Raw genomic sequence first — 72,089 nt, 5'->3', positions numbered from 1 at the left:
CTGTCAAAAGCCTTAGATATATCTACCCTTCCCTGTTTTGTCTAATGAACGGTATATACGTTCAGAAACTACAGTTAAGATATCTGCTATTGACCGGGCTTTCTTGAATCCATATTGTTTGTCAGTCAGGAGTTTAGCAGGTGTTAGGTGCTGGACTACGGCTTGATTAATTAAGTACTCAAATATTTTGGCGAAAAGCGCGAAGAGACTAATGGGGCGATAATTTAGTGGCTCAGTTCTTTCACCAGAATTCTTGAAGACTGGTACCACAGAGGCGGTGTTCCAGCAGTCAGGAAAGCAAGATTCGTTAAGGCATTTACTTTAAAGTTTGGAGAGAACTGGATCAACTTCAGCAGAGCATTTTTTAATACCACAGCCGGGATGATATCTGCTCCACATGCTTTTGAGGTGTCTAGGTTTTTTATAATAGCATGTACCTGAGAAGGGGTGATTTTAAATCGTCTAGTGTGGCGTCTGTTCGCAGAAGAATATCAGGGAGGGAGTGGTGTACCGACTTCAGTGTGGAGTTTGAGGCAAACCGACTGGCAAGCAGATTAGCCTTTTCAGTTGCTGTGCAAGCAACCTCGTGATTGTTTGAAAGTGGGGGAATAGTTGACTGTCCATTATTTACTACGCTGTTGTAGATTTTCCAAAAATCCCGGGTTCCTAATTTCTGTGCTTCGATGCGTTTTCTGGTTGTTTCAGAGGAATCTGTCTTAGCTGTCTCTATCACTCTCTTACAATTATTTCTAGCTTCTATAAACTGCTGTTTATTTGAGCTGGACTTATGTCGGTTGAATCTGCGGAATGCATGCTGCCTTTGACAAATGGCAGCTCCACAAGCAGAAGTAAACCATTGGGGAGAGTGGGGCTTGCTATAGAATTTCCGTGCGGGAACATGTGCTTCAATTGCATATTTGAACCATTCGGTGGTCTCCTTTGCACACTGTTCCGCTGGAAGAGTAAAGATATTTTGCCTTATGGCTTCTCTGATGAGTTCCCTGATGGCTTCCCAATCAGCATTTTTGTAATACCTCGTTCTTTTGAGTAGTGGGTCTTCAGTTTTAGGGCGAGAACTTAGACTGATTTCTACCATTATCACAGCGTGATCAGCATTCCCGAGTGGGCTGTGGGAATTTGTTGTACAGTCATCGGGAACCGTTGTCTGAAAGAGACCTAGAAGTGAGGTATGTTGATCTTGCTGGTCTGGGAAACGTGTCGGAAATGTAACCAACTGAGATAGAGAATGGGATATAGAGAAGCTATGCGTTGTGTTACCAGCTACGTCTGTGTGATTAGAGAATCTTAGCCAGTTACTGTGGTGGACATTGAAGTCACCAAATACATGTATTTGTGCGCTAGTATTGAGGGAAAGTGCTATATCTATGCTGTCTAAGACTTTGTTTATTAGGGTATAGTCTTGGTTTGAGGGAGAGCGCTAGAGAAAATACAAGTAGCTAATATTGTGTTGCATATTTAGTCTAAAGCACATAAAGACCAGGTTGCCCGATTCTAGTTTTATTTCTCTAGTCAGGGGGAGGGTGTTACGAATATAGACTCCAAGCCCATGCATATGTCCGTCCGAGTCGTTAGGGTAAAGTGGGAGATAACCAGGCATGTTAAAGTGGTTAGAGGGAATGGAGGAGTGAAGGTGAGTTTTACTTAATGCTAAGATATCCGGGGTTTTTACAAGGAGAAATGATTACACATCATCTAAGTTAGTTCTAAGCCCGCGAATATTCGTAAATGCAAGCCTCAATGGAGGAGGCAGGTTGGTTTTCTTTGAGTTTGGTCCTGGTTTAAACGTAACTTTTGCTTGAGCTGTCATTTCATTTTATTTAAAAGTTTCAGTTATGGTGAGTGAGTGATGGGGTGCTGGACAAGTAGTTGTGCAGATTACCAGACATGCAATACAAGTAGACCATCAGCTGTCCTCACCCACAGGATTGTGGCCTCAAGAAAGCCCACCGGGGATGAGTGCAGGGTCCCTTTCCATGCGCGACATGGCACTACAAACATCCCGATATTATACAACCGTTCATGGAGCAGCCGCTCTAAGCGCTACCCAAGAGTTAGGGCTCCTGTACTATCAGTCGGAAACAGCAGCCAAGAACTGTTAATCCGGTACCCTCAATCCATTAGGCAAAGCTAGCCCAATCCAACTGCACCTACATATATGGCACTGAAGCACCCCACTGTGTCCAGTTTAGGGGGATGGGATGTGGCGGGAGCGGGGAAAAGCGTCGTTCATTGGCCTAGTCAGGAAACAAGGTCAACTACTGGGTGATTCAGACGAGTCCCTGCGATATTACCTCTACGCCTGGCCAATCTGCAAAGAAGGAGTATGAAAGCCGGGCGATAGACAGAGCCTATCTCCTCCTTAAGCAGTTTAGGTTTGCCAACCGGTGATTTGTTTGAGTCACCAGCTCTAGGAAGGTTGTCGTCCAGCACTGAAAGAGGCCTCCCTCCCCTAGGTTTAGCTTCAGAGTTTTCCTTCTCCTAGACGGATGACCTTGGAAGATCTACGGGTCCATCAGCTCCGAGGGGGTTCGCCCCGCGCCTGGGTCCTAATCCAGGTATTTCTGCGACCCCGCATGGGTAGTTAATATTAATTGGTTATTTAGGTTAATATCTCCTGAAAAAATCGGGTATTTTAGTTAACCTTTACAGAAAAGTTTCACTCCTCAAACATGGTTAAAAAAGGGCATTACTATGCTTTACATTTTCATTTTTACTGGGAGAGGGGATAGGTAAAAATTCATGCAGTGGAAGCAACTAATTTGCAACAGCATTGGATTGAGAGAGACGAGTTAGTGTATGGTTAGATATAGTTTTGTAAGTCTTGACGCATTAACACATGAGGTACTATTCATAACCGTTTTAATTTCTGTGCACGATTGAAAACGGTCCTTTAATGACATACGCTGCATTATTCGATCCTCTCTAGCCGAATTTTTGCAGGGTCTGTCCGTTTTAAAAAACACTAACTATATCATTGTATGATTTAACAACCCTGCCTAAAACAGCCTTAGAACGTTTCACTTCTCTGAAATCTCTCTAATTGTGTGTTTTTCTTTGTGTAGCTTCACAATAGCTTGTCGCACAGGGTAATAAAGTTGTTGGTGTTTCGCCATGGTGCCAGCTGATACAACGTTTACAAATGACTAAGTAAGTAAACAATTGATTATAGCATACTGTTTACGTTGTGTGTCCCAATTTTGTCCCTTACTTTTGGACGTTCCTATTTTGAAAATAAATAAATGTTATAATTCTTTTTCTATGCTTTGCAAATGATTTAAATTTTTGTATGTTGTTATAGATGATAACGACTACCAGTTGTCAACATTTCAGCTTTTCACAGTTGTTACCTCCAGAAAAATATTAGATTATATATTTTGATTGACTTACAAAGACATTTCTCAACGTAGGTCTTGGACTTATAGGTTAAAGATTGAACAAAAACACATAAACACACACACATATATATATATATATATTTATATATATATATACATATGTGTGTGTAATTATATTTTTTCAATTTTATTCCACCTTTTATTTATACTAATCCTCCAATTTACGAAGCCGAATGTAATTACAGAGCATATAACAAATAAATGACAAAAGTAATTCCAAATTTCAAAATAGTATACCATTTTACAATTTATTCTTTTAATAATGTTGACATACATAATTCCTAACAGCACATGTTTCGTAGCGCAAGATCATCTATTTTTATATGTTATTATCTTTTTAATTATAACATATATTAAATATAATAATACTGCTATACATTAATTGATTGAAATAATAATTAAATTAATGATTTTGAACAGCGACTCAAGTGATGTCAGGAATTGCTTGTGTCAACGTACTAAAAAGAAATAACTTGTTAGATGGTGAAAATTTTGACAGTTTTTAGTATGGACTTTTGCCATTTAATTGTTATATATATATATATATATATATATATATATATATATATATATATATATATACTTATATTCTAATACATTGGAGTTTACACTACCGACGTGATTACATTACAACATTATGTTTTATGTATGTTTTTAATAGATTTTGATATTTTTCCATTTATTTTACTGCAGAAATCTTTTCTATTGCAAAAACACAACAAGCAGTTGAAAATAACATGGATTATAGAAGCATCTATACATAGCTTCCTTCAGAAACGCAACGACGTGTAGAAGTGGTGTGCAAGGGGTGGACAAGCTGATAGCTCTTAAACTCCTGTTTTAAAAGTGTCCTTTTCAGATGAATATATTATAAGCCTGTCGTCCACCATTACTATTTTTCCACTTTTTTTTTCGTCTGAGCAGCTGCTCCGAACAGAATCTCTGGACGTCACTGCATTTATGTATGTATACATACACACACACACACACACACACACACACACACACACACACATATATATATATATATATATATATATAGTGAAAATAGAGAAAAGAATGAAAAATAATTCGCCTTCAATTAAAATAATTGCAGTTATAAACTTTAGATTATTGGTCCACAGACTTAATTGGACTTAGACTTTAGGGTTCACTCTTGTCCATTCGTTCGTTCGTTCCTAAAATTCTACATTAACTACTTATTACATTTTTCTGAGATTTTACACAACGTTAAAACTACAAAATGGAGGAAATGTAACATTTTTAGAAAAATTCTAGTTCCGTCCCAAGGGGGGTCCGAGGGGTTCAAATGGGCACATATAGCAATTTTCAGGCCATAGCATCTGTTCCATCTCTTAGAGTTTACTGATAATTACCCAAAAGCAATACCTCATGTGTATACATTTGGAAACTTAATAGGTGACCTAGGGAAAATGCTGGAGCTTGAGTCCAGAATTTTAGGGATGAAAAATACACATTTTGGGGCTTATTTTAAAATTCGATTATTTTAAAATTCATTCTTGTGTCTAAATCGAGAAAAACACAATCAGAAATGGTGTCTTGGTTATTTTAGCTCAATGTTTTACATCAGGCCAACAGTTTAAATGGCCAAAATAGGTAACAGTTCTAAGATTGATTTTGGCTAACAGTACAAGGGAAATAACTCTTGTTGACTCGATTTTACAAATATATATTATATAATCATAGATTGAACTTTAATACATGCGATTGGTAGTATGCTCGTGTACCGCAAGCCTGGGCCACTAAGAATTTTTTAAAAGCTTCTCACTGATAAGATCAACAACATGCCTGTTGGTATAATGTTACTTTTGTTGGGTGATTTCAAGTTGGATCAGCTTCTTACAAACAATATGGCATTAATAAAATCTCTTAATGGATCTCAACAATTTCTTCAGTGCTAAAATTACACCACTAAAATTTAAGGTGGTACATTGGACAATTCTTGGTACATAAATTTCTTCCTCACCAATACTATGACTCCCCAGTCCATTTAGTGATCACTTTGATTTGCAATTTAATATATGATTACTTTATATCTGTGTTTGATTCATTTATCGATAAAATCACAAAAAATAACAAATGTGAAACCTCCCTTCAACAAGAAATTTAACATCTCTAATTAAAAATGTTAAAAAATAACCTTTTACAGATGCAATATCTTGTCGTAGTCATAAGGCTTTTACTGAAGATGCTTCATTATCTTTTATTCGTTTTTTTTTTTACATTTATGTTACCTTTATTTACAGTTTTTCTTTTTCATACATTTTGTAAAGGATATTTTACTTAGTGGTATATATTTTAGTTATATATATGCATATATATAAATATATACATGTATATGTATATATATATGTATGTATGTGTGTATATATAGCCATATATCAAATATATAAAATACTATATGTTTCGTATATACTTCCGTCTGTATGTCTGTATGTCTCCATATTTTAAATCTCCAATACCAACTATTACTACGATAGTATCCCCTTGATTACTGTACATACAATAACCCTTATCCTCGAGTAGCTTCTTGGCCTTGATAAGATGTGATGACCATGTACAAAACCAAAAAAAAAAACTCCATCTTCACCGAAAATAAAAGCTATTGTAACCGACAGAAGATGCATAAAAAATCCAATCATTTTAGGCCCACGCGTTGCTCCGCGACGTTTAGTTTCAGTAGACAAATATGGAGACAAACAAACATCAGCTGGAATCGAAACCGCAAGCCTAACTGTAGCATTATTATCTGGTAATGTCACCACTGTACCAAGGGGACACTCAAACGGACTGATCAAAAATAAATAAACATGAATATGAAAAATGTTCAACGTTTTTTTTTTTTACTCCTTAAAAACTATTTTATCTTAAAACATACTTCATCGGCTTAATACTCATAAAAAACGGTCGAAAACAATCCAACGATTTGAGGCTCCTAGCACCGCTCTGCGACTTTTAGTTTCGGATAAATTTTGCAAATATGGAGACAGACAGACAGAAAAAATGACAGGCATACATATTGCCTTTTATGTATTAAACTAGCAAACCTACCGGCGTTGCCTGATTGTAATTTTAGGTTTAATATGATATTTTAATTGGTTGTTAAAGGATGTTCTTTCTCTTAACAGAGATAAATTACCGTACCAAGGACTGTGTACAATGCAAGGATTTTTTGTTTTACGAAAAAAACAAACTACACAAGGATTTTTGACCACGTGCGTCAATGAATTTAAAAATTTTTCCTACCTAAAGTAGCGAAAAGTACGGATTTTTCTTCGTAAAGAACTCACAAGAAATTATAGAAACATGTTCAAGGTAAAGTGGAATTTATATTTATTTTGACAAGTAAAAAAAAAAAAAAATGGTCGCAAGTTGAATTCGAAACTACACTAAAGGATTACGAGTTTCGAAAGAAAAAATATAAATACAACGACTATTGTACCATTTTATGCCACGTGGGAACGGCAGCCATATATATTTTTTTGGGGGGGAAAATTAATTGTTTGTTATTGCCTTTATATAAATAATTGGAACTATTTGTCGTGGGAAGTAAGAAATATTTTGTGTATGAACTTACGTTGTTGAAAAAAAAAAAAAAGAATTATTTTACAAAGCCTGTTGAATTACTATGGATGAACTTTGTTGAAACGTGTTGTGTCTGCATATTGCTACTAATTTACGATATACGTAAATTTACGATTTTTCTTTGGAATTATTGTGTAGAATTCGAAAAGACATTTTTGTACTAGAAGCTAACATGGAACAATTAGCAGAGTTAACTAAGGCTCTAGCCCTTAGCATCCAGGAACAGACAAAAATGACTCAACAATTTTTAGCGCAACAACAACAACAACAACAAATTCAACAACAACAGCTACAGCAACAGCTGCAACAACAACAAGAAAGAACACAAAAAACTTTAGAGGCACAACAAGAACAAACAAACATACTACAACGACAAATGTCGACACAGCAAAAGAATTTAGAAAAGCTAATTCTAACGTCGACCGGGAAGAAGACTAATTTTTCTGCCGAGGGTATTTCAAATTCACTAACGGAATTTCGTTACTCCCCGGATACTGGTGCTACTTTCCCTGCATACTACAGAAGATACGAAACAATTTTTACGAAAAGATGTTTAGAATGGACCGATGAGGAAAAAGTTACCCTGCTACTACAAAAACTGGGTACTGATGAAAACACCAAGTATGCAAATCTAATTCTACCAAAAAAACCGGAGGAGGTTTCGTTCGAGGAAACAATTAGTACCTTGTCGAAAATATTTGATAAAAGGGATAGCCTATTTCACTCTAGATACAAATGTTTGAACATTCAGAAGGCAGAAGCTGAAGACTATCTAGAATATGCTTGCACTGTGAACTGTTTATGCGAATCATTTAAATTGAATGAAATTTCCGCAGACCAATTTAAATGTATAATCTTTGTACAAGGTCTCACAGCACCAAGGGACAAAGATATACGTTCACGGATCCTAACAATTATGGAGGCGGATCCTAACATAACATTGCAAAAAGTCACTGAAGAGTGTCAACGTCTGATTAACATAAAGAAAGACAACACTCGCATTGAAGAGAAAAATATTTTTAAGGTGCAGCAAGTAAAAAGGCAAGGGACCACAAGAAAGTCCAGGTTCCAAGAACACAGGATCCTTAAAGGATACAAAGACCCAAAGCTAAAGTGTAAATGTTGTGGTAGTTTAAGACACAACAATAAGACCTGCTGGTTTAGGAACAAAATATGTTATGAATGTGGTCTCAGAGGTCACAAGGGAACATACTGTGCCCAGAAGAAAAGACAAGGGACCGATAATGTAAATACGCTTCGCATGAATAAAGAAAAAAGCTGCGAAAGACGGAAATATGTTGATGTTCGGATAAATGGACATCTGGTTACATTGCTTCTGGATAGCGGTGCAGATATTAGTATTATAAATGAAGATATATGGAAAAGGATAGGTCGACCTGAATTAACGAAAACCAGAAAGACGGCGAGAAGTGTGTGCGGCAAAAGATTAGAGTTCAAGGGAGAATTAAAATGCAAAGTGACATTCGCTAACCAGACTCATAAATCCAAAGTGTACGTCGTACCAGGAAAGAATACATGCCTGTTTGGGGTAGATTGGATTGTCCTGTTTAATTTATGGGAGAAACCCATAAATTCGTTTTGTAACGTTTTAACTGCAGAAAAAGCAAACCAAAGGGAAGACTTCCTGAAGGATTTGAAAACTGAATTTCCCAATGTTTTTGCCGAAGGACTAGGACTCTGTATTAAGACAGAGGCAAAATTTGAATTAAAGAAAAATGCCACTCCAGTATTCAAACCTAAAAGGAATGTGCCTTTTTCAGCGATGGACGCAATCGAAAAAGAGTTGGATAGACTTCAACAACTGGAAGTCATTGAAAAAGTTAACCACACAGATTGGGCAAGTCCAACCGTGTATGTAAAGAAAAAAAATAACAGAATAAGGGTCTGTGGAGATTTTTCAACGGGTTTAAATGACTGTCTATTGGACCATAATTATCCCCTTCCGTCCGCAGAAGATCTGTTCTCTAAGCTTAACGGAGGAAAATTTTTTTCTAAGATAGACCTCTCAGATGCTTACTTGCAAATTAAGATCAGCGATGAATGCTCCAAATACTTAGGCATAAATACTCATAAGGGCATTTTTAAGCTAAAGAGGCTTCCTTTTGGATTAAAGGTTGCTCCTGCTATTTTCCAGCAAATTATGGACACGATGCTGGCAGGGTTGGAATTTTCAATGGCCTACCTTGACGATATCCTAATTAAAAGTGAAAATTTGCAAGATCATAAGAAGCATGTAAAAGAAGTATTCAAAAGAATACAGGAATTTGGTTTTAAATTGAGCCCAGAAAAATGCGATTTTTTTATGAAAAAAATTAAATATCTAGGTCAAATAATCGACAAAGAGGGTCGAAGACCGGATCCACAAAGGACTGAAGCAATTGAAAAGATGCCTGCTCCAGATTCAGTGACAAAATTAAAATCGTTTTTGGGATTAGTTCAATACTATGCAATTTACATCCCTAACATACATAATTTAAGAGCTCCTCTTAACGAGTTACTGAAAAAGGGTGTTAAATGGAACTGGAATAAGGAATGTGAATCTGCTTTCCAAAATATCAAAAGATGTCTACTGTCAGACTTAGCATTGGCACATTTCAATCCAGAAAAGGAACTAATACTAGCAACGGACGCCAGTGATTACGGTGTTGGCGCTGTATTACTTCACAAGTATGAGGATGGTAGGACAAAAGCTATCGCCCATGCTTCAAGAACGTTGGTTGCAGCGGAGAAAAATTACAGCCAAATTGAAAAAGAGGCGCTATCGATAATATTTGGAATTACAAAGTACAATCGATTTCTCCATGGACGATCTTTTATTTTGCAAACCGACCATAAACCCCTACTTACCATATTTGGATCAAAGAAAGGCATTCCCACACATACTGCGAATCGATTACAGCGATGGGCTGTAACCCTCTTAAACTATCAGTTTAAGATGGAACATGTATCCTCAAAAAAGTTAGGACACGCAGATGCATTATCACGGTTGATCCCTAAAAGAAGCGAAAGTTTCGAAGAAACGGTAATTGCTGCGCTTAAAGACGAAAGTGAATGTACAAGTTCAATGTGTAATATGATACGTGAACTTCCGGTAACTTTCGAAAAAATAAAAAAGAGGCAGTAAATGACATTTTCATTAAGAAAATGAAAAATCAATTGGGATGGATAAAAAAAAATAAAAAGGTAGATCAAACAACGCCTTTTTCCATCTGTGAAGATGTGCTCATGTATGGTGAGAGGATCGTAATTCCACTAACGTTACAGAGGAAAATTCTGAAGGAATTTCATACAGGTCATCCGGGCATTTCGAGAATGAAATCCCTTATGAGATGATATGTGTACTGGCCTGGTATGGACAAGGAAGTTGAAAAATGTGTCAAGACATGCAGAGGATGTCAATTAGCAGCTCGAGATCCTCCAGTAAAAACGACGCCATGGCCAAAGACGGACCTACCCTGGTCACGTCTGCATATTGATTATGCGGGACCTATAAATGGTTATTTTTACTTGATTATTGTAGATTCTTTTTCAAAATGGCCAGAAATATTTAAGTTTAGACATCCAACAGCAAAAAACACTGTGAGTGCGCTTAATGAAATTTTTAGCCGTTTTGGAGTGCCAAAAACCTTAGTGAGCGATAATGGAACAGCATTTACTGCTCATGAATTCAAAGAATTCTGTGACTCACTAAATATTCTACATATGACAACACCTGTGTACCATCCACGATCGAATGGGTTGGCCGAAAAATTTGTAGATACGTTTAAAAGGGCACTTAAGAAAAATCTTACTACGGACACAGACGAACAATGTATTCAAACATTTTTAGCAATTTACAGGGTGACACCAAATCCTAATAATAATGTCAATTCTTCCCCGGCTGAGCTAATGTTTGCAAGAAAGATAAGATCTGTCTTCGATAGGCTGCTACCAGAGAAAAAGAAAGTTTTCAAAAAAGAAAACCTTAATACCAAGTGCTTCTCCCCAGGTGAAAATGTATATTTCAAAAATTTTCAAAATGGACGAAATCAGTGGGTTGAAGGTATTATCAAAAAAAGGATTGGGAGCATGGTCTATACCATCCAAGGATTAAGTTTTGTCTGCAAAAGACACAGAAATCAAATACGTCCCAGACTGTCTCCAAATGTGGAAGAGACACCAATGGAAACATTGTGCGATATTTTTGATATACCAAAACCAGCGTGTGTACCGCAAACAATGAATATTTCGCCTAAACCGACCATACGGGCTGGACAGAAACCTTTACCCCGGGTAACGCTGACCAGAAGGAAAAGCGCAAGAAAGAGAAAAGTTACCAGGAGATTAAGCCCTGACCCTAAAAGGAAGAGGTATTTAAGCTAAAATCAGGAAGATTTCAGCTTCAGGGGGAGGTGTTGTGAAGGAACATAACTGGCTATACACCGGTTACAAACTGTATATATATATTGGACTGTTTGGCAGACAGCGGCAGACAGCGGCAGACAAGCAGTCGCAGTAAGACGGATAGTCTTACGTGTTGATTATCAGACTTTCTTCCCCATACTTGTTACTATGTACTTCTATTTACCTTAGGCGAGCAGCCTTACGTTTCTGTATTATAAATAAACCCCATTACACATACCACTCGGTGTAACTCACGTTTGTCTTTATTTCCTAAGTATTTAGGAATATAACAAGTGTATACGTGTCCATGTAGCGTTTATCTGCTTTCTCGTCGACATAAGTGTCTACATGTATATTTACTAGTAATGTTACCCGACAGTGCACGCATTTCCAATATACTGGTGTTGCATAGTGTGTGTGAGACCGCGGAAATCATCAGCAGCAGCGAAGCATTTGCAGCATATTAAGAGATTTAGCAATAGCAGCAGTAGCAAAAAAAATCATATATGCAAATGATGATGTGTGTTTGAGAAGGGGAAAATACGAGAAAAAATGCCATACCTGCTCTCAGTGAAATATTTATGACATAACGGCTATGTTACACTTTTGTTGTTAGAAAAATCACCAAAAGATTGAAAATAACAGTATTAAATATATGCTGGTAAGATAATAGCACATAGCAGCAACTATATGGCAACCTACTTGATATAGCCACTGCCATCAGGGAGCGACGTCTACAGTTTGTTTGCCGATCACTGCCAGAGGAGCAAACAAGAGCTGGTGAGAAATGTATTGATGTGGCATTTACGGAACGGGCGCACGACCATAAGTTTATCCAGAAAATTGCACGTGACGCCAACTGTGACCCTGAATATCTGAGACAGCACATGGGAGACAGGGAAATCTGGAGAGAGAGCCAGAGAGAGAGAGAGATAGAGAGAAAAAGAGAGAGGGAGAGAGAGACTGACCAGATAGAGAGATAGAAATGTGTAAAATTGACACATTTTCAATCCAACTGACTGGTTAACTACTCTAGTCTGTATGTATTCTTCAAACGCCCACTCGGAATATATTAGTCCAGAATATACTACATTGTCCATAATACTCGACATTGCACTGTACAGAACCTACTGTTGATTCTTTTAAAATTATTTTATATAATGGCTTCAATATGAGTTTAATCTGCACAGGTAGAATACCCTTGTTCAATTCTGCACTAAACACACACATTCATTTTGCACGGGTTCCTGGATGAGCAAAAAAATATGTTGGTAGTACATGCATGGATAAAACTACTCAAATGCACATTTGATTTTAAGCTGTACAAGGGTGTTTACTTTCGTCAAAATTAGACTATTGTTTATTTAGTTTTTTCTATGATTGATTTTCAATAATTGTCAGAGGTGCTACGATGGAATATTAATATAGGAACTATGCTAGACACATAATGTAAAACTGTCTGCAATTATATATACATATATATATATATATATATATATATATATATATATATATGTGTGTGTGTGTGTGTAAGTGTGTGTATACATACATATATACATATAAATATATGAATATATATATGTATACACACATATATACATATAAATATATATATATATATATATATATATATATCAATTCAGACAATAAAGATGAAAGGTTAACTAGACAAAAGCAAATCTAAGCTTTAATCTATATATGTATGAAAGCGAAAATTTGTGCATGTATGTTCGCATTTTGTGTATGTCCAAGAAAGGCTATTTTTTCCGAGAAGCGGTCGGTCGGCTCACAACTTCTTAACACTTTTTATATCACACAGATAAATCATAATACCTACGAGTTAACAATGGAAGTCGCCTGTCTATTTAATTTGCTCGACTTTGAAAAGATAAATATTCAACATTTTTCGCTTGCCGCATGTGGATTAGGCTTTTTCGTATAATAAAAGCGACACTAATTCTGGCGGCATTTTTCCGGTCGCGATCGCCGGAAATGTCCGAAAGCTATCAAATTTGATCAATGTGGAAATATTTTCCTTATATCAGACAATTGCTATTCAATTTGGACAATCCCCTTTTTATGAGGAGCTGGTTTCTGCTCCCCCTCAATATATCTTGGAAAATAAAAATAAAAAATGCTTTCCTGCAGTAAATAACATACTGTCCCGCAGTCAAGGTTGAGCTCATTAAGTCATTAAAACGTACACCTGCCAATTCTAAATAATTAAATAAATTCAAACGTGTTACCGTTAGTATTTCGCGGTGGCTGAATGGTTAACGTCGCACGTTGTTTTTTCACACTTTAATTTCCAACTTCGCCTCAAGGGTTCCGGTTGGATCCTCATACATTCCTACCAAAACTTTTTGTTATAATTTTACCCTCCTCCGACACAAACACCCGGGTGTTTTGATTTACCCAAAACCACACACACCTTCAAACACCCGGGCAACGCCGGATATCCCCCGCTAGTCTTATATAAGTATATTTCTATAGAAATACTAACCAAATAAAGAAGCTCAATATAACCAGCATAAGAAGTGGAGTACGCCATAATGAAAAAAAATTATTACTGTAAATTAAAATTTACAAGTAAATTTATTGTTCGACACGATACTACCCTCCCGAAAGAAAATTATGAAGAAATCTTTACCTAATGAGTTTCAAAGAATGCTATTCTTCTCTTAAAAGGAAGGAAATAGATTAGCAATTTACTAGTATAGTCGAGCTAATAATTTGCTGGTTATGGCATTAAATAAAACATCACTTTTTAATAGTTAGCCATAAAATGCGATATAGACTTCGTGGCTTAGTGGGGGATGCTCTTTTCTCTTCCCTGCAACCGCTCTCCCACAGAAGACACGTTGCAAGCTTATCTTTATTTTATCGTTATTTCCATGGCAGGTGCTCGTCTGAACTCCAATCTCTGGTCTCCCCTCGCCAATCTTTTACAAAAACACCCGTCTAGCTGAATCCACTGTCAAAAACTTTCCCTACTCTTTATCTATGTCTAAATAAAAACGTGGATTCCATGCACAAAGCTTCTTTCTTAGAACTGCACGGTTGTGGAACTCTGTTCAGTCTGCCTGCTTCCCTCCTGACTACAACTTGGATGTCTTCAAGTCCAACGTAAACAAATTCCTGATGAACCGCCCCCTTAAGTAGACACTTTAAATATCCAGACTAACGTACTGTACTTACAATAACCCTTATCCCTGAGTGGCTTCCGGGCCTTCATAAGTGGTGACCACCTCGTAAAAAAGATATATATATATATATATATATATATATATATATATATATACTGCTGCTGCTGCTTACGTTTAACATCCTCTGTTGTCCGGGAATTTCACTTCATATTCCTTTTTTTTTTTTTTTTTTACACAGTGATCACTACTTATCAAGGCCGGGTAGCCACTCAGGGATAAGGGTTATTGCAAGTACATTACGTTAGTGAGGAGATTTTATGAAGTGTTTAATTAGGGGGGGCGGTTCATTAGGAATTTGTTAACATTAGACTTGAAGACATCCAAGTTGTAGTCCGGAGGGAAGCAGGCAGACGGAACAGAATTCCACAGGCGTGAAGTTCTAAGAAAGAAGCTTTGTTCATGAAATCCGCGTTTTGATTTAGGCACAGATATAGAGTGGGGGAAATTTTTCACAGTTGATTCAGCTAGACGGGTGTTTTTCGTGAAAGATTGGCGAGGGGGGACCAGGGATTGGAGTTCAGACGAGCACCTGCCATGAAAATAACGATAAAACAAGGATAGGCTCGCAACGTCTCTTCTGTGGGAGAGGGGTTGCAGGGTAGAGAAAAGGGCATCCCCCACTAAACCAGGAAGTCTATTTTGTACTCTGTCAAGGCATGATAGGCTGTTTTTGGCAGCTTCTGCCCAGATATGGCAACAGTATTCCATCCTTGGCCGTACTTGGCTTTTATATAGATAGAGAATTGCATCAGTAGTGAGATATCTTCTGGAGCGGTAGAAGGATCCCACCATCTTTCCAGCGACCTTGGCAACAGACTTGATGTACGTGTTCCATTTCAGAGCAGGAGTAAAGGTCAAACCCAGAAGCTTGTCAAAACACGGGGCCTCACCCAGACGAGAGCCATCCATCACAATTGATGCCAGCTGGGGATCAGAGCGTTGATGATGTAAGGATAGGAGTTTGGTTTTGGATGCATTAAAGGTAACTAGCCACATCTTCCCCCACTGAACCACGCGCTCGAGATCAGAGGAGAGAGAATCCGAGAGAACTTCGTCATTTACAGCCTTTGATGTGTTGCCGTAGATGGTCGTGTCATCAGCATAGATGTCAACGAATGATTTAAGTATGTGTTTAGGGAGGTCATTGATGTAGATCAGGAAGAGAGTTGGGCCCAGGATTGACCCCTGAGGGACTCCAGCATTTATATTGCAGGCCTCCGATTTTTGTCCATCTACCACTACTCTTATGAGCCTATCGGAGAGAAATGATTTAATGATTGAGAAAACATTTCCAGTTATACCGTAGCTGGAAATCTTGTGAAGTAGACCCTTATGCCATACTTTGTCAAAGACCTTTGATATGTCAAGAGCAATTGCCCTAGAAAGGAAGCCTTTGTCAAGAGATTCACTAATCCTGTGGGATATAATCGTCAGCACATCTGCGGTAGATCTTGCAGAGCGGAAACCATATTGTGTGTCACTAAGAAGGTTATTCCTGCTGAGGTGGTTGACTATTTCTCTATTTAATATTGATTCCAGCAACTTACTCATAACACAGAGAAGACTTATTGGTCTGTACTGAGAGGGAGATGACTTATCACCTGAATTCTTAAATACACGGCAAACTGGTGAGGTCTTCCAGGGAGTCGGAAAGCACTTCTCCTTAAGGCAGCGCTTAAATAGTTTCGTAAGTATGGGAGCAAGTTCTGGTTGAAGCTTTTTTAACACTATAATTGGGATGCCATCAGGGCCAGTTGCTTTACTGGAATCTAGGTTTTTTATTAGCTTGGCGACCTCATGCACGGATATTTGTATGTTACCTAGCTTGTTCTGTGTTATAGGAGGAAATATGGGGAGTTGATGGCCTTCGTCGCATAGGGTAGAATTAGCTGCAAAGTTCTTTGCAAATAGTTTGGCCTTGTCTTACGCTGACGAGATAACCTCTGGTCCATTGATAATGGTTGGGATAGAACGCACACTTCTGTTCAGGATCCTATTTGTTATTTGCCAAAACTGGTGGGAACCAAGCCGCTGATCAGCTACCTTGGATTTAACAGACTGGGCATATAGCTCTCTTGCATTTTTTATTACTCTTTTACAGTGATTGCTGGCAGTCCTGAAAGCAGCTTTAGTCTCAGTGCATCTATTACGTTGGTAGTTATGGAAAAAGTGATTTCTGTGCGCGATAGCAGCAGCACATTCTGGGGAGAACCATGGCTGGCTGTTAGGTTTTTGTTGAAATTTTTTAGATGGTATGAATTGGTCTATGCCTACAATTAACCATTCGGTCAGATCTGATACTATAGAGGACACTTCCTTTTTAAACATGGAGTGCAGAGGTAAATCAGATATGAATGTACGGAAGCTATCCCAGTCAGCCATAGAGTATCGGTATACAGTACGGTGGAGGGGTACGTCTGATGGCTTCTTACATTTTGTTTTTATCTTAACTGATACGACGGAGTGGTCGGAGGATCCTAGAGGAGAATGAACGGTACATGAACATAGCTCAGGGGAAGTTGAGAGAAAAAGGTCTAAGAGGCTTGCATATTGATTGGGTGTATCGGGCACACGGGTGGGTTCGCGAACAATCTGAGTGAGGTCATAAGCAATGGCAAAATCATGACAAAACCTCCCCTCATCATCTGTCTTATTTGAATGGGTCAGCCATTCCACGTTATGGACGTTGAAGTCACCACAGATGTGGATGTTAGCCGAGGGATGTGAAGACAGTATGTGGTATATTCCTCTATCATTTAAACGTAACACAGATGAACCATGAACCGTTTATACGGATCACTCATGAATAACAGTCGTTTCTTTCATCTTATTATACCTTATTGCAGGTACGTCCCTATGTATACTGACTGATATTAACTGCTTTTACATTGCCTAAGTTACTGACAAGCTTTTGTCAGTAAAAACCAATTAACTCAATATAGTAGAAACTACCTCTTCATATAAAGCAGTGTATGTGAAAATTCAAATAAAACTCAAACCGAGGCTTGACGTTGCTGATAGCCAGTCAAAGCGTGTATTGCCATTGTTTGAAGCCACGTAAACATGATTGATTATAACACAACTTGCGTAAAGCGAATTAGTTTACTTGCTGAGTTTAAGTTTTTTTTGAGTTTGAGCTTAGAGAACAGTATATGTGAATTATGAAGAAGATCTCTTCTTGCGCCTGATACAGTACACACAGCACCTAAGTCCGGAAACTGATAACGTCAGACAGGTGTATATTCAAGCATTGGCAGTGTGGACGGTTGAAGGTAGTTGTAGAAGTTATATAGAATGTTTCTTTTGCTGCAATTGAGCCCTGTCCATGTCGACGTTGGAAATGTGGATTAAAGTAAGTGTTGATCTACACTTAACATCCAGAAATCAATAACCTCTCACTTTATTTAAATACAATACACAAAAGATCCTCTTAATACGAGACTATATGTTCATTAGAAGTAGAATGCAAGATCATTGCTGTGTTTCGTGAAGCTTGTGATGACTCTCGATTTTATGTGTATCTTGTTGATTTCTACATATAAACACTCTCGCCCTGTCAAGAGCTTTCTGGAAAGTGACGAGACGCAATTCATTACTAAACAACTGTGGATTGATTGTGCTTCCGATGGCAAGGACAACAAAAAATCTTGATATGATGTCTTTGTTTCAATCGATGACACAACAGAGGGGAAGACATATCACCTCAGGCTCGTAACGAGGATGATTACATGATAGTGAGCGTGTTGATACAGACGAGAGGTGACATTTACTGCTTATAAATACGCAGGTACAACAAATTTACTCCTTCTATTGTCTAAAAAAATGATCTCTCACGCTTTTAACCAAGCTTTTAACTCTTTTTAAATCTAAACAATGCATATTGCTATTTAGAACGATACAGGTCTCTATTTAAAGTTGTGTCTAAAAGGAGACTGTTAGGAGATGAGCAGCGAGATTCCTGTTTACATTTTATTTTAAATTATGCATGGTATTACAGATAGGAAAGCAAGAAACGGGGAGGACATTCCAAAGTCTAGCAGTCCGATGGTGAAACTTTTAAAGTAAAGGGCTATCCTGCATCTACAACCGTGTAGAATTGACAAGTTTAGTATGACCACGTAGTCGAAGTATGTACGTTGAGGTCAGAATGAGTGCTACAAGTTTATCCAAGCACATTCTATTTAAATACTTTAAATACATTTTAGACAAATGTACGAACTGGACGCTCTGTTGTTATCCTTTCTAACATTTTGTCCAATAATAAATGCTGGACGGCGACAATGATTGTCTATTATTCGTATTTACTGATTTTTCAGCATTGCAAAAGTTAGATGTAATTTATGTAAACATAAAATGCCGTCTATAATACAGATTGGCATTCAATCTAATTGTTTAAAATCAGTGTCATATAAATTTTCTATGAAAATCTAAGCTTAATTTTACTGAGAATATTAATTACTGCACTCCTTCCTCCTAATTTCGTTTCTATTTATAGTCATATAAATTCTTAAATAATACATATATTAGATATCGTGTTTCCAACAAACTAATTTTATTAGATAAATGTACTTTTTTTTATAAAATCTAAATGCAACATACAACTGAATGTTTATGTAAATCTAACACTAACTCTTGACATTTCGACCCACATAATCCCAATTAATACCTGCTGTAAACCGCCTCGTTCGAGGAGGTGACTAGGACTCTAGATTCTTGGCACGTGTCGTCTAGGCTCCTCGGAGGTTGTTACATAATCTGGTATGCTGAAAGCGAATATCGAAGCGGCAGGCAGGAAGAACGACGACGATTGTAGTCTATCTACAAAAGCCTAATTCTCATAAAATTATGTACAAATGTTTTTACAATTCTCATTCAGATTTTGTAAGTTCTTTTCAAAGTCTCAACTCTCTTCACTGACAGCGACCGACGGAATGATGAGCTGGGGAGGGGTCACGTCTCTTCTCTATTCTGATCTGAACTCTCTTCGACTCAACGCCGAAACTCTTCTCCGAAACTCTTCTAAAAAATTACAAATTTTCGCACGACAGTCGTATATATAGTAAGGAAAGTTGATGGGGTAGTACTTCTCCCTAGCCAATAAGATTTCGCCACGAATCTCCACGAAATCCTAAGCCCCAGGGTTTTGCGTGGGTACAATTCCCACACTGCTGACCTCCGACCCTGGGGTTCATCTAAGACCAGACAAGGTTCTATGTGAAATTTCCTGTCGTCAACTTTTAGCCGTAAAAATACATTTCTCTGATTTTCAAACAATATCTATTTTGACACGAAATAAAATATGTATATTTATCTTCTCTATCTTAAATCCTTGGGTTATCTGGCGTCACCAGGGAATACAAAGCTACCTCAGCGTAGTTCTAACGATTCTCAATGGGGGATTACGTTACACAACAAAAACATCTCATATCTTCATTGATGATCTCCCTAGAGGATGGAATTATTCCGACTCAAATATAGTTTATTCCCTCTAACAGCTAGACTTTCGAATTCCCTCCCTGTGTTTTTTTTATTCTCTGAATGTACTTAACTGCAGAAGTCTAAATGCACTTTATCAGAGGAATTCCGATATAATAACTGCATAAGAACTCCTAGACACAGAGTATATATGTGTCCATTTTCATACACACACATACACACACGCCCACGCAGTCACACACACACACACGTATATATATATATATATATATATATATATATATATATATATATATATATATATATATATATATATGATTAGTTTTTTTTTGGAAAAAGAATTCTAGCAGAGTGCTCAATTAAAAGGAAAATCCAAATTTTAAGAGCGTACTTATATTTTGTGTACAGAAAGTTGTTAGTTGAGACGAATATTGGCTGAAGAGAGCTTGATAAGGATACCTTAAACGGGCCTTATTATCGGGCTTGAAACCGACGGTACTAATGATCTGTCTCAACTAACAACTTTCTGTACACAATATATATATATATATATATATATATATATATATATATATATATATATATATATATGAGCGCTTGCTGTTTATACCTTGTGTTGTCCGGAAATTAATTCACTTATTTTTATTTATTTTTTCATCTATCTTTAAAACCTAAGACAGATGAAAAATAGAACGTTAATACAAATCACCAACGAATAACGTCTGTTTCTATAGTCAGCCCTTTATTGTAACGGACGTACTTAGCGTTTCTTATGTTAAGCTTCTGGTATTTTGTAAATATTGCGTGTTTTTCAGCTTGAATTATTTAATTATTTTCCAGTTTTGCAAAAATAAAATATATTTTATGTTAGCGTACAACGCCGTTTATTCTTTCACCAACGAGAAAGATGGAGATTTAATCTAATTGTTTAAAAATTAGTATTATATATTTTTTATGACACCCAAAGCTGAATTTTACTGAAGATTTCATTTAAGCCACACCTTAATTTGATGATTTCATACACTTTCTATATATTGCTCTAGGTAATTACACCTATTGAGCTTATCATAACTGAAATACTCGGAACAGAGCACAGCACCTTGTAATATATTTTACTGAGACTTTGCTCATTCTGTCTATTACACTCTATAATATATATATATATATATATGTTTGTGTGTGTGTCTGTGTTTACTGCACCTTTATTCCTATATTATTTTTAATAGCAATTTTTTTATAGTATTATAATATTTATTATTTGTTGATTATATATATATACATATATATAGTAAGTTATAAAATATATATGGCGATTTTATAACTTGCTATATATATATATATAGTAAGTTATAAAATATATATGGCGATTTTATAACTTACTAACTAGCTCTACCATTTTGAAGTAAATACTTAAAGTTTATGCATAAATCTATACTTTCCTATATTAATTTTATGTGAGTAAATTAATATATATATATATATATATTTATATTTTCAGTTCTATTTACAGTAATATGAAAAAAAAATCTTAATCAAACATACAACTGAATTTCTATGTAAATCTGACATCAACTCTTCACTCTTCGATGTAACACCGACAGCAAAATCGCCCACACGTGAAGATGAAGTTAATAGATACTGAAAAGATTTCCACTCAAATATAGTTTTTTTTTCTACATATGACTTACAACACTAGAATTCTCTCCCTGTTTTCTCAATCCTTGACTGTAATAAACTGCAGAAATCTAAATGTAATGTCAACAAACACGCTTAAGTTTAAAGTCGAATAATTTTTGGTCTGAAAATCTTCAGTCTTAAATAGAGTCTATTTCTTTTTGTCACAGCCCGGTTTAAAATAGAATTGGCGTTGATTTTTTATGATTCAGTTTGAAGTAGAATGTGTATTTTCTGTCAGGCTGCAGTAGCACTTCTGTAAAACGTTTTTGTTATAAATTGCGTTCTCATTTATCTTTAAGGATTCTGTTTAAAATCGATTTTTTTGGATGGTAACGTTTCAGATTTAAGAAACATTTTGTTAGACTCTTTTTTATCCTGCTTACAATTTAAAATATTACTAGCGAGAAAGCGCACGGCTATGCTAGGGCGTAAAATACGTGTAAATATATTTTTATTTATCCAGATTTTGTGTATATTATCTCAGAATCGTGATTTCGAAACCAAAAGCAAAAAAAAGTATTTCGGTGCCATCAGCTAGAATCGAAACCGAAAGTATATTTAAACTGGTGACTGGTGACGTTACCACTGTTCCAACGTGACACGTATGTTAAGTGAATAAAACTTAAAAATTAAATATAAAAAAGATGATTGCAAAAAATGTATAACGATTATTTAAAATTTTGCCCCAGTTTGACCCCTTAAAACTATTTTAACCGGCTAAAGACCGATAAAAGACCGATCCGTAAAATAACTAATCATTTGAGACCCTTAGCGCCGGTCTGCAATTTTTAGTTTCGAGGGATATTGAGTTTTAAACATGGAGACAGACAGACAGACAGACATATAACCTTTTATATATAAGATTTTCGTTGCTAAGCCTGCAGTCTAAATGAACGCATCTAAGACCATCTCGTCTAAACTTCTGACAGATAAAACTTTTTTTAAGCGTAAAAAAAGAGAATAACAACAAACAGATTTACAACAAATTGGTGATTTTGATTTGAATAAAAAAATGTAAATTTTAGGCATCTACATTAATCAATATAAATTCGTTTTGTTCGATTTTTGTTATCTATTATCTTTATACAAAATGGAAAATTAAATTAATTTTTATGATTGTATGATTTACTGGAGACATATTGTATCTGCGTCCAGATCTCAAAAATAACTTAGGACATTATTATTATTATTATTATTATTATTATTATTATTATTATTATTATTATTATTATTATTATTATTATTATAGGTGTTGCTAATATTGTTGTTATTATTATTGTTATTGTTACTATTGTTGTTGTTGTTATTATTATTGTTATTGTTACTATTGTTGTTGTTGTTATTATTATTTTTTATTGTCGCTGTTGTTGCTTTTTGTAGTTGTTGTTGTTACTGATGTTGTTATTATCTAAAAGGAAAGTTAATAAACATCATTTTTTCTTTATATATTTTAATCAAATAAATGTGTTTAAATTATTTGCTTTCAGATTAATTTATATTAGCAATAAATATATTTAAATTAAAAAAAACGAACAGAAAGAATGAGAGTGAGATAGATAGAAAGGTAAAATGAAAAGATCGAAACTATAGAAAACATAATTCTTTTATTTATTTAAATTAGAATTGTCTTAACGAGTCACGGTTTGTATATGAGAGGAGATATTCTTGCAGCCTCAAAACTGACTTGTCCCCTGCCAAAATCTAACAGCAAAGGTATATTTTGGTTTCTTGACAGGGACCATCCTCCCAAGAATTATCAGCTCCTTCAGAAAAAGGGTTGTTGTATATCATATCGCTTATTGGAATATGTTTACTAGTTAGTCTCCAGCATTGAAAACTCCGTAATTCTAAAACGTTTAATTAACTATTACTCGTGATTATTATAATGACCGATGAAACCGTTTAAATTAGGCTCGTTTTAAAGTAATATCGTTTTTTTCACAACATTGAATACAAGATGAAAGAAAGCAAATTTACACAATTTTCTTATATCAATTCAAGCTAAGCAAAAAACCTGATGAAATAGGTCACGATATCAACGTAGCATTTGGCTCAGTAACCACTACTGAACGCACAGCACAGTGGGTGCTTCAGAAATTTCGTAATGGCGACGATATTCTAGAAGATAATGAACGTAGTGGTTGGCTATCGGGTGTTGAAAAGGATCAATTAAGAGTATTAGTCGAAGTTACGTCATGCACAACTGTTTAAGAACTTGCTTTATAATTAGACGAAACGTATATGACGATTTCCAACCATTGGAGAGAGATTGGAAAAGGTAAAAAAAAAAACTTGAAAAATGGGTGCCTCACGAATTGAACGACAACCAATAGAAACGCCGTTATGAAGTGTCATCTTTCTTTCTATTGCACAACAAGAACGACCTGTTTCTCGACCGGGTTGTGGCTTGCGATGAAAAGAGGGTTGTTTACGACAATCGGCGACACTCAGCTCAGAGCTTAGACATCGAAAAAGCTCTACGACATTTCCTGAAGCTATTAAAAATAGTTATATTGAGTGTTTGGTGGTCTGCGACCGGTTTCATCCATTACAGGTTTTTGAATGCAAACAAGACTATTACGGCGAAGACGTACTGTCGACAAATGGATGAAATGCATCAGAAACTTCAGCAACATCCAGCAGTACGCAACAAAAAAGATCCAATTCTCCTCCACGACAATGGCCGACCGCACATTATTAAATTGACGCTGCAGAAGTTGAACGAACTGGGCTGCAATAATCTGCCTTTTCCGTTATACTCTTCAAACCTCTCACTTACCAACTAACACTTTTTCATGCATTAAGACAACTTTCTGCATGAGAAATGCTTTAAAAACCTAAGCGATATGTAAAACGCCTTCAGCGACTTCATCGCCACTAGAACACAAGTTGTTGTTTTTTGACGTTACTGACATTAATACACTTGTTTTGCGATCGCAAAAATATCTTGATTTTGATGGTTCTTATCTCGATCAATAAAATTTTGGTTGAGCCGAGATCTGAATTCAAAAGCTAAAAACCGCAAGAACTTTCTTGTCGACATAATCAGATTGTATTACCATGCAAATAAAAATATTACAGGATATTAATTCATCACAGAAACATGCAAATAAAATTTATACACTATTCTAATATGTTGTTTTCTATTTAGAACATTTTCTGGAAATCGCTCGAGACAAGTCATAAAGCGGATTGATGTAATGAGCTAACAAGAACGAAAGTTGATTATTACAATGACAGGACATATCTATTGAATTTAGTTTTGGAAAGAATAAAACCGCAAAAAGGAAGTAAAATCCACAACCTTGCAGTTCTTCGAAATTAGCGACTGAAGTATTGAAATGATGTATCAAAACAGGGATTTGATAGAGACAACTAGATCAACGAGTCACACTAGCTGGGACGAAAGAAGCAGGCAATAGATCAGACAATTCTGAAGAAAAAATACTATAATAGTATTTGTAGAAAAGACTGAGACTAGCAACACCACCTCTGTGAGAGACTAATTGCAGTGAAGAAGAAATTGTTGGATTAATCAAATTGCAGATACATTTCTGCAATTAATCAAAAACCTTTCAATGAAATACAGATCTATCAGTCAACTAATGCAAATGACTCCATACATGATCATTAAATAAGCAGAAGATGATTTGATTTTTATGTAGTTTGAATATGTGGAAAGAGACTTTCGTACTTTAATTTATTTAAATAATTTAATTTATGCGTCTTACATATGTATTTAATCATTTATTAACGGAATCATCGGCCTTGATATAACTTTTTAAATCGGCGACACGACTTGAACTCCGGAAGACGGATTACCTTTAACTCAATTTCGTTCGTTTTTTTTCTCAATGTAGTCAATCCCGAGGTTGACAAGTTCACTTGAAGAAGGTCGGAGGTTAAATCGACCTAAATGTTGCGAAAATGAAACTCAAGATTAGAACAGTAATCCGATGAATACAAATAATAATGAAGGGAAAGAATTGGTAAAGTAGTAATAGAAGAAAGAGAAATCGGGTTGGGAAATCTGGAGTAGATTAAAAGCAAACAGTAAATATTTTCACAACGTAATGACACACTTGAATAAGACTTTACCAATTTCCTTAACATGTAGCTGTAATTGTTAGCATAATGGAAACGATTAAATTGCTTATATGAAGATCTGATTTAAAAGTTGAATGAAACGCTCAATAATAATGACACAAAAAGACAGTATATGCATGGATAAATATTCATTAGGAAATGATTATCTATAGCTCCTATTCGACTAGACATAAACTCGGAAATATTATTAGCAACTAATTTTTAAAATGCAATTTTTGTCTGTATGCTTTATTTAAAACTTTTCAGACTGACGCCTATGTCTTCTGTTTTGACATTAATAGGATTTATTTTAGATCTTACTGGCGGAGTATTTACTGCTTTATTTGGATTTGTCGGATTACTGTTCTCGTCTTCAGTGTGATTTACACAACGTTTCGGTCGATGTAACCTCCGACCTTCTTCAAGTGTATCTTGTCGAACTCGGGAATGTGTCTGTCTAACTTTGCAATTTACACGGAATTTCGAACGGAACCTGTTATTTACTTCACATGGGCCCGTAGCGCAGTGGTTAGAGTACTTGGAAAAGTCAATTATAAAAGTGACATTCTCCTGAAAGTTGAAAGTTCAATTCCCATTGTGGGCGACCGGAACAACAGCTTGCTATCCCCGTGAAATAAATCTAAGGCTTCTCTTCGAAATTCTATCCAAATTTCCGAGTTCGACAGAAATATTCCCGAGTTCGATAAGATGCACCTGGAGAAGGTCAGAGGTTACAGTAAGCGAAACGCTGTGAAATGACTCTCAAGTTGAATATAGTAGTCCAATGGATCGAAATTTATTTCCCTTTTTGTTCGTTTTATCCTTATTTTTCTTTCGTCTTTTCTTTTCTGATTAATTTTTGTCTGCCTTTTCTAATTGGCCGAGGTTTTTTTATTTAGTTATTGTTATACCGGCCTTCCGTGTAATCTTATCGTTATTTCGATAGCATCTGGGATTTGAAAAAAAACATGCTTGACTTTGTCAAGAGAAAAATGGACAGACCGTGAAAAATAATTATTCGCGTACGTAGTTTGTGCTTAGCAAACACGTAAAGCATGAAGTCATTTTTTGCAAAAGGCAAAGAGAGTAAAAAAGAACCTAAAAGTTCCCCTTACGAATTCGTCGGATATTTAAAGCGACGGATTTTATGTTTGCTACGTAAAATGCGTGCAAATAAAAAAATATGTTAAACAAATGTTATTTCGCTGGATTGTTTCTAGTAAGAACAAAATCCTGCGTTGCAAAAGCAGCAAATTAAACAACAAGTAGAAAGAGGAGAGAGATTTAAACAAGCATTTGAAGAAAAATGCTTCAACAACAGAAACGGTTCGAGGAAATATAGATAAAAACACAGGAGGAACAACGAAAAATTCTGGAGGCGACACAGTTAACTAAAGTGGACGATAATCATAACTCATTTTCTCAAACAGCTGTGTGAACCACTATTGAAAATTTCAATTATAATCCAGAAGACGATGTTACTTTCGTCCAGTACTATAGACGATATGAAGATATTTTTATATGGGATTGTAATACCTGATCAGACGCAAAAAAAGTTAGGCTTTTGCTAAGGAAATTGAGAACAGCCGAGCATACAAATTTCGTGAGTTTTATTCTCCCCAAAAAGACCAGTGAGTTGAGCTTCCAAGAAACAGTTACACTACTTACAGAACTGTTTTCTGCAAAAGCGTCTCTTTTCCATAGGTGATATAAATGTATGAATGTTACTAGAAGAGAGGAAGACGACTTCACTACTTATGCAAGTATAGTGAACAAGCATTGCGACGATTTTAAACTGGAGGAATTATCAACAGATAATTTTAAATGTTTAATATTTGTGCAAGGGCTGATCTTAAATAAAGACGCTGAAATCAGGCGTCGTGTTTTTAATAAACTCGAAAACGAACCAAATTTAAAACTACAAAACTTAGCGGAAGACTGTGAACGGTTTATTGCGTCGAAACCAGAGAGTCGTGGTATAGAGGAAAGTGGAGTGTCGCATATTAAAAAGATCCACCAAAAGAAAAATTCGACTTCAAAAAATAACCAGAGAAAGAAACAGGGAAAAGATCCACTTGGACCATGTTGGAGGTGTGGAAATAAACTTTGGTACAATGAGTGTCCCTACAAATTCAAACAATGTGACAGCTGCCACCAGAAATGGCATAAACCATCGCATTGTAGAAAAAATCTGGTAGAAAGACGTCTATTAAACTTACGAAAATTGAACCTTAGGAACAAAATATCCAGAAATATGTGCAGGTCAAAATGTTTAAAAAGAAAGTAAGGCTACAGCTTGATAGTGGGCTTGACATTTTCACTATTAATGTACAGACATGGAAGATGCTTGGGAGACCCACTATGATAAAATCACATAAAACGGCGAGAAGCGTCAGTGGCGAAAAAAAAAAAAGGATTCGAATGTCGAGGCAAAAACACTTAAGAGAGAGTTAAAAGAACTTTCCCAGACGTATTTTCAGGCAGTTTAGGAAGGTGTACTAAAAGCGGTAGCAAAATTTGACGTAAAAGTAAATGAACAGCCAGTGTTCAGACAGAAAAGAAATGTTCCATACACCGCTATAGGACAGATAGACGGTGAATTAGAAAGACTCAAAAACATGGGTGCCATCGGAAATATTTATCACAGTAAGTGGGCTGCATCAACGTTTTACATCAAAAAGGAGAGTAAGGAGATTTGGGTTTGCGCCGACTTCACGACAGGCTTAAACAGGGCATTACAAGATCACCATTATCCTCTTCCGAGCCCTAAAGACACATTTGCTTAACTGAGTGGAGGGAAATATTTTTCTAAAATTGACCTCAGTGACGCGTACTTCCAAGTTCCAGTTAATGAGGAGTGTTCAAAGCTGCTATGTATTAATACCCATAAGGGACTGTACAAGTTTAACAGACTTCCTTTTGGAGTCCAAGTCGCCCCTGCGATTTTTCAGCAAATTATGGACATTATGTTAAATGGATTAGATTTCGCAGTAGGGTACCTGGATGATGTGTTAATTAAAAGCGCTAGCAAAGAACAGCACAATGCTCATGTAAACCAAGTATTAAAAAAAGATCCAGGATTATGGATTTAAAATAAACCAGGAAAAATGTATATCTTTCATGAAGAAAATAAAATACTTGGGGCATATCATCGATAAACATGGAAGAAGGCCGGATCCAGATGGATCGAGTTCAATAAATAATACGCCTGCTCCAGAAAATATTACGTCTTTACAAAATTTCTTAGGTTTGGCAAATTACTACAATGCATTTTTGCTAAATATGCATAAACTAAGGTCACCTTTAAATGAACTTTTAGGGAAAGACCAAAAATGGATCTGGATGCAAGAATGCGAAAAAGCATTTCGGGAAATTAAAGATACTTTAACGTCTGACTTGTTACTGGCACATTATAATCCCAAGCTTGAAATTATAGTTGCAAGCGATGCAGGCTCCTATGGCATAGGAGCATGCATTTTACACAAAATGGATGATGGAAAAGTGAAACCCATAGCACATTAATCCCGATCACTTTTGCCAGCTGAAAAGAACAACTCACAAATTGAAAATGTGGCGTAAGCATTATATTTGCGGTAAAGAAATTTTATCGTTTCCTGCACGGTAGGCAATTTCTCATACAAACGGACCACAAACCATTATTAAGGATTTTTGAGTCGAAAAAGGGACTACCACAACATACGGCGAATAGACTCCAAAGATGAGGTACCATACTTCTGAATTAAAATTTTCAAATGGAGTATGTAACATCTAAAATATTTGGTCATGCAGACGGGTTATCGAGGTTAATACCTAATCAGACAGAACTATTTGAGGATATAGTAATAGCAGCCATTCAAGCGGAAGTTGAAGTAAAAAAATACGTTATGTGACACAATAAGAGAACTTCCAGTAACGCTTGGTGAGATTTAGAGTAAGGCAGAGGTGGACGAATTTATTATACGCACGAAAGAAAGGAGCAACAATAACGAACTGGATAAAGAAATTTATTCAATTTGCGATAACGTCCTGTTATATAGCGACAGGGTCGTAATTCCTGCGACATTACAGAAACAAATGCTCAAGGAATTCCATGTAGGACATCCAGGTATATCAAGAATGAAATACCTTATGTGCTCTTTCGTTTTTTGTCCAAACATGGATAAGGATATAGAAGGAAAAATAAAGGAGTGTAGAGGATGCGCATTAGCTATGAAAGCTCCTCCGACTCAATTCGGATCGTGGGCAAAACCGGACCGACCTTGGTCTAGGATTAATTTAGATTTTGCAGGACCGCTAGATGGGTTCTACTATCTCATTGTTGTAGACAGCCTATCTAAATGACTGGAAGTATTAAAATGTGAGAATCCCACATCCTAAGTATGTATCAACTTCCTATATGAACTATTCGCTAGGTTTGGAGTAGTAGACTGCATTGTTACAGCAATGGAACGCAATTTACATCTTCCGAATTTAAACATTTTTGCGAGGATCATCTAATCGAGCATATAACGATTCCGCCATACCACCCAAGAAGTAATGGACAAGCAGAGAAATTTGTTGACACATTCAAGAGAGCTCTGAAAAAAAGTTTGTGGGTCGCCGACGGATAATTCAATCCAGCAATTTTTACAAGTTTACAGAGTCACTTCGAATGCAAACATCGAAATGTCGAAGACACCTGTTGAGATTATGTTTGAACGCAAGGTTAGATCGATTTTTCGCAAGTTGTTACCAAACCAGGATAGGCCAAACCTCAAAACACTGATAACAAAAAACGGTATAAAGTTGGCGAAAGAGTCTTCAAGATTCACAAAAATAATAAGACTTTCTGGGAGTCCGGCATTGTTGAGAAACAAATAGGCAACATGGTCTACATGATTAAGGGACCAGACTTCGAGCAAAACCTTACACTAACCAAATTCGGAAAAGATACTCGAACAGTGAGGTGACCAGATCGCCCGAGGAGGACACCATGGACAGTGTTTGATACTTATCAGGTATCCATACCAGAGACAGCCCGGAAAACAGAAGATCAAGCAGAAAACGGAAATCAACAGAATTGCTTAGGCGAACCAAAAACAAAAACGTTATTAATACCAGACGGGATAGTTTCAAAGAGGGGTGTTACACCGGCCTTCCTTGAACAGATGAATTTACACCGATTAGTACTAGTAATTCCAACACCGGCAAGAGAGATACGACTGCACTTCAACTGCTAGCCGAGTGCCCAGCAGATATACATGCTTTCCTGTCTTTGTACATTATTGTTTATACACTTGTTCGTAAACCGAACCTCGACTTGATTGTTTTTTTTTATTTTCACTGTTGCTCCACGACACAGCAGTTATTTTTCTCTCTTATTCTTGTATTTGTTCGTAGTTTCTTTTTCTTTTTTCTTCTGATCATTATTCTTTTATTTCTCCTGTGTCCTTTTTTTATTTTTCTTTCTTTCCATTTATATCTCGTGTTTTTTTTTGTTTTGTTTTTTTGGCTTTCTTTTTCTTTTTATTTTCTGGCTATATCTTTTATTTGTGTCTTTTTTAGTTGTTTTCTTATTCGCCTCATTCCTTTTGTTTTTTATGTCATCTTTTGCTTCGTCTTTTGTTCGCCTTACTCTTCTATCTTTCATGTTTGGTTCTTCTATTTTCGTTGTTCCGCCTCCTTATTTTAATTCAACGCTTTAATATTGTATTACTTATGTCTTTTTTTTTTACGTGGGGGTCACCACTTATCAAGGCCCGAAGGCCACTCAGGGATCAGGATTATTGCGTGTACAGTAATCAATGAGATAGTATTGTAGTAATCATTATTATTGGTTTTTTTTTATAGTGTCTTACTTAAGGGGGCGGTTTGTCAGGAGTTTGTTTATGTTGGACTTGAAGACGTCCAAGTTGTAGTCAGGTGGGAAACAGACAAGCGGCAGAGAGTTCCACTGGAATGCAGTTCTAAGAAAGAAGCTTCGCAATGGAATCTACGTTTGGATTTAGGCACAGATAAAGAGTGGGGAAAATTATTGACAGTAGTTTCAGCCAAACGGGTGTTTCTCGTGAAAGATTGGCGGGGGGGGGCGAGAGATTGGAGCTCAGACGAGTACCTGCCATGGAAATTTTTTTTCATAGTTTTCCTTAGCCTTAGTCTTCTAGTAGCTGGCAGTCTGGCTTTACCCGATCGTCCAATACTCTTAAACATGGTATTTTTATTTATGCAGATTATGTATTTATAATAGACTAAATTCGCGATTGAAACTTGGTAAAATTCCCGTTCTATTTTTTATTAGCTGGACGTCCAGCGATGCCCGATCGTACAATACACTTAAACATGGTATTTTAATTCATGTAGATTGCGTATATTTCATTATAAAATAAACCCTCTATTGAATATTATATATTCCGAGGAATAATTTGCCCGGTGAGCTAATTTGCAAAAAAAAAAAAAATAATAAAATAAAAAAAATAAATAAAATAAAATAAATAATGATAATGTCAGTCATCAAATTCCGCTTGTGTTTGTGTTATTATATCAGTTGATATTTCGACTTGATGATGAATGCCCTTGAAAAAGTCACTTCTGATTTATGCTTATTATCAAAATACACAAATGAAAAATGATTTGCGGCGATTTTAAATGGTGCCTATTTTAATCGTAAATTAAACTCGTTAATAAAAGAAATAAAATAGTTAGGTACACACGGGATTGAACACGAGATCCTTCAATCTGTAGTCGAATGCTCCATCATTAAGCTATATTTTCAGTTTATATAAATCTGTTTTTTTTTTTAAGAATGAATTAAATGCTAAGTTTTTATTATATCTCTTGGGCGGTGTAACATACAATATTTCACTGTAAAAATTATTTTTTGTATCTATAAGAGAAAAAAGCTATTATTCATACAATATTTCCCGGTAATTTTTTTTTATCTATAAGAGAAAGAAGCTATTTTTTAGAAGGGATTTTTTTTATGTTTGATACTTATAGGATGAATTATTGTAAAAGCGATACCTAAGCACATTCTCAGACATATGAATACGTTTTTTTGTTATTAAAACCTCCGCAGTTTCAGAACTTATTAGAAAGAAATCTACACACACACAAACACACAAGAATACACACACACAAATGACATTTAATTAAAAGTAAAATATCTTGTTCTTTAATTTTTTATTACCCATTTTGTTCATTATTTTTTCCTCATCTTGGACTCTATTACTGATACTTTATCCTATTTTTTATGCTACTATTTGGCCCTCGATATAAGGAGGGTGGCCCTGTGAATTCACCCTTTTCCGTTTGTCTGTTTGTCTGTTCGCACTTTTGTCAATAAATACGCCTTGGAATTTTTGGAAGTTTTGCACAAACATTAAACAGGATATGAGTAAAAAAGTAACAGATGGATTTTTCGGGAAAACTCAGGTTGCTCCTTAGAGGTGCCTTTCAGGTTAAAGTAGCTAAAATTGCCACTTTTGTGCTGATTAAAAAATTGATGCCTTAGATTTTTATAAATCTTTCTGAAAAGTTCTGACTAACTAATTTCTATATAGTTGTGTTTGTCTATACCTTGCGATAACTCATAGGTGTGTCTCAGAGGTATTTTTAGGCTATTAAAAACAGTCTATTTTGGGGACGATTTTACCATGTTTTTCAAAAGTTTTTGTGCATGTCAATTTAGCAGTTTTGCATGGTGCTAAACTCAAATTTAAATATGTTTGGAGAATTTTGGGGCTAAATGGGGGGGGACCAATCATGGACTTAGTCATTTCCTTTTTTGCATGGTGCTAAACTCAAATTTAAATATGTTTGGAGAATTTTGGGGCTAAATGGGGGGGAGCAAATGATGGACTTAGTCATTTCCTTTTTTGCATGGTGCTAAACTCAAATTTAAATATGTTTGGAGAATTTTGGGGCTAAATGGGGGGGAGCAAATGATGGACTTAGTCATTTCCTTTTTTGCATGGTGCTAAACTCAAATTTAAATATGTTTGGAGAATTTTGGGGCTAAATGGGTGGAGCAAATGATGGACTTAGTCATTTCCTTTTTTGCATGGTGCAAAACGCAAATTTACATATTTACCTAAAACGGCACAGGTTGTTCATTTTCACCAGGATTTGATGTCTCCTGGGTGCTTTTGGGGCTAAATCGTGGGGGGGGGGCAAATCCTGAACTTAGTCATTTTTTATGACTCGATCATTATGTACTCACAGGGGACCATGCATTCTTCACTTGTTTTTCTTAAGTTTCTTATTATCATTCGGCTTAGATTTCTATTTCTCATGTTTTTTTTTGTTTTTTTATTATTTCCCTTCTTTTTCCTTCTACTTCCTCACTACTGATGCAATTCTCTATCTGTATAAAAGCCAAGTACGTCCAAGGATGGAATATTGTTGCCATATCTGGGCAGGAGCTGCTAAAAACAGCCTATCCTGCCTTGACAGAGTACAAAATAGACTTCGTGGCTTAGTGGGGGATGCCCTTTTTTTTTTTTACACAGTGATCACCACTTATCAAGGCCCGGAAGCCACTCAGGGATAAGGGTTATTGCAAGTACATTACGTTAGTAAGGAGATTTGCTGAAATGTTTACTTAAGGGGGCGGTTCATTAGGAATTTGTTAACATTGGACTTGAAGACAACCAAGTTGTAGTCTGGAGGGAAGCAGGCAGACTGAACAGAGTTCCACAGGCGTGCAGTTCTAAGAAAGAAGCTTTGTTCATTTCTATACCCTGCAACCTCTCTCCCACAGAAGAGACGTTGCGAGCCTATCCTTGTTTTATCATTATTCCCATGGCAGGTGCTCGTCTGAATTCCAATATGTGTTCCCCCCTCGCCAATCTTTCACGAAAAACACCTGTCTAGCTGAATCCACTGTGAAAAATTTCCCCCGCTCTATATCTGTGCCTACACCAAAACGCGGATTCCATGAACAAAGCTTCTTTCTTAGAACTGCACGCCTGTGGAACTCTGTTCCGTCTGCCTGCTTCCCACCGGACTATAACTTGGATGTCTTCAAGTCCAACGTTAACAAATTCCTAATGAACCGCCCCCTTAAGTAAACATTTCAGCAAATCTCCACACTAACGCAATGTACTTGCAATAACCCTTATCACTGAGTGGCTTCCGGGCCTTGATAAGTGGTGATCACCGTGTAAAAAAAATAATTTCTGCTTTTAAGAATTTATTTATTTTCTCTTTGTTTTTTCATCATTGCTTTTTCTTAGTAATTCTTTTTTTTATTTTTGTAGTTTCTCGACACTCTTTTTTCCTTTGTATCATTCGCAATGCTTCCTATACCACTCCTCCCCCCAATTTCCTGAAAAAGACATATTCTTATTGTTATGATGGCGCCAATAGATATTGATCATTAAAAATAAAAGACTATCCAAACGCTATTCTGTATTTTTGTTTACAACACAAAGAAAACCATCGACGAACACATGGTCGTTCACAATGAGATGCAAGAGGCATCAATTCTACGGTTCCATCGTATGCGTTTAAAACATAAGGCAGATTTGAAAACACTGCTTCAAGGCATAATTTGCACAAAATATTTAAAGTAGAAAAATATATTTACCTGTATATTCTTACTATATTGATTTTTACATATTTTGTATATTTACATAATTAAAAAAAAACATGTATCTGCTGATCTAACATGACAGATTATATGGATCTATTTCTACATAGGGTCTTGCAGCAACAATAGATGCTAGATAAAAAATAACCACGAAATACTGGAATGTTTTGCTGAGATGAGCGAAGTTCGGATGGACAAAATCTTTCAGCATTACTCTGATTTGGAACACCAAGCAAAAACGACCTAAGCATGAATGATCAACAATGTTCATAGCCACTGATCGCCGGATCTGTCGCCTCCCAGATTATCTTTAAGTGTTTCTTTCTTAGAACTGCACGCCTGTGGCACTCTCTTCCTTTTGCCTGCTTTCCAGCTGACTACAATTATTATTATCTTCAAGTCCAACATAAACAAATTCTTGATGAACCGTCATCCTAAGTAATCAAGTTTACAAATGTTTCACTACTTATGATTACTACGCTATAATCCCATTAACCCTTATCCTCGAATGGCCTCCGGGCTTTAATAAGTGATGACTTCTTTGTAAAAAATGGTCCATTGCTTATGTTTTTATTTATCCATTGCTTATTTTATTTTCATCAAATGTTTATCTTGTTTGATTGGTTTTCTTTACTTACTTTCACCCCAAACACGGAATATCGCAACTTGGATGTAAGAGGCTTCAATTTGGAACTATGCATAAGTAAGATTAGCAAATTGTTAGTTTACGTTAGATTTGAACAGTACAATCAGGGAAGCAGGTAGCAGGAAGGGAATTTCGAGTTCGAGGGAAGAGGCTATTAGAGTAAAAACTTTTTAGCAATTTAGGGACCTCATTAGTAAAGGTCTTTGATTTTGTTGCTAAGCGATTTTTACGGAGATATGTACGTCGAGGGGCACGAACGCAATGAGTTTATCATCGCACATTCCATTAAAATACTTGGAGAACGGGCACAGGGACGCTTCACTGCGGCGAGGGGACAGAGATTAGAGACTTGTTGACAAAGTGGGATCTATTAGATTGAAGACTTTTTTTTAGTCTTATCCACAAGGAAGAGACAAGCAGTAGATACACGATCCCGGTTTGGCAACACTATTCCCTGCCTTAAATACTCTATTCCTCTTTGAAATTCTGTTCACCTTGTATTGCATTATTAGTACTTATAAGTAATTTAAATAAATGTTCATACATAATGGTTTCAAAGTGTTATCTGAACGAATATCTTTTGCAGTGAACATAATTCTTTGTCCTGGAATTTAAGTTTTCTCGAAATCCGCGTTTGAAATTATATGTCTACTAGCAGGGGTGCCCGGCGTTGCTCGGGTGTTTGGAGGTGTATGCTGTGCAAAAAAAGCAAAAAAACAAAAAAAATGGTTAATTTTTTAAAACTTTGACCCCTATTATGACCCCTTAAAATTTATAGTTTCGGGCTCAAATCACTTTATTAAGTTAGATCCAGGTTCAAGGAACCTATATCTAAAATTTCAAGTGTCTAGACTCAAAATTGTCGGAGGAGTTTGGTAGAGTTCTTACAGGTCAAATCGTTGAAATTTGACCCCTTAACAGCCAAATTTCTGGCTGACACCCGTCACATCGATTTTCCCAAATCCCAGTACCCGGTATTTCAAATTTCGAGTCTATAGACTAAAAATTGACAGAGTTATTGCGTAGGGAAATGTACACAGACAGACAGACAGACAGACACGTTCACTTTTATAGATATATAGATAATAGATTTTCTACGCGTATCTTCATTGTACAATCCAATTGATTCCTCTTGTGTTATTTTAATGTATTTTTAAACGCTGCCATGGCTTTTCTACTGTAGTAATTATTAATGTCAAACAAAGTATCGTAATATAATCTAGAAATTCATATCTAACGAATAATATAAAAACTGAAATTGAAAATAATGTTTCTGAATTTTTGAGATAGGAACCAGTAGCGCAGTGGTTAGAATACTTGAATAAAAACAATTGTTAACTTAGTATTCTCCTGAAGGTTTATGATTCAATTTTCAATGTGGCGAAGGACAAATACAGTTGTGAGTTGTACTTTAGACCTCTGTCTAATCATGGCTTACGGAACGAGAGCATTCTACTCCGTGATGTAAATAAAGAATCCAATATCCACGAGTTCGATAGAAACATTCCCGAGTTAAAAAATAGAGATGAAGAAGATCGGAGGTTGTGTTCACTGAAACGTTGTGAAAATGAAGATCAATATGCGAACAGTAGTTGGAAGAATACAAATAATACGAATAACGATATTATTGATTATATATTATTTTTTATTGGAATAGTTTCAGTTGAGAACTTTGTATATTTATGTATTTGCGGACTGGTCTCCTCGTTTTTCTATTGTTTTATCACGTTTCGGCCAACTTATCCTTCTGCCTTCTTCAAGTGATTTACTGCGACGCGATCGGAATGTCGAGTTTTAATGATTTGTAATATAAGACCAGACTAAAAAGCATGCCTTAAACATAATCAGATTTGTTAAGGATTTCATTCTGGAGACTTTCAGCAATATTAATAGGATAGCAGTTGCAAAGCGGGAGACTTATTTTTCACCCCTCATGTAATAGCCGTCTCTATCAGCGGCATCGAAAACTTATTTAGTATGTAACACGTATTGCCTCATTATAAACTCTCTCATAGTTGTATGTAAAACTTTTGTTTTTAGTATCCATTTTGCTTTAGTTTTATCAAGCAACAAATGTGGATGTAACAGCCTCCATGTATTTTCTCTTATATAATTAAATGATAAACATGTCCCTACTACAAAAAAAGACCGCGTAGCTTTGAAAACGAAGGCGACAAAAAAATGTAATATGCTCACACAAGCTCCTTATATCTGGTGCAAGTTTTCCGGATATTACTATTCACTTTTTTACCAGTATCGTATTTTCCTATATACATTCCGGCAAAATTTACTCTTCCAAACAACAGACATATACAAGGGGTAGCACAATACTTATTCCCTCAATATTTCCTCCTTACAACTTCCCAGTATACACCATGGCCACTATTCTATAGTAACACTTTGTCACCGACGATTGGGATTATATCATGTTATTCATTACTGGTTTTCGCTGTTCAGCACATGTCATTTTTTACGAAAGGAATTGCAGATCCCTTTAGAATCGTCACCTGACTTTCCTAGTGATTTCCATGATTTTTTTTCTTCCTTTCAGCTGTTCCCTTATTCACTCGATGTTACACGTTTTTTGAGCGGTTAAATAGCGTCTCCCTGATTTAAAAAAAAATGGCGTCCCATTAACATTTCGTCATTACACACATTTTTTGACTTCATGCTGCAACGATTTTCCAAGAAACTTTCATAAAAACGGTCACGCGGCGACAACAACGCCACCAACTGCTTGCACTTTCTTCTCATGACACTTTTTTCTTATAGCGTCACATTCATATGTTCGGCTTTAAACACAGTCGTCGATTAGCAGATTCTCGCATTTTTACCCTAAAACAAACATCATTATACAATGTAATTACAGCATTAACTATTTACGTGCTGGTACATGTAATTCGCATCGTCGTAAACAATAAATTAGCAATGATATGCTTACGGTGTGTGCGTTTGTTTTTTTATCCATAAAAAAAAACAATTATTTTGTCCGTTAAACACCGCCTTTCACAGTTTCATTTGTCGCCTACGGGTAGTTGTTATGATATTAATATCTTGTTCAATGCGTTGTTTATTGTTTTAATGGTCGCCGTTCTTATTATGGGAATAGGAGATGTTTTGTATTAGTTGGAGCTTCCGTCACACTTAAAAGTAGTACATAACACATGGGAACATAAAGGTCTTAATATCGTAAAGATTACTTTCCTGCGACATATTAAACGGTGGCATTCGTTGACAACGTCTCCAAATACTCCTACTAACTTCTTTAAGGTAATCCTTCTTTTGGTGCGCTGATATATTGCCCTTTTATACTTATATTCATTTATAGCTTGCAACTGTCGCCATCACATTAGTCATTAATGTTTTTCTCGAATGGCATGTCTTTGCATACTTTAGCGTTTCTTTCTTGATTTTTTTTCGTAAACAAATACTGGACACAATAAACCGTAATAATAAAATAAAGTTCCTACTTGTTTCGTAATTAAATCTATCCTCATATTTATGTTAATTATCACTTCCAAACTCCAGTAACTGCCTTCCAGCTACTAACATGAAAGTCTTAACATCATACAAATTACTTGCCGTCGATATATTTAACTGTGATATTCGTTTGTGTCGTACCCGAATACATGTAAAACTCAACTTATTTTAAAGATAATTCTTCCTTTAACTTTCTTAGACACATTGACCTTTTTACACATGTATTCTTTTATATATTTCAATAGCTTACATTCAAAGTGAATAGTGAACAGTTTTTCTTGAATTCCCTAAAGAAATTACTATATAGAATAAATGTAAGGAATAAACTCATTTTAACACGAGACTATAATCATTAAATAACCTCGGCGTTATTTGTGTAAAGTGTTTTCCTAAATCAGATTACCCAGATAACGACACGCCATTCATAATAAATTGCAGTTCCTCCATTTTTTCCTTATATAAATGGATCATTATGTTTAAGTTAATTATTCACATCACTGCGGTTACCGCCTTTAGCAACAACAACTCAAAACGTCCACATATAAATATTATGTTTATTGGTAACATATTCTGGAAAGGCTTATGGAACCCCTCGCTCTGTGAGCGTGTCAATGAATCACGCCATGGCCTCTTTCGTCTCATCAATTTTTCATAACGATAACCCGTAACGTTTTCTCAAGGCTTATATAATAACTAAAAGTCACAGGGACCAAGGTCTAGACTCTAGGGAGGATTAGGAACTCCCTCTATACCCATGTTGGTCAAATAGTCCATGAAAAGAATGGTTTTGTGAACTGGTCTTCCGCATCTTCAGTTGTTCCCGCATGATTGTATGTACAGTTCTAACTTTGACATCAAACGGTGCAGCTGTTGTTTCTATAGACACAGAAAGGTCCTTCTATATTACATTCTTCATTTAGCTAATGAACTCTAATGTCCTGACTTCTTTAATGCTGTTAAACCTTACAGACTCCATGAATCTCATTTGCAACTAAAAAGCTGATGCACTATTCATGCAATATGGCCGAAAAGCAGTCTGAAGCATTCGATACTTTTCTGTGGTATCTGTTTTAAGTTTAACACATATTGTATTGCATATTGTTCTTCTTAGGTGTCCTCACGTCCAGATTGCATTTTTGAAATTCACGAGTTGTGACAATCAAGCTTTAGTAAGGTGTATTCCAATTCCTTTCCTTAGCTGTTCATTTAATCCTGAAATCACAATACTTTGTCAGATGTAAATCAATAACATACGTAATTTTCTAGAGTCTACGACAATTTTAAATGTCTGTAAAAAAAACTCTGGAAACGTATTTATATTTAAAGATATCTCAGTGAGAATGCTGACAGTACATTACACATGAAATCGAATTGCCTTTATGTAGAAAGTAACTGACTATCTTTCTCTGTTCTCGTGCATTTCAACATGAATTGTTTATCTTCTATTTTATTGATTGCATTAGACATTCTATTCTTCCTTGACATCTTTTTGCCTTTGAAAGGATTATTAGTACTCATAATTAATTTAATTAAATGTTCATTTATATGGATACATAATTATCCTTACATATACTTTAGTCTTATGCAGTTAGCTGTAACACTAATTCTCCATCCGAAAAAACTGCGTCTTTTATTAATCATGTTTTGAAACCATATTATAATGTGAGATATTCATAGCCGTCCATCATTAAACAATCCAATTAGTTCCTCTTATCTTATGTTAATGTATTTTTTAAACGATGCCAATACTTTTATGGTGTAGTAATTATTCATTTCACATAAAGTGCATGATATGATCCAGGAATTAATGACTAACGATAATATATTAAACAATTTATGAACTAAAATTGAAAATAAAGATAATAATGAATAGGCTCCTATATGGTTGACTATTTTAAAAAAAAACTGATTACATATAATGATAGAAGATGTATCGAGACACAGGAATGGGTATGTTTGATCCTGCAGAACGGTGGTTCATAAAAATTGTGGAGTCGGCGTTCACGCCTGGTCCACAAAGTATGGAAATAAAAAATTTAAAAATTAAAAAAATGTTTACAAGTGCTTTTGATATAGATGTACATAAGAATACGTTGATAAGTATGTTTTAACTTAAATAGGGATGGTATAATAAAATTGTAGGGTCTGCGTTCGCGCCTGGTCTCGATAGAATGGAAATAGGCACACACTTTAATATAGACTTTTCATATCTATCTGCGTAAGTATACTTTGATAATTATGTTTCAGTTTGAAGACATATGGTATAATAAAATTATGGGGTGTTTTGACCTCCATAGAATTGAAATATGTCACAAAGTTTAACACGGTTTTTTGATATAGATCCACAGAATATTGTGATAAGTGTTTCAGTGTGAACAGGTATGGTATAATAAATTATGGGGTTTATCTATTTTATTTTTACTTTCATCATATTTTGCTTTAGTTTTGATACCCCCAAATTCGAAGCTATCTCTTTACAACCATTCCTTTTCATAACCTATCATACTTTCATAAATCCGAGCCGATTTTCTGTAGGATGTTTTTGAACCCAGTCAACGACTGGTACTTTGCTAGTATATATGTATATATATGTATATATATATTTATATATATAGAGAGAGAGAGAAAGAGAGAGAGAGAGAAAGAGAGAGATACAGTGTATCACAAAAGTGATACACCACTCATACTTTTTCAAATATATGTATATCTCTTCATGAGACACAATTGAAAAGTAGTCTGTGTGCAGAAAATATAACGGAGTTAATTTATTCTCCCGTCAAAATAGCTCAAAATATAGCCATTAAAATTAAATCGCTGACAACAAAAGTTATTACACCTCTTACGAAAAGTTGTTAATATAAACATACAACAGGTACATCTCACGATATTTTTTGTAGGCACCAGCATTGTCCAAAACTGCCTTTACTGGGCATACAGTTTACATGAGCTTCACATGTAGCCACTGGAATGCTAAGGATGGAATACTGTTGCCATATCTGGGCTGGAGCTGCTAAAAACAGCCTATCCTGCCTTGACAGAGTACAAAATAGACTTCGTGGCTTAGTGGGGGATGCCCGTTTCTCTACCCTGCAACCTCGCTCCCACAGAAGAGACGTTGAGAGCCTATCCTTGTTTTATCGTTATTTCCATGGCAGGTGCTCGTCTGAACTCCAATATGTGGTCCCCCCTCGCCAATCTTTCACGAAAAACACCCGTCTAGCTGAATCCACTGTGAAAACATTCCCCCACTCTTTATCTGTGCCTAAATCAAAACGTGGATTCCATGAACAAAGCTTCTTTCTTAGAACTGCACGCCTGTGGAATTCTGTTCCGTCTGCCTGCTTCCCACCGGACTATAACTTGGATGTGTTCAAGTCCAACGTTAACAAATTCCTAATGAACCGCCCCCTTAAGTAAAGATTTCATCAAATCTCCACACTAACGTAATGTACTTGCAATAACCCTTATCCTGAGTGGCTTCTGGGCCTTGATAAGTGGTGATCACTGTGTAAAAAAAAACTACGATGTCGTTGAGCTGGCAGATATTTGAGACTTTGCACACCTTTCTGCTTGAGTATGCCTCAAAGATGTTCTATTGGGTTCAGGTCAAGAGACAAGATTGTGCAGTTCATCATTTTTACACTCAGCTATTTCATAAATCAGTCTTGAATGTGTGTTTTGGGTAATTGTCATGCTGGAATACTGCTCTGCAACCCAGTTTTGGGAGGGTGGGGATAATACTCTGCTACAATATTTGACAGTACATATTGGAGCTCATGTTTTCCTCAATGAAATGTAATTTTCTAATATCTGCAGCACTCATGCAGCCCCAGACTATTTCATTCCCACCACTATTCTTGGCTGTAGGTATGACACCTACCTTTGTACTCCTAACCTTGTCGCAGCCACACATGCTTAAGGCCATCTGAACCAAACAAATTTTATTTCGCGTCATCAAAGGTCATGGTTCCAGTAATCTATGCGCTTTGTTGCTTTCAGCAAACTGTTTGCGGGCTTTTTCGTGTTTTGCCTTCATTTGAGGAATACACACATAATGTCTAAACATTTGAAAAATTGTGAGGGGTGTACTCATTTTTGTGATACACTATATATATATATATATATATATATATATATATATATATATATATATAGTGTATATATATATATATATAGTGTATAGGAAATGTTTTGTGAAACAAAAGGTGTTTACAAGACGCTTGGTATAAAAATAAATATCCTAATATCTGTATTTGAATAGATAGATTTAAGTGCAAATGTATTTTTATTTTATTGATCATGCGCTTTTACATCTGGACTTTTTTTATCCGAGATTTCTTAAGAACACATGTTGCGCTCTCTGCTTGTTCTATTTATAAAAGCCAGTTCTAGCGAATTGTCACCAGTCAGTGTTCAATACTATTTACAGCTGAGACAACGTAAAATTCTACATAATGAAAATCCCCATCTTTTGCATTTTTCTTATGGCAGGTGAGAAAATTTCTCAAATTCATTTTAACATTAAGAAAATCCCTGTAATAACAACAAGAATTTTTTAGACAGATGATTCACAAAAGAAAATAAATTTCTTTGTTTTTTGTGTTTAACAAAAGTAATCCTGACTTAAACAAAATATTCAACTACCAAGCAATTATTTAAAATCGGCATTGTTTATCGATAACAAATCAAACACTTGTAAATTTATTTTCCTTTATCGATTTCGACACATTCCAATTTGGGTTAAAATTCTAAGGTTGTTGCATTCAACATCTAAGAGGATCTGTAAACCTTGTACTTGATAAGCGGTGATTGATTACAAACAATGCACCCTTTTCTCATCTTGAGCAATCTTGCCGACAATATGACCTTATAATATTTCGTAACATACAAACTTTTCGTAAATGAACGAATAGATCACTGTTAAGTAGGGGTTAATGTTTTATTTTATAAAACTATTGAATTTATCAATGACTATCCGCGCTGATAAGGCTGCTGATGACTATATATATGTATAGATAGATGTGTATATATATATATATATATATATATATATATATATATATATAGAGAGAGAGAGAGAGAGAGAGAGAGAGAGAGAGAGAGAGAATTTATTCATAGATGTTATCTTTTTATTGTACCATTTGTTTATTCTTTATTTCATTTATTCATATTTTTTGCATTTTATTTTTATATTTTTTCTTTTGTTGCATACTTTATTTCTTTTTATCATTTTTTGTTTCTTTTTTATTAGTTAATTTAAATAGAACGTTGTAATTCGTATACCCCTTCTACGGACCTACATAAATCCTCGATTTAAAAAAAAATATTCCTTAATTATAACCCATGGCTCCATATGACTAAAAAAGCATCAATCAATTTTTTTCCTGATAGTATAGATGCACGTATGTCATGAATACTCACCCCGTACTCCACGATGGCATACGCAGTATCCACCTATCTTCATATTATAATATCAGCTATGCTCCTCCTCTATTGCATAGTTACCCTCTTCCCACTGTTTAAATGTAATACCCTCTTTCTATTACGCCAAATTATTGCGCGTGACGTCGCATCTCTCTTCTAATTAGTTTAATTTAGCTTCAAAATACGTTAGTATTAATAGTTTACTTACCCTAATTCATATAACATCCATATTGAATAAACTAAAAAAAAAAAAAGAATTATTATAAACGATAACGAAGATTTTGGAAATACTAAGCATTTAATATAATCAAGACTCTTTGAATTAAATAATTAACACACTGAAGTACAAACTACATTTCATTATTTGTATTTACAAATTAATTAGTTTAAATGATTTGATTGAAGAATCTAATATTGCATAACTCATGTCCCGATGTAAATGTTTTACAAGAAAATTATGTTCGAGTTTGTAATAGTAGTTCGCGTTATTTTAAAATTGATCTATCCAGTTTCTCCCTTAGTAATAATAATGATTTTGCACGGTTGTGATAAAAATCAATAATTTAGACAGTTACATCAATCATCTACCGCTATCGTAGTTCTTTTAATTGTATCTAATTAACCAAAGTCGATTATTGGAGCTCATCATAACAATCTAAGGATACTTTCGAATACAATATATAATGTATAAAAAAATTCATATACAGCAATATAAGATACTCACATATGCATATATATATATATATATATATATATATATATATATATATATATATATATAACTACTTAATTTACTCCCATAAAGTTAATATACGAAGGTATGAATTTATGCGTAAATTTTAAGTATTTACTTCAAAAGTGCTCAATACGTAGGTAGAGCTAGTTAGTAATTTATAAAATATATATGGCGATTAAGCTACACTGAATATTCCGCGTTTCATCCACTCTAGGACTACCCAGGCTGATGCGCATAAGCCTGAAGAGTCCTAGAGTGGATGACACGCGGAATATTCAGTGTAGCTTAATCGCCATATACATTTTATAACTTACAATATATACATACGTATATATATATATATATATATATATATATATATATGCGACACATGTGAACAGAGCTTCTCAAAAGCTGGCTAAATCAGTCACCTCAAGTCACACAAAACTCATGTCCATATCGACTTGATACCATTGTCCGAAGCAAACAATCTGTGTAATATGCAGCAAAGTTTGCAAGTCTACTGCTAATTGGAGAAGACATATTGTTCATAGGATTATCGTTCAGACTCTAGAAGAATCAACTCAGTGGAAATTGCTCAATTTGTATGCCATATCTGCTTCAAGATTTGCAAATCTGTGGCGGAATTGCAAAGACATCTAAGATGGCATGGATGACGAGATGGGGAGGACTCAATATGAAGGCAATCATCTGGAAAGATGGAGCGATTATATATATATATATATATATATATATATATATATATATATATATGCACATATATATACATATATATATGCACATATATATGTATGTACATATATATATAGCAGTTGTATATGTTAGTTTTCTACATATACCCCAAATAAAATGTTTACCAAAATTTGCTCAGTGAATAAACATAGAGTGTTTATAGGCTGCTTTATTATACAAACATTATCGGCTACATATGTGCTTACATGTTTCTACCGTTTCTCATTTCAAAGAGACTGCCTCATCAGTCCAACCGTATTGCGTAATATCAAACAATCCTATTCATATAAAATGCATTGTTTAACGTGCTAAAAATGCATGTGTGTGTAGATCTATGATCATACGATTTTATGTATGTGTATGCGTTTGTTGATACGGACAGCGTACTATACGATGTCGTCGTTTTATGAGAACAATGTAAAACCGCTTATTTAAACATAGATAACGCTAAGCTGACTGATTGGAATAAAGCTTGTCACTTGAATAATCAAGGTGAATATGGTCAGAATAAAGTAAAAGTGTTTGTTTCCAAATGGGTGACGGATAATGAAATATTTAAAACACTTTTACAACCTATAACTGACTAATATTCAGACGCTCCTCTATCCTCTATTCTCAGTGGTTTACGGGTGTTTTAGTGTATATGGATTAATCATAGTGTTTTTCTCCTTTTTGATAAATAGGAAAAATACTTCTTGTATAAATGGAATAAATCTGGAATGTTTGCACATATGTAGCCAATAATGTCTATATGATTAAAAAATATCCTGTATATGCATATATTTATAGAATTTTTACACATTTTTAAATGAACAATTTCTTGTTTTCAACTTTATTTAATATTTATATAGTTTGCATATCTCGAACTGCTAATCACGTAGACATCACTACTAGCATTAAGCGTTTCTAACTCATTTTGCTGCGGATAATAAAATACTTTCAGTCGGTTACTTCTTGATACTGATTGGCGAACAGATTGATCCACATAGAAAAATAAACATATTTTCTAAAACAAATTACGTGAAATATATTTAAATAGAGAATTTATTTTACTAACATAAAAACATATTTATTCAAATATTTGCCAAAGGAAAGCTTCATCCCATCTAATCGGAACAATTTGTTCCTGAACTTAACTGCAAAGATTGTAATTAAATTTATAAGATTTAAGAGCAGCTGTCAGTTAAAACCAGAAACCAAATATATATAAATATAAAGTTAGAAAAGGAGAAATAATATGAAATATCTATACAAATTATAGGAGAAGAGAATCACGAAAGGAGACATGACTAAAGAAAAAGGCAAAAGAATGCAATCAGAATTGACAACATTGAGGCTTAAATAGATAAAACACAAAATAAATGCATACTCTGTTAACAATGAGACGAAACGTTAAACAACATAATAATTGAATGCTGAAAACTAGCTCCAAATTGTTACAAGAATAGACACAACTGCGTGATGAAAGCCGTACATTAAAAACCTTGCAAATGATTGCATTTCTAACGAGCAGACAGAGCATAGAGACAAAAATTGGAAAAAAGTACTGGAAAATGAAAACAATATAACAATTTATGAAATAGAGGAAAAAATACATCTAGGCCATGGAATCTGATGCCATAATAATAAACAAAAGGAAAAAAAACTGTCAAATTGTTGACGTTAGCTGATCGAGAAGGTAACAGAGGGAAGATAAAAGATCAAGAGAAACGAAACAAATAAACGGAACAAATAAAAGAAACAAATAAACGAAACAAATAAACGGAACAAACCAACCGAACAAATAAACGAAACAAATAAACGAAACAAATAAACGAAACAAATAAACGGAACAAATAAACGAAACAAATAAACGGAACAAACCAACCGAACAAATAAACGAAACAAATACACGAAACAAATAAACGAAACAAATAAACGGAACAAATAAAAGGGGCAAATATACGAAACAAATAAACGAGCAAATAAACGGAACAAATAAACGAAACAAATAAACGAAACAAATAAACGGAACAAATAAACGAAACAAATAAACGGAACAAATAAACGAAACAAATAAAACGGAACAAATAAACGGAACAAATAAACGAAACAAATAAACGGAACAAACCAACCGAACAAATAAACGAAACAAATAAACGGAACAAACAAACCGAACAAATAAACGGAACAAATAAAGGAAACAAATAAACGGAACAAATAAAAGAAACAAATAAACGTAACAAATAAACGGAACAAATAAACGAAACAAATAAACGGAAAAAAACCAACCGAACAAATAAACGGAACAAATAAACGAAACAAATAAACGAAACAAATAAACGAAACAAATAAACTGAACAAATAAACGAAACAAATAAACGAAACAAATAAACGGAACAAATAAACGGAACAAATAAACGAAACAAATAAACGGAACAAATAAACGGAACTAATAAACGGAACAAATAAACGAAACAAATAAACGGAACAAATAAACGGAACAAATAAACGAAACAAATAAACGGAACAAATAAACGGAACAAATAAACGAAACAAATGAACGAAACAAATAAACGGAACAAATAAACGAAACAAATAAACGGAACAAATAAACGGAACAAATAAATGAAACAAATAAACAGAACAAATAAACGGAACAAATAAACGAAACAAATAAACGAAACAAATAAACGAAACAAATAAACGAAACAAATAAACGGAACAAATAAACGGAACAAATAAACGAAATAAATAAACGAAACAAATGAACGAAACAAATAAACGAAACAAATAAACGAAACAAATAAACGAAACAAATAAACGGAACAAATAAACGAAACAAATGAACGAAACAAATAAACGGAACGAATAAACGAAACAAATAAACGGAACAAATAAAAGGAGCAAATAAACGAAACAAATAAACGGAACAAATAAACGAAACAAATAAACGGAACAAATAAACGAAACAAATAAACGGAACAAACCAACCGAACAAATAAACGAAACAAATAAACGAAACAAATAAACGAAACAAATAAACGAAACAAATAAACGGAACAAATAAACGAAACAAATAAACGGAACAAATAAACGAAACAAATAAACGGAACAAACCAACCGAACAAATAAACGAAACAAATAAACGAAACAAATAAACGAAACAAATAAACGGAACAAATAAACGAAACAAATAAACGGAACAAACCAACCGAACAAATAAACGAAACAAATAAACGGAACAAATAAACGAAACAAATAAACGTAACAAATAAACAGAACAAATAAACGGAACAAACCAACCGAACAAATAAACGAAACAAATAAACGGAACAAACCAACCGAACAAATAAACGGAACAAATAAACGAAACAAATAACCGGAACAAATAAAAGAAACAAATAAACGTAACAAATAAACGGAACAAATAAACGAAACAAATAAACGGAAAAAAACCAACCGAACAAATAAACGGAACAAATAAACGAAACAAATAAACGAAACAAATAAACGAAACAAATAAACTGAACAAATAAACGAAACAAATAAACGAAACAAATAAACGGAACAAATAAACGGAACAAATAAACGAAACAAATAAACGGAACAAATAAACGGAACTAATAAACGGAACAAATAAACGAAACAAATAAACGGAACAAATAAACGGAACAAATAAACGAAACAAATAAACGGAACAAATAAACGGAACAAATAAACGAAACAAATGAACGAAACAAATAAACGGAACAAATAAACGAAACAAATAAACGGAACAAATAAATGAAACAAATAAACAGAACAAATAAACGGAACAAATAAACGAAACAAATAAACGAAACAAATAAACGAAACAAATAAACGAAACAAACAAACGGAACAAATAAACGGAACAAATAAACGAAATAAATAAACGAAACAAATGAACGAAACAAATAAACGAAACAAATAAACGAAACAAATAAACGAAACAAATAAACGGAACAAATAAACGAAACAAATGAACGAAACAAATAAACGGAACAAATAAACGAAACAAATAAACGGAACAAATAAAAGGAGCAAATAAACGAAACAAATAAACGGAACAAATAAACGAAACAAATAAACGGAACAAATAAACGAAACAAATAAACGGAACAAACCAACCGAACAAATAAACGAAACAAATAAACGAAACAAATAAACGAAACAAATAAACGAAACAAATAAACGGAACAAATAAACGAAACAAATAAACGGAACAAATAAACGAAACAAATAAACGGAACAAACCAACCGAACAAATAAACGAAACAAATAAACGAAACAAATAAACGAAACAAATAAACGGAACAAATAAACGAAACAAATAAACGGAACAAACCAACCGAACAAATAAACGAAACAAATAAACGGAACAAATAAACGAAACAAATAAACGTAACAAATAAACAGAACAAATAAACGGAACAAACCAACCGAACAAATAAACGAAACAAATAAACGGAACAAACCAACCGAACAAATAAACGGAACAAATTAACGAAACAAATAACCGGAACAAATAAAAGAAACAAATAAACGTAACAAATAAACGGAACAAATAAACGAAACAAATAAACGGAAAAAAAAACAACCAAAAAAATAAACGGAACAAATAAACTGAACAAATAAACGTAACAAATAAACGAAACAAATAAACTGAACAAATAAACGAAACAAATAAACGAAACAAATAAACGGAACAAATAAACGGAACAAATAAACGAAACAAATAAACGGAACAAATAAACGAAACAAATAAACGGAACAAATAAACGGAACTAATAAACGGAACAAATAAACGAAACAAATAAACGGAACAAATAAACGAAACAAATAAACGAAACAAATAAACGGAACAAATAAACGGAACAAATAAACGGAACAAATAAACGAAACAAATGAACGAAACAAATAAACGGAACAAATAAACGAAACAAATAAACGGAACAAATAAACGGAACAAATAAATGAAACAAATAAACGGAACAAATAAACGAAACAAATAAACGGAAGAAATAAACGAAACAAATAAATGAAACAAATAGGTAGAATCAGAAAACTGAAAAAGATATGAAAAAAACAACAACAACAACAACAATAATAATAATAATAATAATAATAATAATAATAATAATAATAATAATAATAATAATTGCAAGAGCACTAGAAACAGTTTCAAAGAACTCAGAAACAGGCTGGGAGAAATAAGAATACAGGGAAGACTTAAATTATACTACGAACAGCAAGGCTGAGACCAGCTAACTCTTGAGACGTACACTTTAATACGGAAACAAACATACTAAGTTAAAAACGCTAACAAGTCAGATCTCTTTCTATAAGAATACACACACATTTACAGACGCTCACACCTTCCAACACAGACAGACACACACACACATTATATATATATATATATGTATATATATATGTATATATATATAAAGGAACGTGTCTGTGCGTGTGTGTCTGTGTGTGTACATTTCCCTACGGAATAACTCTGTCAATTGTTAGTGTACAGACTAGAAATTTGATATACAGGTTACTGAGATTTGGGAAAATCTTTGTGGTCGGTTTTCTGTCACAAATGTGGCTGTTAATAGGTCAAAGTTCAACGATTTACGTTTGAGAACTCTACCAATCTCCTCCAACAATTTTGGGTCTAAACAATTGAAATTTTTTATATAGGTTCCTTGGACATGGCTCTTACTTAATAAATTGATTTAAGCCCAAACCAATAAATGTTAAGGTGTCAAAATAGGGGTAAAAGTTTGTAAAATTTGACATCTGCGGTCTCTACCAAACTACTCAAACAATTTCTGATCCAAGCATTTGAAATTTTACATAAAGGGTATTCAGAGATAAGGCAAGCTTTTTAATCGGTTTAGGTCGAAATTTTTTAGTTACCAATATACAAATGCATGTATGTATGTTTGTATGTCTGCCTAAAACTTTTGACAGAGACGACGGATTTTTACAAAATCAGTATAGTTTTGAAGTTCGATCTTTCAGACGACAACTATCGAAAAGATTGCTAAAAACATTAATATCTTCACCTGAAACTAGTCAATTTTCTACGCTTTTTTCGCCGATATTTTTGAAAGTCATCCTCTCCTTTCGATTTTCTAGCCTTAATTAAGACCTACGCCACTTCCGGTTTGGCAGTGATCGTAACAGAAAAGACGTAACGTTTTTTTTCACCGTTCGTTTCGCCTTTCGGGGTACGGATTCGAGCCTGCCTTCCTACTAGCCCCCCTTTTTTTTGCTCAACACATCCAAACACCCGGGCAACGCCGCTCTGAAATGCTTAAATATATATATATATATATATATATATATATATATATATATATATATATATATATATATATATGTTTAGAGGTACAAAATTTATATGATTTAAATAAAATGTATGGAATTTTCTCGAGTGCTCTTTCGGCTATGAACCTGTCACTGGCGAAATTAAACAGCATTTACAAAACAAAAAAGATTTAATCTGAAATTACTGCGTTTAAAAGCGACTAAAACTTAAACGTTGCACAAAGAGGGGAAAAATGTAGTGCTCTCTAATTTGGACAGTAATATTGTTTTGTAGTCTATCGATTTCTCATGAGGAGATGATAGCCGAAAAGGCCCTCAAAGAATTTCCGTACATTTTATTCAAATAATTTATATATATATATATATATATATATATATGTGTGTGTGTGTGTGTGTGTGTGTGTGTGTGTGTGAGTGTGATTTAAAGGTTATCGAAATGAAAAAGAAAAAGAAAACCGTTTTTCTTTTACATTTCGATACTTTTTTGTGACAAAGAGCGGAGGTCCGCTTGAAATATAAAAAATAACAATAAAAATATTAAATACAAAAAGTAACATCGTCTTTCGTGCTTTAAAACCCCCCTCATAATCTTTAAATCACTATCCTAGAAGCATACGTGGACTTTTAACATTACACACACACACACACACAGACACACACACACATATATATATGTATATATGTATATATATATATATATATATATATATATATATATATATATATATATATATATATGAATGATAGATATTATGAAATAATTCCACACACAAACTAAACCGCGGTGCACGCAAACTATGAAAACCAGAACGGAAGTTCTGGACTCTAACCCTAACCCTCCTATGGGATCATGGATAGTGTGAGATTCATATGACAGGGTACTCTCATTGCATACACGGACGCGAGTTTCGAATTCTAAATTCGGACATGGTTCTAGTGATGAAACAGAAGAAGGTCTCCTGGTTTATGATTCTGGTGTGCGTTATCTGCACGTTTGTGTGAATGTGGATATGATTATATATCGTAACTTAATCAATTCATTCATTTGCTGGCTGAGTTAGCTTAGTGGATTAAATCGTCACAGCGACTGTAAAATCTTATGAGACACCGACCTGGGTTCTTAATGAATAGCTGACTACATCCATTATTATAAAAGTACATTATACAGTTAAACTTCGCCGTGGTTTGCTTTATCTCTGTTAGTTTATAGACTTTCTAATGCGTGACGTAGTGGACCGTGTGGCAAGGTACACGTCACGTCTACAAGTGCATCGAAGTGGCTATGTTTTACGCATTATTACATTAGTGTCTGCAATGTTTTGTCTGAACTGCGACATTTTTTAATGATCGAAATATATATATATATATATATATACTTATATATATATAAAGATATATATATATATATATACATATATACATAAATATATATATATATATATGAGTAGATAAGAATATAAGTATTAAAGATACGTGAGGACTGTATTACATTATCATCTCAATCATTAAGACTAAAATTGGGAAAATAATTGAAAAGGGAGACAAGCGGGGCTTATAATGTAAAAAAAAATATCACGTTATCCTTTATCTCTTTATCTCATTATCCTTTTACCTATTTATATTTTTATTTCTTTATCTTTTTCATATAACTTGCTCCTTTTAATCGGGTTGTGCTTTTTCTATACTGATTTGTCTTTTCGTTCACAATTTTTTTTCGAATAACTTTATATGTTTGCATTGTATATATACTGTAAGAAAATCTGCTATTGTTTAAAAAAAACACAGAGATTACGAGGATATTAACTATTTGTTTTTTCTACCGATTGTAGGCGCCATTTTTGCTGAAGACTGTGTTAAGGTTGCTCAAAACAACTGCGCCAGTGCTTTTACAAATTACACCCCGGGCTCAACAGTGAACTATTGCAGGTAAATTAAACAGGGCTAAATACTTCGAAACGTCGATTCTTTTTATTGAACTACAACGCTGTCTGGCAACAACAGGAGGCAGAATAGATTATTATATAGAGTAAATCTATTTTATGAATTCTATTCTTATCCACTGGAATTTTTAACAATACTTGTCCAGCAAATTATACCCAGTGACGTACTAGAAGTTAAGCAATAAAGGTTTGTCTTTTTGTAATGAAATAAATGAGTCCACTACGAAGCATTAAACAATTAATGATCATAGTTTATATTTATTGTTTTCAATTTTATAACTCAGAAATTTTAAAGTAGAAACAAAGATGAGTCTTCCCAAAAAGAATCTCAAATGAAAACTAAAATTGACTTTTTCTAATAAATGTCATAAACTGGTTCCCTATATCAATAAGTAAAGAGTATGTTAACTAGTATGCATTTGGATGGCAATTATATAGTACAGACGGAATTTGCACTACAATGAGTAAGCGTGATTGAAGCAGGGAAATTGGTCAAGGATTACACCCCTATATATAATGAGCAATACATTTTTGTGCCAAATGATATCACATACAAATGACGTCACAAGGTATAGAATATAATTTCTAGACAGTAGGAGTCGGGAAGCAAGAAAGATGGTATTTCTCTAAAAATGTACATAAATGCCACCCTCTATGTCTGCCGTCTGCATCTCCCAAACGTAAAGTAAAAGAACAAGTAAGAATTAATTTAGGGTTAGAGAAACATTCTCTGACTAATAAAACCTTTGAAACTCTGCCGATTGTGTTCTCATGCATGGGTATATTCGCCTTATGTAAAACTGAAGGTAAACGTCCACAATGATTTACAGTCTATAGATGTAAAAGCGGCAATCAAAGAAGGAAAATTTTGATCGCTCACGGGCGAAAACACACATCAACGCGTTTATGCGAACAGGTTCTCTTTGTTTTACGCAGAGATTTCATAGACCAATGCGTTTTTTTTAATACATAAAATAAATAATTTATATTTATTATCCTAATCTTCATAGTTGTTGTGCCATCCCGTTTCGGCCAACTCATCCTCTGGCCTTCTTCAGGTGATTAACCGTGAAGGCCAGAAAATGAGTTGACGGAAACGTAATGAAACAACAACTCTGGAGATGAGGATAACAGTCTACAAAAATAAATAAATACACAAATTACTCGTCTTAAAGAATTCCAATAAAACATATTATAAAATAAGTTTAATATTATTGTGTAATCATCATATCAGATAATGGAAATGAAATGACTCAAATTTAACCTTTTAAAATGACCATTCTACGTGAAACATTGTCCATGATAATACGTAGACATTCAAAACTTTTTTTAAAAAGATTCAGTACTACTTAATTATATATAAGTCGTGTTCCAAATTGTTTGCTATGCTTGAATCTGCGTCTAGATATTGTATTCCATTTCAAACGTTCCCTTGGACAAGTTTTGATATTCAATTATTTCGTTCCCCCTTCTAATACAAATATATTTTTTTTTAAATGCAACAACATTTTTTAAAACAACCGACATGAGCTTTATATTTCACGAAAGCTTAGCATATACAGTTTTACAAACTAAAAAGAAAATATCGACATATGTACTTTTAATACTTATGCAGTTTTTAGGAGATACAAGGTGTAGTCACAGTTTTGTTTTAATGCAACACGTTTCTTTGTATATAACATCGATTGAGTCTGCTAATTTTTAAGATAATTTATATCCTATTAGTGCTTCAAAAGTATTGAAAATCATAATTTTATCTATTAATGACTTTTATGCAATACTAGCTTCATCTTCTTAAATCCATCCATGTGTTAAATATTAAAATATAATTTTAGAAAATAAAATATTAATTTATCACTCGATGTTATATTTGATAATCGTGTATTTTCTGTAACTTTTTTAAGTGTACACTTTTAATAAATGAATCAGTCATTAGTGTTGAATTTTATAAACAATAAAAGATGCATGTGAATAGTTTTAAAAAAGCAAACAATTTGGAGAAAAATAAAAGGTAATCAGTTTACTTCAATTTTACGGCAATTGTTACTTTCTGAAAGAGATTTCACAATTTAAAAACAATCAACGTTTTATTAATCTTTCAGGATGCAATTAATAAATATAATACTTTTGGCAAAGATGTGAACAAGAGAGCAAGTAATACAATGATTCAAGGGATTTCGAAACTTTCTTTTTTATACTCGATTCGTGTCATAATTGCGTTGATGTTTTACTTATTTTTGTTTAATTTCTTTACTAGTCACGTGCAGAAAGTTGAGAAATGTCTGAAGACTATCCACCAGAAATGCTACACCCACTACTACCATACATACGAAGATATCTGCGGACGTAAGTGCATATTTTAACCTATTACTTATTGTATCTGGCAGGTGCCCCGTAAATGTAATCTAAGGGCGAGTCAAATGATTGCATTTTTATGCATCGTTTTTTTAATGGAATTTTAGTTGGTAGAAATAGCAATTAAAAATCAAAATTGAAAATATTGAGAATTGGGCAGGGTTGACTTAGATTGTTTTTGGTACGCATGCGCAAATACAAATGTATACATTATAGTCGATTCTATTTTAGCTACTTCTCATCTTATTTAATTGGAATTCATTATTTAGATGAGTGTTATTTATTAATTTTTATTCATTGCTGACTATTATCCTCATCTTTTTCTTAGTTGTATCACGGCGTTTCGGCCAACTATTCCTCCGGCCTTCGTCAGATGGTAACCGCGACGGGATAAAAACTCGGAATCTCCTGACTGCATTCTCTGCAATTACTGCCTTCCATAGTGAGACGACAACAACTACGGACGGCATTAATTGCAGAGGATGCAGTCAGAAGATTCAGAGTCCCTATCATGTCTTGGTTACCATCTTACGAAGGCCACATGACTAGTTGGTCGAAACGTCGTGAAACAACCAAGAAAAAGATGAGAATCATAGTCCGCAATAAATAAAAATTACTTCTCATTTATCTGATTATAACTCAAATATTAATGTCTGTGTTTGTAGTGCTATATGTTCTGGTTTCAATCCTCGCTGATGGCATCCAAATCGTATATTTTCATTTGATTATATACGAATTCGTTCCAATTTGTTAAATAATTTTCGCTTTTATAACTGTGTGTTAGAAACGCAGTGGCAAGGAGGTGTTTTTTCTATTTTGTTTTTAAGAAAACACTAACGCGCTAACGTTTTGTTTAAATTATTATTGCATGATCTTACGTAGCATTTTATTTATTTTTTTAATTCCACGTTCGAAAATGCGCATTGTTGCCTAAAGAGGTCTCTAGTTACTAAATACTAGAAGACCGAAACATGCTCATAAATGTGTAGCAACAAATTACTGCTTAATTTGAATGTGTAGCAACGATTACTGCTCAATTTGAATATATGTATATATATATGTGTGTGCGTGTGTGTGTATACATATATATGATCAGAAAGAGAGAGAGAGAGAGAGAGAGCAAACAGAGAGATATGCAATTGAATAGGCAATAGCAATTCCGTAGTTGTGTTCATGTCATCTGCGTTTTTATGAAAGTGTATGCTATTTCTCATTTAAATGCCACAAATCGTGAACATTTTTAAATAAAGAGCCAAGATATCATTAGGATGGCGCAAAATTTTACGTAAAGATGTATAATGCCGAGTTTGACAATTTAAGATATACTGAGAGAATACTAATTGTCCGACTTGAAAAAATGGCCTTCAGCGATATCACATTCGTGTATGTTTCTGTATACATATATATATGTATGTATATATATATATATATATATATATATATATATATATATATATATATATATATATATGTGTGTGTGTGTGTGTGTGTGTGTGGGTATGTATATACAGGGTGACCAAAAAACAAAAACAAAAGCTAAATGGAGGCCATCTAGAACATATGCTATAGAACGGAGAAAAAAAGGCAAAATACCCTAGTGTTTTGATGTGATGTTTTGAATATAATAAACTAGTTATGAGCAAATTTTCATTTTATTCGGACAAAACACTAAGAAATGAGGCTCAATTAGTCGGACCGGGTTTTTTTGGTCACTATATATATATATATATATATATATATATATATATATATATATATATATATATATATTCCATAATGTTTTTAGGGATAAAAATTTAAATATTGCAATTAGGAAGGGAAGACTTTTATGATTCATGATTAAAAGTAAATATGTATATATATATATATATATATATATATATATATATATATATATATATATATATTCCTTTAATATTCTCTCCAAAAAGGGAGGAAAAGGGAAAAGGAGAGGAAAGAAAGAGAAATGGGGAGGCAGCTAACCGGTTTCGACCCTCGCTTCTCAAAGTTGTATCGAGGGAATTTTTAAAACAAAGAATAAAAAGCGATTAAAATTGCGTTTTATTCAATGTACGGGGAGAAAAAAAAAGTGGGAAAGCGATTAAAACAAAACAGCGTTATGGTTGAATACCATAGAGATTAATCAAGTTCAAACCCAGGAGGGATTCCCTTTGCTTGCAAAGAGAAGGTTTTCTAAGTCGAATGTGAATAGTCTCTAAGATCTTAAGGTGGTATAGTGAATGAGCGCGACTAAAAATAGAAAAAGAGTCCGTGCTAAAGTTCGCTGCACAAGACGGGTTTTTAAGTAAATGATCAGTAATTGAGGACCCGTATGTGTTAGTAACAACGTCAGTTGCCCGGTAGGTTCAATTCCTAATTTTACTGAGTACATGTTGTTGGATTCTTCCATCTAATCTTAATATCGTTCGACCCAAGTAGTTGGCACCGCAATTGAAAATAACGTTACTATTATGGGGGGGATGTAGAACATCTTTTCGAGAAGATGGTAATAAAATTCTCGTAGAGAACACAACACGCACATTGGCAGCAAAATAACATCCATGAACTGCTGAACTTATTTTTTTGGCAAATTTCTCACTTACTGTACCCAACCAAGGTAAACGAATATAAATTGGACATTTGGCTACCATATTCTCTTTAATTCGAGAAAATTCAGCCAATTTCTTTTGAATAACTGACCTAATTACATCTAGTGGCTACCCGTTTTTTGGATAAAGTATCCGTAATTGTTTCCAATTCCTCATCTAATTGTAACTTGGAACAAATCATAAGGGCATGATGTGTTGGGGTCCAAATTAGATTTATCTTACGTTTTTAGGGCAAAATGAATCCCAACGAGTGTACAAACCTGTAAATGTTGGTTTGCGGTATATAGATGTATGGTAACTAGATGGCGTTTTTGTTACCAATACATCAAGGAAAGCTATGGATGAGTTGCACTCTCCCTCATAGGTGTACTTAAGCGCGGATTGCAGTCCATTGCGCAAAGAGAAAAGGGTGTTTGCTTCCGGTCCGTTATTAAATAAACAGAATGTGTCGTCAAAATATCGGAAGTACAGTAATGGTTTTATGGGTCCAGATAGTAAGTGCTCTTCATAGGACCCCATAAAAATATTCGCCATGGTCGGTCCAAGTACTGACCCCATGGCAACGCCATCTTTTTGCCGATACATAATATTGTTGAAACTAAATTCCACAGATGTCGTGGCAAATTTCGTAAGTTCAATAAAGATGTTTTCAGGAATAAGAATCGTAGACTTTTTAATAAAATCAGCAAAATAAAATGAATCTTTAAGACAATATTTACTATAATATTGTGAAACAGGTTGTAAAATGTCAAAGATCCATTTTGAGACCTTATGTTGCGATGACCCTACCATGGAGAGAATGGGACTTAATGAGATATTCGCTTTATGTGTTTTAGGGAGACCATATAACCTTGGGCGGATAGATCCAGAGAGTTTTATCTCACTAGCTACGTTCGTCGAAAGTACACCGTTTTTGACCCACTTGACCAGTTTCTTTTGAAATTTGGTTTCCAAGGAGGCGGGTGAATCATGAGTTGCGACAGGGCCCACTTTTTGAAATTTGTCTTTGTCATCTAGTATTACTGACATTTTGTCAACATACTCATGATGATTTAGTATAACCACCCCTGTCCATTTATCTGGTCTAGTAATGACTAATGATCGGTCTTGTCGTAGGATTTTAATAACTGCAAAATGCTTTTTGCGCCATTTAAACTAAGAATGCGACACTGGTGTACTGGCGTAACTGTGAGCAAGGTCATTCAATTTTACCTTGAGATCCCTAGTTTTGGTTTCGGCATTGAGGATTTAAAATTCCGAAATTACCTCTTCTTGTTTAACACAGGGCAAAGGAATACAAAACTCTAAACCATGATCAAGTACCATTAATTCTGAAGGTGACAAGTCATGGGAAGATAAATTAATGACGTTACTTCCAATATTTGGGTTAGTAGTACACCCAAATTTTTTATATATTAATTGTTGCAATTTGTTATTTGATTTAAGAACTAATTTTTTAATATCTCTTTCTTGTAAAATTGCAACATATCGTGCAAAGCAAACTTTATCAAAGCACGAAAGAATGCTCACTACTTCCCTCCACAATTGAATATTTTCACTCTTATATTTCTCTAAATTCAATTCTAGTTTATCCAAAAAAATATGGATAAAGGCATTCTCGATTTTGTAATTCCCAAGAGTCGCGTGATCTTGTTCTGTCCGCAATGACAGGGTAAAAATCATAATTAATCCTTAATTGTATTTGTAATGTCACCCGCAGTGAGAATTGAACCTTCAGAATAGAGTAAATTTTCAACTGAAATAAATAAGTACTTTATCCACTACGCTACATGTTGTTATGAAAAGAAACTCTGTGCAAATAACAATCAAGATGAAAGCAGAAATTGTAAGATGTAAATACTACGAATTCTTATATTTTATTAAAAGCTCACATATAGCAAATAATATTAATAAATTTTAAGTATAATATATTTATGTAACGTGGTTTTGACATTTTGTTAATAATCTTTTTTCTTTTGTCAATACAGCACATTAAAAGACGGCGAACATGATGAATAGAACGTAAGTGACATGTATTTTCAATGTTATAATTGCCAATGTCAGACATGTAGACGTCGTTCCATGAATGTTAATTATAATCATGTTGCTAAGCATTAAAATGTATAGTAAATAATGATAAATGGTTTATAAAAATAATGAAAAAAGCGAAGTGCTAAGTTAGTGTATCATTAAGTAAAACAATACCTGGCAATTTCAGTTCAATATGACAGTGTTATAAATATGAAAACAAACACGAATGTAAATGTTCAATATTTTGAATATATATGAAAATGTACAATATTTAGTGCAACACATTTATAGCAGTATAATGTTGTTTTTAAGTTGTATAAAAATAAAAGCACAGAACGAAAAATATCTGATAATTGGTACATAAAAAAAAGATTAGAAACAGTGATAGATAATATACAGGGTGTCCGTAAAGTTACTATACAGTCTTATTGTTTTATTGTATTATATTTGTATTAATAGTGTATTTTCTGAGATTTTTATGAACAAATGTGTTATGTCTTTTTATTTCTTTTGTTACAACTAAATATTTTAATACAATATCTTACTGTACTGTTAATATATTACAGGGTGTCTGTATAGTAACTTGTAAGACTGTATAGCAACTTTACGGACACCCTGTATATATATATATATATATATATATATATATATATGTGTGTGTGTGTGTGTGTGTGTGTGTGTGTGTGTGTGTGTGTGTGTGTGTGTGTGTGTGTGTTAAATTGTACACCTTAATCATAATTTTACATTTGAAGTGCAAAAATAACTCAAATTTAATTAAATTATAAATTTCTTTTATAAATCAGAATAGTTCGTAATATAATCTATAACAAATCATTATTTACATATTCCAGTATTGAATAGTTATGTTGTCCTATTTATTCTATTAATATATGTTTGCCCAATGCATTTAGAAATGTGGAATAAACGTTACTTTGTTTTAACATATTTTCGCCTTAATTTTTACTAGGACTGAATTCAATAAACTAGGAACATGTTTCGTAATGGATATGATTGTCAGATTTTGGATGTATATATGTCGAATTTTAGTTCTTATTTACGTATTGCTTGTGAGTGAAGCTTCAAAGAGAGGAGAGTCTAAAATTAGTATCGAGCTAGGACTGCACCATAATAAACCAAGTCTCTGACAGCATAGACACAGCACTCTCACTCGACACTAGCGCACAAGTACATGCATTTGGTGACTTTAATGTCCACCACAAAAACTGGCTTGGATTCTCTACTTACACGGATGCAGCGAGCAGCACAACACATAGTTTCTCTATATCTCATTCCCTATCACAAATGGTTACGTTTCCAACCCGTTTCCTTGACCAGCAAGAACAAATCACATCACTTCTAGATCTGCTTTTGACCACAGTTCCCGAGGATTGTATAACGAATACCGAGAGCCTACTTAGGAACGCTAATCATGCAGTGATAATGGTAGAAATCGCTCTAAACTCTAGAGCCAAAACTGAAGAGCCAGTGCTCAAAACAACGAGATATAAAAAGTCTGACTGGAAAGCCCTCAGAGATCTTATCGGAGATTCCCCATGGGGAAATTTATTTTCTCTTTCTGCTGAATACTGCGCAAATGAGACCACTGAATGGTAAAAACAGCAATTGAAGCACATGTTCTCATGCGGAAAATTTATATCAAGCCAAACTCTCCTTAATGGTTTACTTCTACTTGCGTAACTGCCATTGCTCAAAGGCAGTATGCATACCGCATATTTAACCGACATAAGTCCAGTTCAAACAGACACAAGTATATAGAAGCTAGAAGTAACGTTAAAAAGAAATAGCCGTAGTTAAGAGAGAATTTACGGAAACCACTAATAAACGCATCGAAGCACAAAAATAAGGAACTCGTGACTTCTGGAAAATCTACATCAGTGTAGTAAATAATGGACAATCAACAATTCCCCCACTAACCAACAATCACGAGGTTATTTGCTCAGCAACCGTGAAGGGTAACATGTTGCCAGTCGGTTTGTCTCAAACTCCACACTGGACCCTCTCAACAAACCCCTACCTGACTTTTCTATGCGGAGAGACGCCACGCTAGACGATCTGAAAATCACCCCTGCTCAAGTGCATGCTTTCATAAAAAGCCTTGACACTTCAAAAGCATGTGGATCTCATCCCAGCTGTGCTATTAAAAAGTGCTCAGCCGAAGTAGCTCCAGTTCTCTCCAAACTCTACAACAAATGCCTTAATGAATCTTGCTTTCTGGGCTGCTGGAAAACTGCTTCTGTGGTACCAGTATTCAAGAATTCTGGCGAAAGAACTGACCCATTAAATTATCGCCCCATTAGCCTCCTCCCACTTTTAGCCAAAATATTTGAGACCTTAATTAACCATGATCTAGTCCATCACCTTACATATGCTAAACTTCTGATTGACCAAAAATATGGATTTAGACAAGCCCGTTCCACAGCAGTTATCATAACTGTAATCTCTGAACGTATATACCATTCACTGGACAAAGCGGGGTAGGGCAGAGCGGTAGTTCTAGATATATCAAAGGCTTTTGACAGGGTATGGCATGGGGGTCTCCTCAGGAAAATTAGATCATACGGTACCACTGGTAAAATACTTAACATCATTAAATCCTTCTTGGATAAGAGAAAAATCCAGGTTGTCCTCGACGGTCGTACCTCTAAACAATATGATATAAATGCGGGAATGCCCCAAGGGTCTATCCTTTGACCTCTGTTGTTCCTAATATTCATAAATGACCTCCCCGACAAAATTGCCTCTGAGATGGGTATATGTGCTGATGACACCACACTATGTAACGGGCACGACAGGAAAACAAATAACACATATCTAAAGAAATGGCAGAAACACTAGAGGATGACCTCCAATCTATAATGGAATGGGGACAAAAATGGATGGCCACATTCAATGCCGCCAAGACTAAACTAGTTTCCTTCAATAATTCAAAGAAAACTTCTCTACCAATGGCCAACGACTCTTTATCTGGGAGTAGATCCTTCAAACCCTTTGGCCTAACGTTCACTGGAAACATGAGTTGGAACAATTACATTGAAAACATTGCCAGAGCCGCAGGTAGAAGCTAGGCTCTCTTTACCGTGCTAGAAAACTACTAGCATCCGAAAGTATCCCATACCTATATAAAGCCACCATTCGCCCATGTATGGAGTATTGCTGTCATATTTGGGCTGGTGCATCTGCTACTAGTCTCTCGATCCTAGACAAGGTTCGAAAAAGATTCGCCAATCTAATAAGCCCTGAACTGGCATCTAACCTTCAGCCTTTGTCCCATCGACGAAACGTTGCATCCCTCTGCCTGTTCTACAAGTATTTTTATGGCGAATGCTCTGGCGACTGCAAACACTTGTGCCCCACGATGTAAACACCCTCGACAAACCCGACAGGCAGCTAAATCCCATCCCCACACAGTAGAGATCCGTAGATGTAAAAGATCTTTCTACTCCAGTAGTTTCTTCCCCAGAACCGTTAGACTTTGGAATTCCATTCCAGGTCCCTGCTTCCCCAACTGTACTGACGTGTAGAAGTTAAAGTGTAACGTAAAACGACATCTTGCTGCCCAACTCCCTACATAATACCCAAGTAGATGTTGCCCCTGATAGTAGCCCCCTACACGAAAGTGGCAATATGCCTTGTTTTGACGTGAAAATGTAATAAATATATTCTCGAAAGTTTTTTAACTTTAAAACTATACACAAAAAGAACTATTTAATTGTTATTTTATCATTCATTAGAAAACAATTTAGTCAGTAAGTCATTTACTAACCGGCAATAAGTGCATCAATTTGCTCTTTCGAATTCACTATAATGGTAATTGAAAGGATCATCAGGTGTTTACCATGAGACACTGTTTCGGGAATAAAACAAAACAGTATATTAAATCGTTTCTCCCAGCAGTGGTGATCAAACACGACATCCCTTAATCTTAAGATGAAGACATGTTACAGATATTAGATATTTGGCTAATATATATGTATATATATATATATATATATATATATATATAAAATATATATATATATATATATATATATATATATATGCAAAAATTTTGTTGAAAATTCACGTTTTCTTTTTTATAACCTTCATTTATTTCCTGGATGTTTCCATTACAGCCGTTTCATTAATGAGTTGGAAATTTTACGATTCATGTTTCCGTAAAAATATTCTGTCCTCACCAACTTCTTCAGATGCTTATCCATTAGATTTTTACAACAAATGGTATATTTTTAACATGCTGGGCATCGTATTCGGGTAAAAATATTTCCACAGCCATGCTTCCTCACTTCCTCCAAAATTATATATATATATATATATATATATATATATATATATATATATATATATATACATATATATATATATATATATTAAGAGAGATAGCCATGTGTGTTTGCACATATATATAATGTTTGTATTCTATATATATTTATATATAAAGTGCTCATATATTTTATATCATATGTATATATATATATATATGTGTGTGTATGTGTGTGTACATATTAAATGAAATGCTGAAGTGCTATGAAATAAGATAATGTGCAATACTGTAAACACAAAGTTCAAATAAATATAAGTATCAATATTTTTTACACTATCATTTCAAATTTAATTTTCAATCTCTGTGCTTATAAGCAACATTTATAATTACACTTATTTATATTGCTAATAATATTTCCATCTGATAAGGTGATCCAGTCATTAGAAAAACCATGGATTAACTAAAATACTTTAAATAAATAATGTTTGTACGCTTTTCTGAAACCATCAAATTTGTAGTAATTATACTTGATTTCATGCAGAATTTCAATTTATACACACACACATATATATACACATATATATATACATACATGCGTATAAATTAAATATATACATATATATATATATATATATATATATATATATATATATGAGAGAGAGGGTCACCAACAATGTATTTTTAATAATGTTTTATTATTTAGTGTTTTGGTTTGTCATTGAAAATTATGTTTAGATCATTGTAATAATGTTTTTAAATCATTGAAATCGTTTTTAACGCGTTTCAGACGCTCTGTGAAGCGTCTTTTTCAGAAAGTATTTAAAATGTAAGATATTTAGAATATACTCAAGATGTGTTTAAAATATATTGAAAATGTAAAAGAGCATTTTCGTAGTTCATTTGAAATGTTCTGAGCGGTGGAAATATGTGTAAATGATGATACTTTTCATTCGTATGTTCAATTTTTATTACTGATTCATTAGGTTGGACTGTGGTCACTGCTGTTTTATGTTTTTCTCTATCCCCTTCTCTTCTTGTGTTTTTACTTGTCTTTCTTTGTTTTTTCTCATTTATTTCCTTCTTTTACTCTTACTTGAGTGGAGGTGCGGGCGCATTGGTACTTGGTCAACTGGGTGCATAGGGTACGGTGTGTGTGTGTGTGTGTGTGTGTGTATGTGTGTGTTCTGCTCGTTGCTGTTAGAGGACTCACTTTTGTAATAATCTAGCAAACTTATATGACGTGAGAACAATCTTAATGAATGCAATACTTTTGAACTATTATAACAAAACTGCGTTCTTTTCTTTTCAGAAGTTTTTCCGTTTGGCGTACGTTCCGGTAACCCATTTACTGACGCTGACGTATATGTACCTTGTAATTGTTTAAATAAAATCATTTAAGCAAAACTTGCATCGTTATTTTGCTTGATTTACTATCTAAGAGTTCTGTCAGGGTAGACTACCAAACGATAACTGTGATCTATCTTTGAACTTCATTGGATAAATACAATGCATCAGATTAGCAAACAGCGATTACACTTTTGACATTTATAGTACATATATCTTTCTTTGTATCATCGTTATAAATTTTGTCACTGGGAAATACACACCTCACACGAGATAATAACAAAATCTATCACTACAAAATTTATTATTTTTATTCCTGTCTTAAGATAAGAACACATTGCAGGACGTGAACGTTTTAAGAAGGTTTCAGTTTATAAGAGAGGGTTGAGTGTAAATGCAGGTCTTAAAATATACTTGTTTGTAGCTCCAAGAAACTGCTGCTTTTCACGATCGTTTATTAATTGACAGTGTTTTTATAGATTTTATGCAAGATATTTATTTTGCAAGCACCTCGCTCTTGCCTTTTCTTTTAATTTCGTTATTTATATATTTATCTTCATATTTAAACCCTTAAGCATTAACACTTTAAAAACATTCTAACACTCCGTTTCCTTTTCCATATGCTAGTACACACATGTGCCATAATGTTGAGGCAACCAATATATTAGGAAACAATCCTTTAGACGTGTGGATTTTTTAGACGAGAAACAACTGTTTATATTACTTATCTTGATCGCACTATTGTGCTCATCTTGAGTATTATTAGTGCAACGTTTCGGTCGATGTTGCCTTCGACCTTCATCAGGCACGTTGGTCGTTATCTTTGAAAATTTACTGATTCACTAGATAGTTTCGTATTCTTGGAGTTTTTTTTAGCAGTGGTTTCGTATGTGTAAAAAAATTAGTTGACAAAGAGTAGGCTTCTAGCTAGTTACATATTCAAAGAAAAAGGAACACAATCTTCCTTGTGGAACGATGTCGAAATAATTGCTAACAAAATTACTAAGCAGACCAAGCTTAAAAATAAGCAGCATACGGGAACCTATAATTGTAGGAAAAACAAAAATGTGTACAACCCCACCCCTTAAAATTTCTATGACAACAGAAAGATAATCTCTGTCGAACTTATAAGTGTTGCCTCCCCTGTGTCGACCGATATTTTTACACATACGAACCCCCGGAAAAGACAACCATCTACGAAACCAGTAAGTTTTCCTATTTATTTTCCAAGATGACGACATGCCTTACGATGGTCGACGGCTACACCGACGGAAACGCGTTACACAAATAACACTCAAGATGAGAACAGTCGTTCTATCAAACCAAAAAATAAAATGTTCTAGATGTGATCCTTACGCTCTTTATCTCTCTCTTTTTCACTCCCTTTCTTTCTCTCTCTCCCTCTCTCTCTCTCTCTCTCTGTCGCTCCGTCTCTCTTACTATCAATTCTATTCACTTTAGGCGCACTTAATTTTAAACTTAAATCTAAGAACGGTTATTTTTTGGTTTAAAATATTTTCGAAAACTTAAATTGCATACTAAAGTTATATTTTACTCGTATACAACCGTGAGAAAGTTTTGCTTTTATATTTTAGAATGATTCTAAATTGACGGATGGTGTAATATGGAATTGTGTACATCTGTTCGTTTCAGCACACACCGTGTACGTTTAACTGTGTGCAGAGAAATATGTGGGCACCTCGTAGGTTTACGTAAAATCGTTAATCTATCCGCATTGCGATGTGAAGAAAAAAGACATGAATAACTATTGCTTTTTATAGGATGCGTTTGAGTTAGGATTACTTGCATGTTGGGTTAATTGATAATATGCGTTGTGTTGATATGTAATATAAACGATCGTTATCAGAACACTCTTTTTCTATTAGGCTAATCCGAATAAATGTGAAAAAGCAAATAATATACCAAGAATCGGACTGAAAATACAACAAGCGAAATTTAATAAGGATTGTTAATTTAATTTTATCATTTTACGTCATATTAACACATGCCCCTTTACAAAACGCTGATACAAGTTAAAGGATATTATTTGGTTAATCGGCTTCATAAAATATAATTTTCTAGTATTATTTAATGCAGAGGAATTACTAAGTTAAAGTAATCCCTGATCGTGTTCTTAGTAATAGAGTTTGAGAATTTGAAAGATTTTCATAAAATACGGGTTCTTATTTAGTACTTGAACCAATTTAATCAATCATTTGTAATGAAAGATATTAGGTGCCTTCAATAAATTTCCAGACTTTTTTGTACAGGCATTTATAATTGTTGTAGACGCATGAAACTTCAGTATGTTATTGCTATACAAATGCTATGACAAATTTTGTATGATTTCGAGTTAAAATAGACAGCTGCAACAGGGATTGGAATACACCCTACTATGGCCTGAGTGTCACAACCGGTGAATTTCAAAAGTACACACTGGACGTGTGGACACGTTAACTGAACAATATGTAATAATATTCTATATTAAAGGTCGAAAAAATGCAACAGAAACGTATGGAATCCTTCAAACTGCTTTTGCACAATCTTACATGAATCGAACATCAGTTTTTGAGTGGCATGAGAGAATCAAGAAATGCCGGAAGTCTGTGAGACATTATGATAAGTGTGGGAGACATAAGCAAATGAGAACACCAGAGTTTATTAGTCAAATAAAAACAACATTATGGATAAGGTATGTCGTGTGTTTATAGAGACAATAAGTGTACAGTTTGATGTGTTAGTGAGAACAGTACGGGGAATTATTCGCGAGAAGGGAGATGCGAAAGATTTGCGCGAAATTTGTTCCAAGAGTATTCATTCTTTGTGACAGATTATTGGACCAAGATGGGCATCAAGACAGATCCTCAATCTCCCTATAGTCCAGACCTTGTTTCTGTAACTTTGGGTTATTCCCTAAGCTCAATGAAAATCTTAGAGGCTGCCATTATGAGAAATTTAAGGAGATGAAAGAGGCTGTAACAAAGGTCATTGACACGGTCATACGAGAGGACATCCATGGGGCATTCCTGAAATGGTTAGGACGGTACAACAAGTGCATTGCAGCCGAAGTAGATTACTTCGAATGGGGCTAAATTATCATATGTGTAATATAAATAAAATTACCCATATGAAAAAAAAAACCTGGGACTTATTTAAGGCATTCATTTAAGGCACCACACGAAAAAAGTTTACCCTTTTACATTTAATACATTTTTTGGTTCAGAGTTTGCCTTAAATATTTCAGAGTTTGCCTTAAATATTTCAGAGTTCAACAAAATGCACCTGAGAAAAGTATGAAGTACATCCCATGAAACTTTGTGGGAATGGCAGATATAGCACAAATACGAATAATCAATTCTCATATAAAAGAGTCGAAATATTGTGAACTATATACCCAATTCCATTTATATACAATGATATATATATATATATGCACTTTATCTGTGAGTGAATTTGTTCCCTATATACTCCAAAACGGCTTAACCGATTTTTTTGTAAAGTGCATACAAAAGTGCCATGTGTCTGTTGATGCTCGCACATAAATGTTGTATCGGTATGCCTACAATTAGCGAAGGAACAGTTCGATTGACTTACATTAGAATTTCATTTGAGAAGTTTTATAACTGCGCAATCAATAATGCCCGACGCATAAAATGAATTGGTTCTTTGATAAGACAGGGGCGCAATTGAAATAAATGTTTCTGTTCAGAGCACATCCACGATACTTTACTTTTTCAATATAAACTTTAATTCAAGCTATTATATAAAACTAGCAGGACCGGTTAACCGGCGTTGCCCGGTGGAAACACTTCCCACCATCGTAAAAAAAAGTAAAAAGTTTAAGTACGGCTTTTGCAATAGACACTCCGAACATCCTCGTGGTAAGAATAGCTTTTGGAATGGACACCCCAACCTACCCCTGTTAAGAAAGGATGTCGGAGTAGACACCCAACTTTTTTTGGGGGGCGGGGGGTCAAAATATTTTTCCTAAATTTAATCTTGATTGTCTTGTCATGGTCCCCACGCGCAAATACTATGAACCAACCTCGCAATTTTGGGTGTGTAGTGTCGGTCTGAAAAATGTAAATATTTTAGTTCTTCAGTGTCAGTCGGAAAAATGTAAATGTTGGGTACTTAGGTAATGTTTTGTAACCGTACTAGAAATAACAATGTTATTATTTTGAAAGCCGTTCTGAACATGTTAACGGAGAGTGTTTTGTAAGTAATCTGTGTTTGTAGGATAATTGCGTTGACCTTTAAAATATCCTTTTTAGTTGTAGAGTGTGCGTCGATCAAAAAAACTGTCAAAAAAAGAAAAGAAAAGTGAACGTCGGCGACTGCATTGCCTAAAAACTTCTATTGAATATTAGTCTTTTTATAACGAAAATAGGTTAAAAATACGTATGAAAGCCACTTCTTTTTTAGTTTTTTAATAATTTCGCAACTGTAGTTTTTATAAAATAACTTTGTTCTTAATCACCTTGATTTTACTAAAAGGGATTTTTTACTCGAGTAGTAAAAAATAAAGTTATATTGACTAATATTCTAAAAACTACCTAATGCAATGTATATAAACGCAAATAGTTCACAAAATACGTAGGTAATCCATAATGATTTTTTTATTCGAAAAACTATTTATTTGCGGACAATGTAAATGCGAGCTTGGTTCTCGTGACTCTTTAGTCTCCCAATTTTTCGTCTGGTAAAATTTTAATCACGTGATGACGGTGTAGCGACTATTAAAGAACTCATTTAATCAAGTGCGGCTTGTTATTGATTTTGCT

General features: G+C 34.3%; 1 long non-coding RNA gene across 2 annotated transcripts; it reads left to right on the top strand.

Annotated features, from left to right (window-relative positions):
• Positions 1-43,862: 43,862 nt before the first annotated feature.
• Positions 43,863-67,365, top strand: LOC145263008 (uncharacterized). 2 transcript variants are annotated; one of them, XR_013864448.1, is made up of 5 exons: positions 43,863-44,016; positions 54,574-54,670; positions 56,942-57,030; positions 61,637-61,670; positions 67,274-67,365. It is a non-coding gene; the product is annotated as an uncharacterized LOC145263008 (long non-coding RNA). The 2 variants fall into 2 exon arrangements; XR_013864447.1 differs by having other exon boundaries at positions 67,271-67,365.
• Positions 67,366-72,089: the final 4,724 nt, after the last annotated feature.

The sequence above is a fragment of the Euprymna scolopes genome, chromosome 38, assembly GCF_053919585.1.
Source record: "Euprymna scolopes isolate OS-2025 chromosome 38, ASM5391958v1, whole genome shotgun sequence".
Classification (NCBI taxonomy): Eukaryota; Metazoa; Mollusca; class Cephalopoda; order Sepiida; family Sepiolidae; genus Euprymna; species Euprymna scolopes.
Note: the sequence above shows the minus strand (reverse complement) of the source record. Positions and strands in the feature narration are given on the sequence as shown.